This window comes from Oryctolagus cuniculus, chromosome 1, assembly GCF_964237555.1.
Source record: "Oryctolagus cuniculus chromosome 1, mOryCun1.1, whole genome shotgun sequence".
Taxonomy (NCBI): Eukaryota; Metazoa; Chordata; class Mammalia; order Lagomorpha; family Leporidae; genus Oryctolagus; species Oryctolagus cuniculus.
In genome coordinates, this window is record NC_091432.1 from 14663392 (window position 1) to 14732841 (window position 69450).

The 69450-nt window shown below is 53.0% G+C and overlaps 2 protein-coding genes and 1 long non-coding RNA gene across 5 annotated transcripts in view; 1 reads left to right on the forward strand and 2 right to left on the reverse strand.

The window, feature by feature from the left end:
• RTN4RL2 (reticulon 4 receptor like 2) overlaps window positions 1-4322 on the reverse strand; it is a 13624-nt gene extending 9302 nt beyond the window's left edge. Inside the window, exon 1 of the mRNA XM_008271357.4 lies at window positions 4158-4322. Coding sequence (XP_008269579.3) covers window positions 4158-4188 — 31 coding nt within the window. The 5' untranslated portion in view covers window positions 4189-4322. The remainder of the gene's footprint in view (window positions 1-4157) is intronic.
• A 25812-nt stretch (window positions 4323-30134) lies between these two features.
• Window positions 30135-30594, reverse strand: LOC108177752 (uncharacterized). The gene is made up of 2 exons (XR_001794575.3): window positions 30454-30594; window positions 30135-30363 (listed from the first exon to the last, which is right to left on the reverse strand). It is a non-coding gene; the product is annotated as an uncharacterized lncRNA (long non-coding RNA).
• Window positions 30566-55186, forward strand: SLC43A3 (solute carrier family 43 member 3). 3 transcript variants are annotated; one of them, XM_008271349.4, is made up of 13 exons: window positions 30609-30776; window positions 31434-31765; window positions 32018-32147; window positions 33504-33550; window positions 36987-37063; window positions 37297-37389; window positions 42343-42482; window positions 44466-44593; window positions 45885-46058; window positions 46268-46387; window positions 51548-51734; window positions 52352-52475; window positions 54255-55186. In XM_008271349.4, exons 2-13 carry the CDS (start codon window positions 31591-31593, stop codon window positions 54357-54359), a joined length of 1500 nt encoding a protein of 499 aa, XP_008269571.1. In that variant the 5' UTR covers window positions 30609-30776; window positions 31434-31590; the 3' UTR covers window positions 54360-55186. The 3 variants fall into 3 exon arrangements, with proteins under 3 accessions (XP_017202100.1, XP_008269571.1, XP_069926375.1); XM_070070274.1 differs by having other exon boundaries at window positions 30675-30776; window positions 31399-31765; XM_017346611.3 differs by lacking the exon at window positions 45885-46058 and having other exon boundaries at window positions 30566-30776.
• The last annotated feature ends 14264 nt before the right edge of the window (window positions 55187-69450 follow it).

The window sequence follows — 69450 nt, forward strand, 5'->3', positions numbered from 1 at the left end:
CCCCAGCACCTGGCATCTGGGGGCTCCCAGTGGTTCAGAGAGCCCGGGAGAGACCGCAGGGTGGGTGAGATCTCCGAGACTGTGACTCGCCCACGCCAAGGCGGCGTGTGTGTGTGTGTGTGTGTGTCACACTCCTGAGGTTGCTGCGTGCACATGAGCGCGCGTATGTGGGTGTGATTTTGGGTGAACGGTGTGAGCCAGGTGCTCACTACAGTGAAGTATGGCCGAGCCAGGTGTGCACGCCTGGCACCAATGGCTCTGCGTGTGGCGTTGAGTATACAGATGCTGTGGTGTGCCTCAGTCCCCGGGGCGGGGGAGCACGCAGGCACCAGTGGGGGAGTCTCTTGCCTGCGCGTGCGTGCCTGTGTGTGTCTCTATTCTTTGCTTTTGGGCACCAGGTCCCCAGTGCCAGCCGGGCCCCACCGTGAGTGTCCCCAGCCCCTCCCGGCTGTGCAGTGTGTGCCGGCCGTCCTCCGCGTGTGTGTGGATACCGGGCCCCGTGCGTGTGTAGGCTGGGTGTGATGTAATACTCAGTGACACAGCGGCGGCTGTTCCATTCGCTCACACCACCTCCGCCTTTCTCGGCCCTTCTCACCCCTCCTCCGTGTGGCGTTTCACGATTACTGTCTCCGCCCGAGCTTTTCAGAGCCACGTGGGGTGGAAGCGCACGTCTCTCACCCCTCATCTGAACCAGGCAGGGGTGGGGTGTGGGAGCACAGGCAGGGCCCCTGGGTGGGTGTCCTGAGCGCTGAGGTTTGCTGCTTAGGACTGAAGATTTCACAGCTGGACAGGCCTCCCAGGTTCATGTGGGTCAGGCATCTATCTGCTCTACTGAGGGGACAACTGGGGCTCAGAGAAAGCAAGCAATTTGCCAAAGGTCACACAGCAATGTGGTGACAGGGCAAGGACCAGATGAGTCTCCCGATGCCCACGCAGGGCACAGCCCTTCCTATTAGTCACCCTGTGAGCTCTGCTTCCCCAAAGACTGACACCAAAGGAAGCCAAATCCTTCAGTGATTCCCCTTAATCCCACCCCTTATCCACCAGCTCACCAAAGAGTGAGCCCTGATGGCCGCCAGCCCCCAGAGGATTACCGAGGTCTCCCTCCAGCCTCCAGGACCAACTGCCGCCCCAGGAGAGACAGAGGGGAGCACACGTGTGCTGCCAGAGGCAGTGGCTGCTCTCCTGGTACCAGGCTCCCTTCCAGCCTCGAGGTCCAGCTGGGCAGGGGCTGGCAAGGGCCCACTCCTGGCTCCCCACTGGCCCTATGGGACACTGCCCTGCTGTGTCCCCATACCCTCTCCCGCCATGGTATTCCCTGCAGGAGAGGGCTGAGGGCTCTCGGAGGAGGGACCCTGAGCTGGGGGACCCTCATGACAGCTGCTACGTAACAGTGACAATGTTGCCATTTCTGGCCCTCACTGCTGCCGTGCAAGGCAGCTGTAACCCAAGGAGCCTCATCCATAATTCAGGCTGCGGCTCTCATGGAGGCGAGGAGGAGGAGGAGGAGGAGGGGAAGGGGGGTTGGCTCTGGGTTTCTGGGGGCCCCTAGGCTGGGCAAAGGCCCCCAGGGGGCAGAAGCAGTGGGGCTGGGGAGAGGCCCCCTCCATCCCACCCTCCCTCCCTGCCCAGTGTGTGCCCTCTTCCTCCTGCCACAGGGTCTCTCCCCACCCCTGCTTCTCATGCCGCCTGGTCACCACCACTCCTTTCCACCAGGCCATGCCTCCTCTCTCCCCAGTGACCATAGCTCCACTTCCGGCCCCCACTTGGAGCCTTCCCGGCTGGTGTGCAGGGCTGGGGAGAGGAGGCCGGGGTTCTGAGCCACGTCCATCTCCAGTGTCTCTCTCCACTGCCTTCCAGGCACAGGAAGCCCTTCAAAGCCTGCCCACCCTCTGCTCCTTCCACCTCAGGTCAGCAGGTCCAGGCTAGAGGTGCAGGGGAGTGTGGTGCAGGGGAGGCAGGAAGCCATCTGCCATGAAGCACCTACTGTGCGCCAGACCTGTGCTGCACACATTACCCACTCCATCTACAGAACACACAACCCTGCTGTGAGATCAGTCTAGAGACCCACCTCGCCAATGAAGGGAGGCTCAAAACGGGCACTTAGCTGTGCAGCGAGTGGCAACCTGGATTGAAGGGAAAGGTGTCAAGCTTCCGTCACAAGGGACTCTGGCCTTTCTTTGGGAGCCCTTCACATCATCCCCAGAAGCCAGCCCTAATATACAAGGTATAGGGAAGACAGAAGCTGCACCTAGGGCAGCCACAACGCTGGGTCGGCTGGGCTGTGCAGGATCAGGAGAGAGAGGGACCCAGGTGTGCTCTGCAACTTTCCTCTTGGGCTCTAAGTTGTGGTTGCTCTAGGGTGATGGCACATTTGAGAGTCCAGAAGAGATGGCCAGTGTCCAGAAGAGATGTCCAGAACTGACCAAGGGGAGGGAACAGAGAGAGGCCAGAACACAGTATCGATCCCGGAAGGCTGAGGTGTCCAGAGTCAAAAGTATTCATTCACCAAGGGACCATGGTCAAGGACTCTGGGCCGTCAAAGCTTGCAGTACCAAGCCTCCTAAAAAGAGTTCTCACCTCGGGCCACCCTTTAGGCCAGAGGCCCCTGCAGCAGAGGAGGCACAGAGGCCAGGGTGCTGATGCACCTGCACGAGGTCCCAGGAAAGCCTGCTGCCCGGCAGGAGAGCTGAGGGCCCTAGCTGTGGATGGAGGGGCACTGTCCCAGAGGAGAAGCTGCACACCCAACAGGCTGCTTCAGGGAAGGTCTGGGGCCTGGGGGGAGGAGGGGGCGGGGGCAGATGCTGAGGGCGAAAGGGCTGAGGAGGTGGGCGCCCGCAATGCCGGTGCCGCAGGGGCCTGGGAGGCACCCACGCCGTGGGTAAGGGAGGTTTAGAGCTGCTGCAAACAGCTTCTCACTCCGCCAGAATGTAACACCCCAAAATAAGCAGCCGCTGTGGCGGTGGCAGCGGCGGCATCCGACGGCGGCGGCCCCGAGATATAAATGGCAGCTCGCCCCACTGGAGGTCCTCGCCCAGTCTCCTCCACAGCCACACGCCAAGGCCCTGAGCCGACCCACCAGCACCAGCCATCCGGCAGACAAGGGATGTGACAGGCAGGCGCTTTGGGAATGGAGGGCTTCCCACGTGGAAGTGGGGACCAGAGGCCTCTTTGTTTCATCCCAGCAGCCCCCATCCCCGCCCTGTGCCTCGCTCCCATGCCTTTATCTCCCTCTTCCCCAGCCCCTCTCCCGGAGAGCCTCCGGTCTGCAGCCCTGGCTCATCCCGCAGACCCTCCCGCTCTGTTCTGACAGGGGTCTCCGGCCATCACCCCATCCTCTTCCTCGGGTTCTGACCACGCTTCTCATTCTCATTCTCTTTCCATCTCCCCACCCACCGGCTGTGGCCCCCCGGCCTGTCCCATCCCTCCCCTCATCTGTTCTTCCCTCTCCTCCCCCCCCTTCCTTGTTCTACATTAGGGTCCCACTTCCCTGTGGGCTTTTCCCATCCAACCTCTCCCCTCCTCCTCCTCTTCTTCCTCGGTCCCCTCCTCCCCACCCCACTTTTTCCATCCGCGACCTCCCCTTTCGATCTACCTCCCCCGGGTCCCTCTCCTACCCCATCCCCAATCTCTGGCCCGCACCGCACCCTCGCCTGTCACTCAGTCCGTGGCACCACCATCCTCTTTGTAGCGCCCTCCGTCTGCCCTGCCAGGGAAGGGTACTACATTTTCCTCTGTGCCCCCCGGCCAGCCCCCCACCCACATCGCTTGTCCTCCCAGGTGACCGGAAAGTGCTGAGGCGCCGGGCAGGAGGAGTTGCTGAGTCGGCGCTTCCCCAGCCGGCCCGAGTCCTCAGCGTCCCCCGGAGCAGGTGGAGCCGGGACAGCGGAACCTGAGCCTCCCTCCCCCCTCCAGGCCTGGTCCGCCTGCCCCTAGCGTCGCTCCGCGGTCACGAGCTCCCCACACACGCCCGCAGGCTCCCAGCCGGGTGCCCTCCTCCAACGGGCAGCTCTGGAGGCGGGGGCGCGGCCGGGGCGCGAAGCTTTGCCCCTTCCCTGGCTTCCCCACCCCCTCGCAACTGCCCCGCCCTTGCGCCTCAGAAGAGGGGGCGCCCTGCTCCCCTCCCCAAGATGCGCCTCACCGGCCGGGGTCCCTACCTTGCAGCAGGCGCCCGAGCCCGGGCAGCATCTTGTCTCGACGCTCGGGGAGGGGCGGCGTGGGGAGGGCGCTCCCACTCGCTCCCTGATCCCGCCGGACGGCGGGGACTCCGCGGGGCTCCGGCAGGGCCTGGGAGTCCCCGGGCTGCGTGGCCCGGCCACGGGGCTCTACCCTGCGCCCCCCGGGCTGCGGGCCTCGGGAGGAGCCATGGGCCCCGACGGGACGGGGCGGGGCGCGACGGGATGCGAAGGGCTGGGGCTGGCTGGCGACGCTCAGTGCCTGCGCCCCCGGAGCCGCGCGGTCTGCAGGAGCGGGTCGGTCAGTCGGCCCGTGCGCCCCGGCTGTTCGCCGAGGGAGAGGGAGAGTGGGACGGCGAGGAAGCGCTTCCCAGCCACCCCCCTCCTCCCCGCACTCGCTGGCTCCGCCTTCGCTTCCTGGCTTTCCGACTTAACCCTTTGCTGGCCACTAGGAGGCGGGAGCGGCCCTCCAGCCCCCTCCAGCCTGGCTCCCCCTCCTCGCGGGCAGGGGACAAAGCGGGTTCTGTGCTGGATCCCACGGCAGCGCCTCACTTCTAGAGAAATCCCTTCTGGAAGGAGGCGTGGTAGTGTCAGGGGACTCCGTGGGCTTGTCCGGGTCCCGCCTCCCAACTTGCCTGGAAGAGATGGGCTTCTGGGTCATCCCCCGCCTCCGCCCGCCGTTTCGCCCCTCATCGCCCCTACCGCGCGTCCCTCGCGCTGTGCCCGCCCGCCGGAGAGCTCCGAGATCCCACGTTCCCTTCCATTCCCAGACCCTAATTCCAGAGTGTGCGACTGTAAGAATAGTACATGCAGGAGTTTGTGTGTGCGAGCCGGAGCCGCGTGTGGGCGTGCACGCGCGCACAAGGGTGCTGGTGCAGGTGCGGCCGTGAGCGCTGGCCGCGAGCGCTGGCTGGCAACCTTTGATTCGGGTCCAGGGAAGCGGGGTGCGCGGGAGCGTGCGCCCCGGCGGGCCGCCGAGTGTCCGCCAGCGTGAGTGCCTGCGCTGGTGCGAGCTTTTGCGCGCCCGAGCTTGGGGTTGGGCGGCGAGGGTATACTTGGCGTGTGCCGAGGGGTGTGCGTATGGTCTTTGATGCATTTACGAGCCGGCGCCAAGTCGTGGGTGCGGATGCCCATGTGTGTGGCATAGGTGATGTGTCCTCTTAGAGAGGACGCGAGAGGGAGAGGACCCTCACATGCGGAAGACACTGGCGGCTTTGTCCGAACCCCCTTTTAAATAAAGGGGAGCTGGGATCTCCCTGGGACCCCTCGAACCCCGCTTGGACTCCTTCCGGGGGGGTCTCGGCTCACCCGTGCCCTTAGTGCCGCCATACAGAGGCCGCGACGCCATTGAGTGCGCTCTGGACAGTGACGGGGGTGTCCGGCATCCGTCCTTCGGGAAGGGGCCAGCCCGGCCCGGGAGAAGCGCGTGCTCTCGGGGGGTGGGGCTGAGGGTGGGGAGCCGCTGTGCCGACAGTGGCCCAGCGGCGTCGGGCGTCGGGGACTGCCGGTGGCGAGGCTATCTGCGTGCAGCCGGCCCGGCCGGCGGGAGTGCCCAGCCCCGGGAGTCTCTTGGTCCACGCGCGGCCGTGTCGCTCTCCTATCCGTGCCGCGGTCCAGCGCAGCGCCTGGCATACAGTCGGTGCTTCATAAATGCCGGTCTCTTCCTCACATTCATTCTCGGCTCCTTGCATCATCTCCCATTCGTCTCTCTATCTCATTCGCTATCTCTCATTTTCTCCCCCCACCGTTACTCATATTTTATGGTCTCTGCTCCAACGCCCTCCCCTACCCTATCCTTTTCTCTCCGGGTCCTTCTGCCCCTCTATGCACCTGTCCTTTTCTGCCTCTGAGGTCCGTTTTTCTGTCTCTCCATCTCTTCCCTCCTCTTCCCGCGCCTCCCTGCCCTCTGTCTCTCCGTCCCGGTGTGTTCGGGATCTCTGTTCCCTTGTCTGCACCTCCCTTTCTCCTTCGCGCCCTATTTCATTCACAGGCTTCGATCCCCTTGCACCTCGCCGCTCGGGCGCCCCCTGCCGGTGCCATCTTCTGCCCTCCCCGGGCTCCCAGCCTTTCAGCCCCTAATAAATGTCCCCTCCCGCCCATCCAGAGTAGAAACACAAAGAGGCGTGTCTGGGGCTCCCGCTCCCCTCCCATATCCAAAACGCAAGAAGAGGCTCGTGCGCTCCCCGCTCCGTACTCCCCTCACCAGGGACCGACGTACCCCGCGAGGGCCCGCTCCTGGGGGGAGGGCCTGGAGGGGGCGGCGGGGAGGGAGTGTTGGGGGTAGCAGGGTGGGATTTGGCTTCTTTCCCCGGAATGAGCCGCGGCACAATCTGTCGCTGGGTTTGTTTGCCGAGCTGCCTCCGGAGCGCAGTGGGGCTGGCTCCCGGGGAGCGAAATATCACAAGATGCGGGAGACAGACGCTGAGGGGCGGGTGGGCGGCCGGGCTGACTCAGGTGTGCCGTCATCGGCTCCCCGGGCCCGCGTTCTTCTGACAGGGGTGGGAGGGGACCCCGGGCCCCCAACACAGGCGGGAGGGGATCCCCCATCCGGGGATGAGCTGCGGGGAAGGGGGTGCCCCTTCCAGTAAGTTTTTGGCTCCAGGCCTGTCATTCAGCTCATCCAAAGTGTTTCCCCAGACAACCACAAGCCCACCAAGCCTATCCTCCTATACAGGTGTGGCCACGGTTTCCTGCGGTACTCTGCTGACTCGCCACTCCCCCCACCCTTACAAGACTGCCGACTCTTTGAGGGCAAGGCTACAGCGCCACACGTTTGCATTCTGGGGTGCATGACTGGTCTCAGGTTGCAGGAAATGCCACAGTGCCCTTGATCTCCCCTGCAGAGTACTCCCAGCCCTTGTTCCTCCTCCAAGCACATCTACAGCCCCCACCCCTCTCACCTCCAGTCAGGTAGGGAATTGGACACGCCTCTCCCTTGGCTCTGAATACCAGGGTGTTCTCAGATGACCCTAAGCAACTGATGCCCCCTGCCTCGTGCCTCAGTTTCCTCATTTGCACAGTGAGAATTTGCCATGCCATTCGCTCTGAAGGCTGCATTAAATCTCCGGCCACCCGAGGGGAAGTGAAGGACCCCTGTTGTCCTTATTTTGGGTGGGGGTTGGTTGGGTGGTAGTGGCTATCCCAGTAGAAGTAGACACCACGTCTGAACACTAGGCTTCCGCAGTTAAATGCTGGTAGGCAGCGCGCTGAGTGGAATCCAGGGCTGTGCCCTACAGCTTGCAGGGCCATCTCTAACAGGGGCTTGGCCGGGCTTTGGGGTGCTGGATCCTCGGGCCTAGGCGGCAGAGCTGGCCCTCCCTCTGGTGGCTGTAGGTGGATCTGCAGCCTCACAGAAAGTCAAAGATCTTTGGACAGTGAAAGATGGATGGGTGGATTTTCCCCTGGCAAGGGGGATCCATTGTCTGGCAAATAGTGTGCTTTGCAAAGGAGGCTTTGTAGAAGAGGCAGGACATGGTAGTGGCCTGAACCAGATGGATCTCAACGTCTTGTGTGAGCTTCCAGTTATTAACAGTACTGCTACTCTCCGTGTGCCCCCAAGGCCCCCTTTCCCTCTTGGGGGCCCCATCTAGTGAGCGCACAGAACCTCCTGGCTTGTTCCTCCATCTATTTGGCGCCTGCCCCGTGTAGCGCACTTGGCAGTTAGCATGTAAGGCAGGATGGCTCAGTGGTCGGAAGCACAGACTCTGCCCCGCAGCTCACATGCTGGGTAGATGGGTGACCTTCATTTTCCTGAGCTCTTCTTTTTCTGGTCCAGAATACAGGAGGGAAGCCGCAGTAGTTCCGAGATCACGCATTGTTTGAGGATTAAGCGAAGTAAAGCATGAAAGGACCTAACAGAGCTCCTGCCCTGTGCCTGATAAATACTAATCATAGTATTGCTTTTGCTTTTAGCCTAAAAACAAGCTGGAGAAATAGACGTTGCAGTCTAAACTCCACAGCACCCTACTCTGGGCTCCTCAGCCCTCCCGTGGGCCACCAGGCCTGTCCCTGATGCCTGTCGCTCAGAATCCTTCCCATGGTGAGCCCCATGCCCTGTTCTGCCCAGACTGAGGGAGCACCAGGCTCCTCTCCAGGTCCTTGTGAAAATAAAATGCTTGAGTCAGTTTGGTTTAAGGAGCAAGGCTATTGGAATGTGTTTTCCCTCACTGGTTCCTAGGGCCTCTGCCCAATTATTTTATTTTATTTATTTATTTTATTTTATTTTTTGACAGGCAGAGTGGACAGTGAGAGAGAGAGACAGAGAGAAAGGTCTTCCTTTGCCGTTGGTTCACCCTCCAATGGCCGCCGCGGCCGGCGTGCTGTGGCCGGCGCACCGCGCTGATCCGATGGCAGGAGCCAGGAGCTAGGTGCTTTTCCTGGTCTCCCATGGGGTGCTGGGCCCAAGCACTTGAGCCATCCTCCACTGCACTTCTGGCCACAGCAGAGAGCTGGCCTGGAAGAGGGGCAACCGGGACAGAATCTGGCGCCCCGACCGGGACTAGAACCCGGTGTGCCGGCGCCGCTAGGCGGAGGATTAGCCTAGTGAGCCGCGGCGCTGGCCTATTTTATTTTATTTATTTGAAAGTCAGAGTTACAGAGAGAGGAAGAGACAGAGAGAGGGAGATCTCCCATCTGCTGGTTCACTCCCCAAATGGTTGCAACGGCCAGGGCTGGGCCAGGCAGAAGCCAGGAATTTCTTTTGGGTCTCCCATGTGGGTGTAGGGGCCCAAACACCTGGACCATCTTCCACTGCTTTCCCAGGCACATTAGCAGGGAGCTGGATCAGAAGTGGAGCAGCCAGGACTTGAACAATCTGTGGCTTTACCTGCTGTTCCACAATGCCAGATCCTCTGTCCATTTATAGTACTTCTAATAAGTGACATTTGTGAAGTATTTCTTTCAAGCTATGGAATCATACCCATTGGGTTGATTCAGAGTAACTCAATGTTCTCTGAATATCCTCTTTTTTGCCAATAGGGAAACAAGTTCAGAGAGGTAGTAGTGCTCTTAGACTGGGCACGAGGGGTCTTGCCCTGAGCACCAATGCTTTTGCAGACTTCACTCACCCTTCTCCAACCAATGTCCCTTCATGGAGTGGGAAGCCCGAGGGTTTGTGCCCTCCTAGAGGCTGCATCTGCCTTTTAGACCACACTTTGGGTGTTGGGCACCCTGGTCTCTCCTGCTTAAATAGCACCAGTCTACATCCAAGGCCCTTGGGGCCTTTTCTCCTCCTCCTCCTCCTCCTCCTCCTCCTCCTCCTCCTCCTCCTCCTCCTCCTTCTTCTTCTTCTTTTCTTTTTTTGACAGGCAGAGTGGACAGTGAGAGAGAGAGACAGAGAGAAAGGTCTTCCTTTGCCGTTGGTTCACCCTCCAATGGCCACTGCGGCCAGCGCGCTGTGGCCGGCGCACCACGCTGATCCGATGGCAGGAGCCAGGTGCTTCTCCTGGTCTCCCATGGGCTGCAGGGCCCAAGCACTTGGGCCATCCTCCACTGCACTCCCGGGCCACAGCAGAGAGCTGGCCTGGAAGAGGGGCAACCGGGACAGAATCCAGCGCCCCGGCCAGTACTAGAACCCGGTGTGCCGGCGCCGCAAGGGGGAGGATTAGCCTAGTGAGGCCGGCCGGGGCCTCTTCTATAACAGTGTAGGTGCTCCCAGGCAGAGGGCGGCCAGGACAAGCTGCTTGGAGACGGTGTCCTTGTAGGTCTGTGGCTGGGACAGTCACATGCATACACAGGCAGATCTCTTGTTCTTTGAGGGAGAGCTTTGACTGGGAAGAGAAGGAAATGTTTACTTTTGTGTAGAATTCCAAGGAGCAAGAACGTTTTGCTTTCAACCTAGCTTGCTTGCTTTCTTTCTTTCTTTCTTTCTTTCTTTCTTTTTTAAGATTTATTTTATTTATTTGAAAGACAGAGAGAGGTAGAGACAGAGAGAGGTCTTCCATCTGCTAGTTCACTCCCCAGATGGCTGCAATGGCCGGAGCTGCACTGATCCGAAGCCAGGAGCCAGGAGCTTCTTCTGGGTCTCCCACGTGAGTGCAGGGGCCCAAGGCCTTGGGCCATCTTCTACTGCTTTCCCAGGTCATAGCAGAGAGCTGGATTGGAAGAGGAGCAGCTGGGACTTGAACCTACCTCATGGGATGCCAGCACTTCAGGCCAGGGCATTAACCTGCTATGCCACAGCACTGGCCTCAACCTAGCTTTTCAATGTCAGTTTCCTTTGAAGAAGGCAAGAGCAACTGGAAGCCAGGAGCACCTTGTGGGCAGGACTTGCCCAGCGTGCACTGGAGGTGTGAGAAGAAAGCTGCCAGCTGATGGTACCAGTGCCTCTACGTGCACTTCAGCCCCGGCTTAGCAAGTGTTAGGGGCAGCTGTGCTGAGAGGTCACGTCGCTCCATCAGAGAGTGACATGGCTAAGAAGCTGCAGAGCCAGGCTCTGAATCCAAGTCTACGTGAATCGTTCCTTCTGTCATGGAGCTACTGGACCACAAGTCAGGATTTGGGCTCCCTGGAGGTCAAGTGGTCAGAAATCGGGGGCCCATTGTATCTGCTTGGAGCTCCCTTCCTGGGTGCCGAGCGCCTTCCTTTCTCACTGACTGTGACTGTGCTGAGTGCAGAGTCCATGTTTTCTTTGACTTTGTTTCATGCCTCTGGCACAGCCCTGGCTCAGAGTGGGCACTCAGCAAATGTTGCCAGCCTATCAACCACACGGTTTCCTGGAGGAGATACTAACCAAATAATCATGGACCATGTTGATGTTTGTGAGAGAGGGTGAGGAAGAGGCGGGGAAGCACTGGGAAGCCTTGGCTGGGGTGGCTGTTGGATGAGTTGCCTTAGACTCTTTTGATCTGGAAACCTGTGGCATGAGGCGCAAGATGGGCAGATCCCCCTTCCTGGTTGCACCAACTCCCCACCCCTCCCCACCCACTGGAAGACCCCAGATGAGGATGAGCGCCTGTGGCGTCCTCTCACTATGCGTCCTTTTTTGGGCCACACTTTTCTCATTTATGTTCTGCAGGTTGAAGCCACTAGATTTGCGAGGAAAAGTGAGTGTGGTAAAGGAGGAACAGTATAGGAGGAGAGCAAATGCAAGAGCCACAGGCCCCAGCAGGGCAGCCACAGAGCTGCTGGTACAAGGCCTGGAGCCACAGCCCAGCCAGGCCCTGCTACAGGCTTCATTCAGCACAGTAGTCCAATGACAGATGTCTCTGCCTCTCAGCCCATTTTCCTCAATGAATCTCAAAATTAATCTTCCCAGGGTGCAGCCTTGGTTCTGCATCGCACTGCTCCAAGGTCTCCAGGGCCAAATCTGGCTGGCAAACGGCTCGTTTCTGTGGACTCCGGAGTGTTCATTCAAGTGGATGACGTGTCCAGGACTTCCACAGATGAGCAGGGGAAGGACCGGGGCCACGACCTCACCTGAGAGGCTAAGCACTCGGGAAATTGTTCAGTCTGTTCTTGATCAGGGAGCTGGGACGCAGGCAGTATCAGGACAGAATTTCGTACTGATTCCATTAGCAGGATTTTACCAACACCATCCCCAGCACTGGCTGGGGTTGAATGAAGTCTGTGCTCCCGTATCCTGGAGGCAGCTTGCAAAATTCTGGAAACCAATCTTGTAAAATGTCATAGAAGTCTTGAAAATACTAGTACCTTTTGACTACTGATCTCATTTCTGAGAACTGATCTTAAGAACATAGCTCAGTAGATGGAAAAAGCTCCGGGCATACCACTGTTCCTGTTCCCTCCCATTTCTGTAGAGGCTGAGGTGGTTAAGGGAGCCATGGTTAATCTATTCAGTGCAATACCATGCAGGCACAAACATGATCATTAGAAAGAGTATGCAGCAACATGGAAACCATTTATAACCTCTTGCTTAATGAGAAAAGGCAGGATACAAAATTTGCGTGAACACTGATTGTGACCATGCAAAGTAAGTGTTCATGTTAACAAAGTCGGGCGGAGAATATGCCAGAAATGAAAATCATTAGAAACTGGGTTGAAATTAGAATGATGGATGGGTTTTCTTTTTGTTTAAGAACATCCTTTGTTAAGGTTGTTGAAGTGTTATTTTCACAACACAGGGATTTCTATAAAAATAAAAGCTCTCCACTCATTCCAGGATAAAGTCAAATCTCTTTAGCTTATGCATACTATAATAATTACAACAATCACAGTTATTGGATGTTCGCTCCGTCCCAGGCAGTGAAGTGGGTAGGTCGTGCCTGTGACTTCGTTGAATCTTCATAAGCATTCTGTGAGATTAAAAAACTATCAGTATCCTCATTTTACAGATTAGGATCTGAAGTTGGTACGGTTAGTTCACCTGTTGGACCTTACAGAGTAATTGACAGAGCTGGGTTTGTTGTTGGACAGACCTGGTGTTGAATTCCAGGATGGACTTCTTTGTGCCAGTGTGTAAGAAACTTCAGTCATTAATGTATTACCATCATGGTTTGGGGGATAACTGGCTCACACATCTTGTACTATGGTGTACTTAATTTTTAAATTTCAATCAACTGACTTTTAAAACATTTAAATGCCTGCTTTCACATTATCTTAAGCAAGCATATCCTTGGAATCATCTGTTAAATATGTCAATTATATTTTGTAACACACAACAAATTAAAACATTAATAGTATTCAAAATTGCACAAATGCAAGATCGTCTTGGGGAAAATTGAACTATCTTGTGTCATGGTCTGCCCAACCTTTCCTCCCAGTGTCACTTCTCCCATCCTCCCTGCCCTCTAAGCTACAGCCATTACCCCTGCCTGGACCCTCTCCCGGGCCTTCCCAGGCCCTCCCAGGTGGGAGCCTTTCAACCCATGCTATTCTCTGCCCTCAGGCTCGGCACTTTCGGCACTTTCCCGGCTCTTGCCTGAACCAAATCCAGATCAAAACCATTAATGGGCAAAGAGGACACTCAGATTCACAAGCCTGCTTGCTACGATAACTAATTCCTATTTATTAAGCTCCTACCATGTGCCGTGGTGTTGGCCTGGGAGCTTTATATCCAATATCTTTATTTATTTGAAAGAATTACACACAGAGAGAAGGAGAGAGAGAGAGAGAGAGAGAGAGAGACAGAGAGAGGTCTTCCATCTGCTAGTTCACTCCCCAGATGGCTGCAATGGCCGGAGCTGCACTGATCCGAAGCCAGGAGCCAGGAGCTTCCTCCAGGTCTCCCACGTGAGTGCAGGGACCCAAGGAGTTGGGCCATCCTCTACCGCTCTCCCAGGCCACAGCAGAGAGCTGGATCGGAAGAGGAGCAGCCAGGACTCAAACCGGCACTCACAAGGGATGCCAGCGCCACAGGCTGTGGCTTTAACCCGCTGCGCCACAGCACCAGCCCGGTCTTCTGGCTCTTTATAATGACCCTTGAAGAGGATGTGACTTTTTATTTCTATTCTGTATTTTAGGGAACCGAGGCTTACAGTGGATGAAGGGGTGGAGGCGTTTGCTTAAGTCACATAGTGAGTAAATAACATACAGGATCCAAGTCTGGGACCTTTGGACCTCCAAACCCTTGACTTTGTCACTCTGCTCCTGAGAGTTATATGACAAGCCAACAGCTCCCACCCCAGAACTCTCCAAAGTGGGCCTATGAATTTCTTGCCTCTCCAGAGTATGGGGGGAGAAAAGGGACTCTCCTTTATTATGGCTGGGGAGTATCAATTGGAATGACCACTTTGGAAGATTATTTGACAAATAGCTGTTAACTTTTAAATGCACATACTCTTTGACCCAGAAATTTACTTTTTTAAAATTTATTTATTAGACAGGTAGGGTTATAGACAGTGAGAGAGAGACAGAGAGAAAGGTCTCCCTTCTGTTGGTTCGGCCGTCACAGCCGGCGCTGCGCTGATCCGAAGCCAGGAGCCAGGTGCTTCCTCCCGGTCTCCCATGCGGGTGCAGAGTCCCAAGTACTTGGGCCATCCTCCGCTGCCCTCCTGGGCCACAGCAGAGAGCTGGACTGGAAGAGGAGCAACCAGGACTAGAACCGGCGCCCATATGGGATGCCGGTGCTGCAGGTGGAGGACTAATCAAGTGAGCCACGGCGCTGACCCCCAGAAATTTACTTTTTAGAAAATTACCCTGTACTTACTCTTTTTATTTTTTATTTTTTAATTTTTTTTGACAGGCAGAGTGGACAGTGAGAGAGAGAGAGACAGAGAGAAAGGTCTTCCTTTGCCGTTGGTTCACCCTCCAATGGCCGCCGCGGCCGGCGCGCTGCGGCCGGCGCACCGCGCTGATCCGATGGCAGGAGCCAGGAGCCAGGTGCTTTTCCTGGTCTCCCATGGGGTGCAGGGCCCAAGCACCTGGGCCATCCTCCACTGCACTCCCTGGGCCACAGCAGAGAGCTGGCCTGGAAGAGGGGCAACCGGGACAGAATCCGGCGCCCCGACCGGGACCAGAACCCAGTGTGCTGGCGCCGCTAGGCGGAGGATTAGCCTAGTGAGCCGCGGCGCCGGCCCACCCTGTACTTACTCTTGAACTGTGCACAAAGGTTTCTCTAGGTGGATAGACAGGCAGCCTTGTGTGTAGAGTATGTGATGCAGTAGACCCAACCTAAAGATCATCAGGAGGGGGTTGGTGACATCAGTTTTCATACAGACATTTACAGTCACCAAGAAGAATGACGAAGGTCTGTATGTTCTCACCTGGCACAGCGTCAAAGACAGCAAGTTAACAAGGCGTAGAACAGTGCGGTAGAGTGCTACCTTTTGTGTCCGAAGCCTGTAGGATAAAGTGTGGAGACGATCGTTACACAGGCAGATCCTGAAGCGCAGTTAGGCTGTCCCTGTGAGGGCATAATGGGAATAGGTGGCAGCAGGTGCCAAGAATTTTGTGTCAGGAAAGCTCTAGTTGAGGGAGGGAGGAATGGGGACCAGTTTTGCAGTGGGGTTTGCTCAGCCAGCAACTTGTACTTGAGCCTCAGGCTAATTTGAAAGGTTAGGGAACATGAAAAGCAGAGATGGTACAGAATCTACCCCTCCCTCCCCCCAGTATTCCCACCCACCCTCATGCCCACACCAACCTCCCTAGGCACTGCCCCTGATGGATGGGGACTTATTTTTTTCACTGTGTAACCTTTTGTACTGTTTTAAAAACTAGGTGCATGTATTACCTCTTTAATAATTTAAAATTTAAAATTAAAAACAGAGTAATTTCTTGCCTGGGGCAGGGCCCACCTAGGAAATGGGGACTGTCCAGGCTGCAGGAGTAGCATCAGTGAACCGGGTGAGAGGAGCTGGGGTGTCAAGGCCTAAACCCCTCTTCCACTCATACTCTGGACTCAGCGACCCTCTTGCTTTATCTGTTTTCAGCAGAAGATTTTATCCTTTCCTTTCTCAGAGTAGTAGTTGGAGATGGCTTCAGAGGTAGCTTTAGGCCAAGATGTACTTGAGTAGCTTTACTGCCCTCTCCAGGAACGAATGAACGAACGAACGAACGAACGAACTTCTTAACTAACTAACTTCCCTCCTTCCTTCCTTCCTTCCAAGATTTATTTATTTATTTGAAAGGCAGAGTTACAAAGTGTGGCGGGGAGAGAGGTCTTCCATCTGCTGGTTCACTCCCCAAATGGCCTCAATGGCCAAAGCTGGGCCTATCTGAAACCAGGAGCCAGGAGCTTCTTCTGGGTCTCCTACGTGGTTGCAGGGGCCCAAGGACTTGGGTCATCTTCTGCTGCTTTCCCAGATGCAATAGCAGGGAGGTGGATCGGAAGTGGAGCAGCCAGGACTTGAACTGGTGCCCATCTGGGATGCTGGCATCGCAGGTGGCAGCTTTACCTGTTATGCCACAATGCCGGCCCCTGCTTTCTTATTTCTTTCTTTTTTTAAAAAAAATTTTTTTTGACAGGCAGAGTGGACAGTGAGAGAGAGACAGAGAGAAAGGTCTTCCTTTTTCCATTGGTTCACCCCCCAATGGCCGCTGCGGCTGGCGCACTGCGGCCAGCATACCACGCTGATCCAAAGCCAGGAGCCAGGTGCCTCTCCTGGTCTCCCATGGGGGTGCAGGGCCCAAGGACTTGGGCCATCCTCCACTGCACTCCCTGGCCACAGCAGAGAGCTGGACAGGAAGAGGAGCGACCGGGACAAAATCTGGCTCCCCGACCAGGACTAGAACCCGGTGTGCCGGCGCCGCAGGAGGAGGATTAGCCTAGTGAGCCGTGGTGCTGGCCTTTATTTCTAAGGTGATGTTAATGCATAATTTATGCCATGATTGTGCGAATCAGGGAGCTGCTACTGGGTGACACATGGGGATAAGACAGAGCAAGAGGGACACCCCTATATGACCTTGGCACAACAGCTGACTTGTAAAGATTAAGCCTATCTGATCTGCTTGTGGAAGGAGTAGCCATGTCCCCCCTCAGTCAGAAGATTTTGGGGTGCAAGTTACAGAAAATCCAATCCTAACTGGCTTCAGTAATAAGAAGTTATGGTCCTGTCTCATGCAGCCCAAGTCCAGAGGTAGAGGACGCCTGTGTTGGTTCATTCTCTGACTTGGTGATGTCCTCAAGGAGCCAGGTTCTTTCTGTGTCTGCTCCTTTGTCCACAGTGTCACCTTCCACTTAAGCCAGGTCATTCCTGTTGTGATTGGAGGTCAGCTCCAGGGACAGCCCAGGCTACACGCCTCCTTGTTCATGGCGGGAGGAGAATGCAGCCTTCCCTAGTCATGGACTAAAAGACTGTCCCAAATGTCTGGGACTTCTTAGGCCAAAACCCGCTTAAGACCAATAGTTGTCACCAGGAAGGTAATAGCCCCTGACTGACCTATGTCATCGTTCCTGAGCCAGGCCCTGGCAAAAGGTGTGATACCACCATGGTTGTCGTGGACACATCAGGCAGCCCTGCAGATGAGATCAAACCCTAAGCCACATCTTTGCCCAACTGTGGTCAGTGAGAGACGGCTGGGGCTCTGGACACAGTGTTGACCACGGCCTCCAAGGTCCAAGTAACAGCATCTTGGCTGGACACTAAACAGAGAAACAAAGACCATTCCTCCATTCATTCATCCACTCATTCATTTGTTTAACAATTTATGAAATGACTGCTGGGGGCCAAGCCCAGGGCCAGGGCTGGAGTTTTAGTAGAGGCCAGACAGATCTCCTTACCATCTTCAAGGGGTTGGTCTTACTTTCCCTTTCGGTGAGGGACCCCTACCTCTCTACTTGCTCAGCAACCCACACCCCAACCTGGCACTCTATCTTCCCACATCCTGCTCAGCTCTTTTTTTTTTCCCCAGAGCACTTATAACCTTTTAACATAGGATGTAACTTATTTGGTTTATTGTTTATTGTGTGTCTTCGCCCACTAGAATGTAAGTCCCATCAGAACAGAACCCTGTGTCACTCTATTCACTGTTGTGTCTGCAGCCCCTGGAGCAGTCCCTGGCACTCAGAGTCACAGAAGAGGCAATTGTTGAATAAATGACTGGAGATCCCTTCTCCTCTCTCTCTCTCTCTCTCTCTGTATGTGTGTGTGTGTGTGTGTGTGTGACAGAGGGAAAATTCAGAAATTAAGTAATCACAAAGACAAATATGTAATTAGAAATAGGGATAAATCCAAAAGGATGAAGTTCATTGTTGAAAATGATGAAAGAGCATGGGCCATGGACCTCATCTGTCCTGGGACTGAGGGACAAGGTCTTTCAGGAAGTGGCCTTGGAGCCTCGCTCTGGGGGATGAGTGAGCATTGGCTAGGGCTGAGGCCGTGCAGCACACGGCAGGGGCTTCCTGCAAGAGCTGGAAGTGGAGTCTCCCACAGAACAGCCAGGAGCAGAAAGACCTGGGAGAGCACTGGAAGCTGCCCTAAGTTCTAGATCACTTAAATAAAAAGGGGGACAAAGTTCCAGCCAGGGTTCCAGCCTGACCTGGAGCCTCCCCAGCTCTCAGGAATCCCAGAGAATGGCAGGTGCACACGCAGATGAGGTGCGCTACCCTGGACATATCCGGAATCCTCTGTCGGCCCTGCCCATTGGTGTGACCGTGCACAGATGCAGCCAGATGCAGAGTAAGGGGCCACATTGTTCCCGTTACCTTTTCTGGATCAACCTGCCAGCCCGGCTCCTGGGGGCGGCATTTGTCAGTGTTCCTCCCATCCCACCATTTGGCTTATACCTCTTTGTTGGGTGGCCTTTGCAGCTTAATACAGTTTAAAGCCTGTCTCTGTTAGAGGTGAAGGAAACTCTATTGAGACCTACTTTGCAGTATACAAGTTGGAGGCAGATCTGGCTACAACTCCCCCCACCAAACCTCCATGTACGGGGGTCTGCCCCTCCTACTCCAGCTGGAGGGAGCCTAGAAATCGAGGGGCAGCTGTGGGGCGCCGTCCTTCCTCTCCCAGTCCAGGTGCTGGGGCTGTCCTGGCTGCCTGATTTTGGTAGAAGGAAGGGAGGTTCTGTTGCTAACTTAGCACCTGATGGCACAGTGAGATAGTACAGAAAGCACACGTATCCTGTGGCTGCTCTTCCAGGAGCCTTGGTCTCTATCTGCAATATGGAGTCTGGGCACCACTCCCCTCCCCTGCCCTGTCACCTGCTCCCGGGCTGGGCCAGAGCCTAATCACTTAATTTGTCCATGGTGTCACTTCCCAGATACTTATCAGGTTGATAAGCAGCTGATAGTGTTCCTCATGTTACTCCTGGGAGGTATCTGGTTCACTCCGGGGACTCCAAAACCAAACCCGAAGGAAAGACAGACGCTGCCTGCTTTCCTTCAGGCTGGGAGAGAAGGTGTCCACGGAAGGCACGTGGAAGAGCTTTGCGTTGCAGATTGCAGAGAATGGTGCAAATATGAGTGATTATCCTGTCTCTCCTTCCCTCCCGATACAAAGCAGCATCTCACATCCCATGCTCAGCCAGGAAGGATGAGAAAGAACAGAGGCTGGGGAAGGGTGTAGGGAGGAAGCAGCAGGGTCTTGAGCTCACCCTGGGGCCATCTCCTGCACGGGTTCCTCTGCTGTAAATAGGAGGCAAGGGAATGAGGCCTGGATTGTGGAAACTCGGCCGTTCGTGTCCAATCCCCATGAGATTCTGCCTCTCCAAGATGGAGGCAGAAGTTCTGGGCCTCGGCCGAGTTCTGTTCCCAGTAGGAGAGGGCGGGTGAGTGGTGTTTGGGATATGGAGAAAGTGTTATGAAAACAGAGAAGCTCTCATTCCTGGCAGTTCCCAAAGGAATGGCCCGTGAACGTGGGAAACCATTAAGCGACTTGGCATTGAGAAACCCGGAGCAGTGCAGCTGCAGACTGTAAAGGCATGGATTACGCTCTCCTGGGGCAGGAGCTTTGTCTGATTGAATCCCCTGTTGTGGGTGCTGCTGTTTTGAATAGGAATTTGCCATTTCAGATCCCAGAAAGGTGGGATTGAAGCTGGTCATTCTCCATCTTGAAAAAGTTGGGTTTGTTTTGGGGCAGAGGGTGGCTGCATTCAACGATGACTGAGTATCTAGAATGGGAACAAACTCTGGAAGAAATGAGGCACAGGGTGGAGCCCTCTCGAGAGTGATCTTTGTACTGCATCCAAATCATCAAATGTGCTGTGAAGTAGAGCCTGGAAATCTGCAGTTCATTTCAAAGTGAGCTTGTGGCAGGGCAGGCACTGGTGCAGCTGCCGAGGCACCACTTGGGATGCCTGCATCTCTTAGTTCAGTCTTGGCTCCACTCTCAGTTCCAACTTCCTGCTGATGCACACCCTGGGCTGCAGCAGGTAAGGGCTCAAGTACTTGGGTCCCTGCCACCCACATGGGAGATCCCTGATTGAGTTCCAGCCTCCTGTCATTGGCCTGGCCTAGTCTCTACTATTGTGGGCATTTGCAGGGTAAACCAACAGATAGAAGACCTCTCACTGTCTGTCTTTCTGCTTTTCAAATACATAAGTAAAATTAAAAGAATTAAAGTCAAGGTGTAATGTACTTACAGTTAAGGTCACTCACCTTAAACATATAACCCGATGAGGTTTTACACGTATAGAGCTATCTAACTTCCACCTGGTATCAGAAATAGAACTTTGCGAGGTATCTAAGAACTCCGTCGTAGCCATTTCCACCTAAAGTAACTAACCTCCCTCCCTCCCACCAAGTGTCTCCACTATTCTTTCACCGGTATCCATTAGTCTGGCCAATCTTGAGCCTCACACAAATAGAATTTCACATTGTATACTCGGTGTGGGTCTCTGGCTTTTTTGTTCAACATCATCATGCCTGTGAAATTAATCTGTGTTGTGTGTTCCAAGGGCTTGTTCTCTTTATTATGGGTCCATAGTCCATTGTCTAAATATAGGATAATTTGCTTAGCCAAGTTCCCATTGGTGGACATTTCAGTTCTTTCCAGTTTGGGGACTGTTATGAGTAAAGCTATTATGTATATTTGTGTACACATCTCTTGGGTAGTTAGCTTGGGTAAAATTGCCTGTTCATCGGGCTACTGTGGTGGCTTTGTCATGTACTGCCTTGCCTAGGTTGAATTTTCTTGTGTGTTTCTGGTCAGGGTAGATCACAAGGGTTTTTTTTTTTAAAGATTTTATTTATTTGAGAGGTAGAGTTACAGACAACGAGAGGGAGAGACAGAGAGAAAGGTATTTCGTCCGTTGGTTCACTCCCCAAATGGCCGCAACAGCCGGAGCTGCGCCAAACCGAAGCCAGGAGCCAGGTGCTTCTTCTCGGTCTCCCATGTGGGTGCAGGGGCCCAAGCACTTGGGCTATCTTCCACTGCTTTCCCAGGCTACAGCAGAGAGTTGGATTGCAAGAGTAGCAGCCGGAACTAGAACCGGCGCTCATATGGGATGCTGGCCCTGCAGTTGGAGGATTAATCTGCACCACGGCGCTGGCCTGGGAGTTTTTTTTTTTTTAATTAATTGATTTTATTTAATTGAAAGAGAGAAAGAGGGAGAGCAGCCTTCCACCTATTGGTTCACACCCCCCCCCCCAAATGCCTACAACAACTGGGGCTAGGCCAGGCTGAAGCTGGGAATCCGAAACTCAGTCCAGGTCTCTGACATGAGTAGCAGGATCCCCAGTACCTGAGCCATCACCTCCTGCCTTCCAGGGTGTGCATCAGCTGGAAGCTGGAATCAGGAGCAGGGCTGGGACTCGAACTTGTGCACTCTGGTATGGGACATCCCAAGCAGGGATTTGACTGGAAGGCCAAGCCCTGCTCCAACAAGGGGGATTCCTGAGGGAATGTGGAGGGTGGAGGGGAGGTCAGTTTGTATCTCAGATCTGACACTGACACCGCTGTGCCACACAGCACCAGCTGGCTCTTCCTGTGGCCTCTCTGATTCTTGAGCCAAGCATGAATGTGCTTAGCTCCATGGAGAAGGGTTCTGGCTTCTGCAACAGAAATCAGCATGGGTTCAAAGGCTTGAGTCCATCTTCTTGGGGTTCCAGTTGAGCTTATGGGGTCCATCCTGCCCTTGGTGTCCCCCATTTTATAGCTGTTGGTGACTGTTTGACCTGTATAATTAAAGCTTTTTTTTTTTTTTAAGATTTATTTATTTGCGAGGCAGAGTTACAGAGAGAGGGAGAAACAGAGACAGATGTTTTCCATCCATTGGTTCACTCCCCAAATGGCCACAACAGCCAGAGCTGGGCCCATCCAAAGCTAGGAGCCAGGAGCTTCTTCCAGGTCTCCCACGTGGGTGCAGGAGTCCAAGCATTTGGGCCATCTTCCACTGCTTTCTCACGCCATTAGCAGGGAGTTGGATTGGAAGTGGAGCAGCTGGGACATGAACCGGTGCCCACATACAATGCTGGCACTGTAGGTGGAGGCTTAACCTACAACACCACAGCGCCGGCCCCTAGGATTCAAGCTTTAAAATGATATGCCAAGATAGTTGCTTTGCAAAACTGCTCAACTGGTTTCCACAATGGAGGAAGGCCAAATCTCAGTGGCAAACCCATATGCACAGTGGTCCTGCTTCCCTGGTGGAACCTGGCTGGTTTGGTAGGTGTTTGTTTAACTTTTCCAAAGCACCTGTTCCTGCTCACTCCCTCCAATTGGTCCACATCCTTGTCCTCCCTTGATATTTTCATTCTTTTTAATTCTACCCACTGGGGTCGGTGGGAATCTGTATTTTCCAGTGAGCTCTCCTTTGGCCTTGTATGACAGCTAAGGGGCAGGACACTGGTTGAGGAAAGACGTTGGCACCTGAAGGAAGCCAGTTTGAGTGGTGTCGTTACCACTCGCTGGCTGTAGGATCTTCGTTGACTTTTTATCTCTGCAGGCTTCAGTTTTTTCATCTATGAGATGAATTATTAATCATTGCTAACAAGTATCGATCGCTTCCCAGATGGCAGACACCGTTCTGAACACTTTCCATGCAGCCACTCATTGAATTCTCTCGCCGAATGTCGGGATGGGTGCCATTATTATCCCCAATTTAGAGGAGGGGGAACTGGCTTGGATCATTTGTCCAAGGTTTCAGGGCTTGCAAATAACAGAGGCGGGGTAGAAACCCAGGCAGCGTGGCTTCTGAGTCCATGTTTCTCCCCACGTCTGTCCCTCCACAGGGAGGAAACATAAGGATAAAATGGAACATGGAACGGAGGGCTTGCAAAGGGCGGGCCAGCTGGTCGTATTGATTACGCTTCTTTGGTGGGTCTCAATGGGAAATTGCCTTTCAGTTCTACTCAATATGCAGAGACTCACTCGTCCAGGCGAGCGTGCAAACAAGCAGCCAGCCTCTGTCATAACAAGTGCAGCCAGGAAGATACGATGTCTGAGGATCCAGACGCGTCCAGCTGTGTCCCACGGAGAAGACACCCTGGTGGCTTCCCTCCATTGATATTCTGGTCCTTGGCAGGCATGAGGCTGGAGGTGGGGATATCAGGCTTTGCCCCCGTGTCAATCCATCAACTCCCTTCGCCCTGACTTTGTACTGAACAAAGAACCTTCTGGTATTGATTTCCTTTCCCAAAAGTCTACCCTTCCTGAAAGAGATTGTGCTGACCAGTCAACCCCAGGATTCCTGTCTGCTGGGTGGTTTCATTTCTCAGTGTAAATTAATAAATTGCCTTTCTGGTTCATGAATCAGTCTCTCATGAGTTTGTTTAGTGTGCATCATTTCCCTAATAGGTAATCACAACAATCAAGCTTGTAGAGAGAGCCGGGGAGGAAAGATTATCACAAGAGAAATGGAGAGTGGAATGAAAAGGGTGTTGTGACAAAGGGGACAGAGAGAGGATTTCTGTTTGGGGTGCTGAGGGAAGGCTCCTGGAGGAGGATGACCTTGGCCTTGGAAGAGAGGCATTTCAGCATGGTGGCTAAGACAGGAGAGATGCCCTGGGTTGGAAGTCTTCTGCTTCCCTTTAGTGACTGAGTGATTGACCAAGTTTATTCATCCTCTAGGCTCTTATCTTTTTTAGAAAAAGCTTTATTTATTTGGAAGGCAGAGTGACAGAGAGAGAAGGAGAAACACATGAAGAAATCTTCCATCCACTAGTTCATTCTTCCAACGGCTGTAACCTCCAGGTATGGGCCATGCGAAATCCAAGAGCCAGGAGCTCCATTCTGGTCTCCCACATGAGTGGCAGGGCCTGGAAGCTGGACAGGAAGCTGAGGAGCCAGGACTCACACCAGCGCTCTGATACAGGTTGCCAGCATTGTCAGCACCTGCTTAGCACCCTGTGCTACGAAGCCGGCCTCAGGCCTCGCATCTATAAGGTGGGTGCACTGATAGTTCCTACCGTATGCGGTGGCTGTGAGCCCTGAGCAATTCCAGTCATCCCTCAGTGTCTGCAAGGGGATTAGTTCTAGGACGCCCCATGGACACCAAGCTCTGCACATCGCCAAGTCTCATATAAAACGGAGTAGTATTTACATAGAACCTATGCATATCCTCCCGTATACTTTAAATCGTCTCCTAGGGTACTCACAATCCCGAACATGATGCACGTGCCTTATAAAAGGCTGTTATACCATATTGGGTAAGAAATAAGGATAAGGAAAAAATTTCTACATGCTCAGTAGAGTTGCAATTTTTTTCCTTAATATTTTTGATCAGAGATTGGTTGAGACCTGCAGATATAAAGGACCAACTGTGTATGAATATACATACATATACATATATGTCTCAAAAATTTTTTCACTAAAAAATACTACTATTTAATTATATTTATCACGAGCCTTTTTTTTAAAAAAAAGATTTATTTATTTATTTGAAAGGCAAAGTTACAGAGAGAGAGACAGAGAGAGCGAGGAAGATCTTCTATCTGCTGGTTCATCCCCCAGATGGCCTCAATGGCCAGAGTTGGGCCAAACTGAAGCCAGGAGCTTCATCTGGGTCTCCTGTGTGGGAGCAGGGGCCCAAGCACTTGGGCCATTTTCTGCTGCTTTCCCAGGTACATTAGTAGGGAGCTGAATCAGAAGTGGAACAGCTGGGACTAGAACCAGCACCTGTATGGGATGCCGGCACTGCAGGTGATGGCTTTACCTGCTACACCATAGCACTGGCCCCCATGAGCTTTTTGAAATTCGCCTCTATATATTATCTATAAAATTATTATATGATTATAGCTCTTAGCACATGCCTGGCTCACAAGCAGCATTCAGTAAATGGTTGCCATTTAATACGCCCAAGTGGCATTTTCATTGAGGAGCATTCTAGAAGGGAACACATTTGAGGTTGGACGCATCCCTGATGGCCAGAGGCGATTCTGTTTCAAGAGGATGGGTGTTCAATCTGTTTAAGACTTGGAGGGCGGAACAAGCACTCGGCAGGCAGCACAGGGCTCTTTCCTTGAGAGTGATCCCTGCCCATCCTGTGGTTTTGCAGCCCGCGAGGAGAGCTGCACGTACAATCTATACGAACCCATCAGCCTTGGAACTTCTGTGGTTTCTGAGTCATTGTCAGGCCACTTCAGTCTCCAAGCAGAAGCTCCCAGGGCAGACTCACCCTTGTGGGGGAGGGGGGACAGCTTCCTGCTCAGCTGCCGCCTTTGCAGGGGGAGGGGATGTGTTGGCGGGGGGGGGGGGGGGGGGGACACGGTCCCAGCGTTGCCTTTGCCACACGCAGACATGGAGAGCTGAGAGATGGTCAGCACTTGGTCTACAGATGAAGGAACTGAGGTCCCTGTGGGGACGATGCTGGAGCCACCCAGCCAGGGTGGCGCCCAACATCCAGGACTGGACCCCTCTCTCCTGCGTCCTTGTCCAGATCCTGATGGGGACTCCCCTAATCTCACTTCAAACTTGCTTCTGGTGTGATGCGCAGGGAGGATGGGTACGGAGGGGCTGGGCAGGCTCCCCTGGAGGATTGCTCGGGGTTTCCACCCGCCACGTGCTCTCCTGGTAGTGGAGGTGCCCCCTTCACCCCAGGCCCTCTTCCTCCTCCAATATAATCCACAGCCCCCACCCCAACCCCCTTCACTTCCAGTCTTTTCTTAGGCCCCTTTGCCTTCCTAGTAGCAAAAGTGGGGGGGGGGGTTCAGCTGGCCCCAGCTACTTCCTGCTCTTTTTTCTTGGGGAGCTGAGCTTGTGCAAAGTCCTGTGCCTCCTGGTGGATCCACTTCCTCTCTTCAAGAGACTGTGTGTGGGCGGGTGTGGCTGGCTGCATGAGTGAGCTGAGTGAGCGGGGCTGGGAGACCTAGACTCATAACTGAAAGGGCCGGCCTCCGCTGCCCCTCCCAGGCCATTAGCAAGGAGCTGGATCAGAAGCAGAGCAACCAGGCCATGAACCAGCGCCCAGATGGGATGCCGGTGTCACAGGTGGCAGCTTGACCTATTTTGCCACAATGCCCTCCTGGGATCTGGATTCTTATTTTAGCCCTGCCATTTTCTACTCATGTGATCCTGGGGGCGTTGAAGAACTCCTTAGGGCCTTGCCTGGCTCTGATACTGGGTGAGAAAAACAACAGTTATCAACAATCCAGGGAGAGAATAAGCACAAAGCACTTTAAAAAAAGATTTATTTACTTGAAAGTCAGAGTTACACTGAGAGAGAAGAAGAGGCAGAGGCAGAGAGAGAGAGGTCTTCCATCCACTGGCTCCATCCCAATTGGCCACAATGGCCGGAGCTGCACCAATCTGAAGCCAGGAGCCAGGAGCCTCCTCTGGGTCTCCCACGTGGGTGCAGGGGCCCAAGGACTTGGGCCATCCTCTGCTGCTTTCCCAGGCCATAGCAGAGAGCTGGATCGGAAATGGAGCAGCCAGGACTTGAACCGGTGCCCATATGGGATGCCAGCACTGCAGGCGGCGGCTTTACCCACTACGCCACAGCGCCAGCCCCAGCACAAAGCACTTTGAACAGTGCCTGAAACAGGATTGTGTTGGATAAAGAATCGCATCAGTGACACTTGCTATTATGCTTTTCAGTGTTGACAACGTCCCCAGCTGGACTCTGAGAGTTGCAGGTGCACCCTGGGTGTTGTGTCCTGGTCTATCAGGAAGTCATACACGGTTGCTTGATGAGCAGGGAAGAAGAGCTAGGGGCAGGGAGGGTGTGCAACAGACTCATACGGCCAGGTGTGGCGGCGGGCCTGGCCAGGGGTCCTGTTGTCTGCACATGGAAGAGAGGCTGACATTGGTGTAACACCTGCTAAGTCCGACTGAACTGGCTGATTTCATTGTACAGAGTGCTCCTCGCCCTGCGGCGCCTCTGTGGGCTTCATTAATTTCAGATTCTCCCTTGGTCCCAAAGAAAGGTCTTCCCAGAGCAAGGGCCCCACCCTTGTCAGAGCTGCTTTGAACACCCTGGGGGACACCCCGAGGAGTCCAGCTCCAAGGCTTCCTCCCCTTCCTGGCCCCTCCAGTTCCTGAGCAGACTTCCTTCCCAAAGCTCAGGCAAGCCAAGAAGACCACATGGAAGGCGCCAATTGGATGCACATTTAGGGCTCACTAGAGACTGGTTCTCTGGGGAACTGAACCCAGCCATTACACATTGACTTCTTGCCTCATTGATTTCTTTTTTAGGTGAGGAGCACTTTGCAATCCTTCTCAAATATGACTTAATTTCTTCTTTTTGATTCGACTTTATCTTGATTTTCCAGTAATTAAATAATTCTTGCTAACAACAATAGCTGCTATTTATTAATCAGCTAATGGACTAATTGGGCAAATTTCATGCATTATCTTTAATCCTTGTAGTAACTCAATTTCAATTTCTTTTTTAGATAAGGAGATGAAAGCTCAGAGAATTCAGTAATTGGCCCAGTATCAATGTGCTTTTTCTTTCTTTCCTTCTTGGTTTTTTTTTTTTTTTTTTTTTTTTTTTTTTTTTTGGCATTGCCTCAAGATGATTGAAATTTTTCTCCCCAGTTGAAATAAAAGAGAAAATGTTTGCATTTACCTTTGCCTTGATTTCTAAAGTGGGCTCTTGAAATCCTTTCAAGACTATAGGTGGGAAAAACCAAACATTTTGACTGGCAGGAGCCCAGATTTTGAAAAGAAAGTATCTGTTTGTGTGCTTGGCATGGCAGCAAAGTCCTCTCTGTGAATGGCTCAGAGTGGATGCACACAGACAAACGTGGGAAGGATGGCGAGTAGCAGAGAGTACGCAAACCCCACCCAGAGAGTGGCGCTGGGGATGGGAGGGGCAGGGTCCTGTGAGAGCTCAGCAGGGAGGCAGGGGCTGCCTTGGTGGGGGGGGCACTGCTGAGGCCTCACCCTGTTTGGAAAATTCTCCCCTGACTTAAATAAATGCACCCACTCCCCACCCCTCCCACTACAGCCTCCGTAAGGTTGAGCCTGGCCATTCAGATACAGTGGGGTGGGGGAGAAAAGCCCCCAGCATCAGCACCTGCAAGACAAGAGACCCAGCTCTGTGCTTCCCTTTCCCTCAGTGCAGTACCCTCTGGCTGGTATCCCCAGCCCGGTTGACTGGACTCTGGCCCCGGGCAGTGGGCGGGGGAGGGTTTGAGCTGTTCGGTAGTGTCATGCCATGGGAACCTTGGAAATCAACTCTTGCAGCAGAAAGGCTATGGCAGGGATGCGGGTAACGCCTGCCCGAGAGGGGATGTGTGTGGGCAGTGGCCAAGGCTGGAGAGAAGAGACACTAAGGGATAGGCATGATTGATGGATGTGGGCTGAGATCCCAATGCCTTTGGCAGGTGACCGCTCCGCCCTCACACCTCGCTGGGTGGCAGCCCAGTGCCTGTGCAGGTGCTGGGAAGAGCGTTCCTTCACCCGGGATGCAGGAGGCTTCTGCACCTGTCTGCCCCCTGCAAGAGAATGAGCTCCTTGAGGGCAAGTGCCGAGTCCCTGAGTCTCAGCAGCTGGCACACAGCCCGGGGCTCTGATGGAACAAAGACAAGCCTCAGTCACTTTAGGTTTCTTGTTACCCCTACCTTCTTTCAAGAGATCAGTTCCAGCTCCCACCCTGTAGTGCCCCCTGCCCCGCATTCTTCTCCAGGTTTGGAAGCCAGTGGGTCAAACCTGAAGGACTAGTATGGAGAAGGCCACCTCTGCCTACTGTCACCCACCCCTAGCCCCCCTAAGATATAAAAGGGCCCGGGGAACGGTGCTGTAGCACAGTGGGTTAAAGCCCCAGCCTGCAGCTGGGGGTGCCGGTTGGAGTCCCGGCTGCTCCACTTCTGATCCAGATCTCTGCTATGGCCTGGAAAAGCAGTAGAAGATGGCCCAAGTCCTAGGGTCCCTGTACCTGTGTGGGAGACCTAGAGGAAGTTCCTGGCTCCTAGCTTCGGATCAGAGCATCTCCAGCCATTTGGGGAGTGAACCAGTGGATGGAAGACCTCTCTCTCTCTCTGCCTCTCCTCTCTCTGTATAACTCTGACTTTCAAATAAATAAATACATCTTAAAAAAAAAAAGAATAACACTTGCCTCTGCTGTCTATGGGATCTGATCCCAAGAACATGGACTGGTTCAGAGACTATTCTATTCTCTCTCCATCATTTCAGTATGATTGTTGTGTCCCCAGAGCTGGTGCCTTCCGTGGGCTTCAATGGCAAGTGTGGTTTTGGGGTGCCGAGAGAGAGAGGATATGGAAGACCTCCTGAGTCCCATGCTCCAGTCCTGGATGCAGGCAGAGCCTGTGCGCTGGGCCTCTCGGACTGCCCCTGCCAATTTACATTCTACGATCTCTCTTTGCTTTGAGTTTTTCTGTTCTTCCCCTGCTTCTTCCACACTCACTGATCCTGCGGGTCCCCAGGAGAGCAGCATGCACTCCAGAGCAGGAGCCAGGGCTTGCATTAATTTCAGTGTCTTTGTATCTTGCAGTAAAATAGAAAAGCCTGCATCTGAAGTCCTGTGCATCCTAAGCTACAGCAGATAGATTTCCCCACCCCTCCCCCATCAGCTAATTTTTTAAGAAGACCCGCCACCCCCCGTGCTCAAGTGTCTGTGGTTAAGCCTGGGAATGTTGAGGGCGCAGGTTTGGGAATTGGATAGACACTGCCACCTGGTAGAGTGACCCTGGGCCAGTTCCTTTGAGATCCCCTCCCAAAGCTACTTCTCTAACTTGATTTGCATAACGACAAGCTGCAAACCTTCAGCACCTGCCTGCTGCAACCGCTCCTAGCAGGGACCTCGTAAACCTATCACGTTTCTGTAGTGGCAATTCCTGTTCCTAAGACACTCCTGCCCTCATTTGGCAGGTGGAACAGCCAGGAGCCTGCCTCAGGCTGTGTAATTTGCAAGTCTCTGGGGGTGCAGGGCCACAGCTGCCCTTTGCAGTCCAGTCTCTGTTGTGGCCTTGGACTTTCTTTATCTTGGTGTTTTCACAGTGATCTGGAAACATTTCCTGGTTCTGGCCTCCCACAGTCCTGACCTTCATCTCTTCCTTAAAATGGGTGGTGGTGGTGGTGGTGGTGGTGGTGGTGGGGAGATGGGCTTGGAATAGCTTGAGTTCCTGGACCTCATCTAACAGGCTCAAATCGCCCCCCCCCCCCGGGAGTTTTTGATAAGGAAATGGCCATACAGGCTAAGGAAGACCCCGGCTCACTTGCTGTGGGCTCCGGTACCAGCCAGGCAGCTGCTTAGGCCAGCTATCTCACGCTGATCACAAGCTCGGATGGGCAATTATATATGTCTTTGATTAATAAAAAATGGGGCCATGAATGAATAGTTAATCAATGCAGTCTGGCAGGAAGGCTCTTGCAGAATCTGGGCTGGGGGTGAGGCAGAGTCATCAAAGGGGGCCTTGGGGGTGAGAAGGCAAGGCCCCCTGCAGGGAATGGTTTCCAAAAAGCCTTTCGGTTCTGGGTTCTTGGTTCCTCCGCGGGATTTTCCGGCGGCTCTGGGAGAGACAGAGAGAGGGTTGAGTAGGTGGGCAACATGGGGAGATCCATGTTCAGGTAAAGCTCGCAGAACGCGGTGTGTGCCTTACCTCTGCGGGGCCGGCGCACCTGTGTCTGGAACAAGCCTTAAACTAACTCGGCTCAGGGCGGGAGCGGCCGGGGAGCCGGGAAGCAGAGACACTGCAGGGACGGAAGAGGGTTGCAGAGGGAGAAGAATACGTCCAAAAGGGCTAGTGAGAGCGCGGGCGAAGGGGAAGGAAGTGGTGGAGAACCAGAGGCCTGTCCCAGCCCCTTCCGGGCAGGCGGGCGCGGGCGGAGGCGAGCAGGGCACCGGGCGGGGCGGTGAGAAGCGCGAATCTGAACTACGACGCGCGCGGGAAGAGCGCGGAGAGCTGCGGCGTGGAGCGGGCTGGTAGGAGCGCGGCAGGGCCGGTCGGCGGGCAGCGGCGCCCTGCGAGGAGTGGGCGTGGGGGCGCTGAGACTGGGCAGACCCGGGCCCGGAGGGCAGGCAGCGCGCGGCGGGGGGCGGCCGCGGGTAGCGGAGCGCTGCGCGGGGCGGGAATGGCCTTGGGCACTTTCTTGGGGGGGGGGGGGGAGTTGGTGGATGGAGTCCTAGGCCCGGGTCCTTGGGTGCTGGGCTGTTTCTGGCGCTAGCACAGCCTGCGTGGTGGTGAGTAACTAGCGTGTGACCTTGGACAAGTTTCCTGATATTCCCTGGAACTTTGGTCTCATTGTCAACCAACTGCAGATAAGGAAACTCCAATTTTGCCCGGCTGTTATGAGAATTTGGGTGGGCGCAGACACAGCCCCCTAGTCCCCTGGCCTCACTCAGAGGGGCCGATGGTATTTCAGTGGACAGAGCTCAGAATCGGAGCTCAGCGCCGGGCCTGCTCCCTCACCTGTTGCTGGCAGAACTCTGCATAAGTCATTAAGGTCATCTTTGTCCTGAGGGTGCTGCCCTCCTAACACGGGTGGGCATCTTGCTCCTTCCTGCCACAGAGAACAGTTTTCCACCTGAACTTTCCCTCCGGCAGCCTCCTGTTTCAGGCAGCCTCTGTTTATTTCACAGGCTCTGTTTTGTGCCCAAGCCGCAGACAGAACCAGAGAACTCCAGGAAAGGAAAGGCTCGCCAAAGGAATTTTCCAAGGGCTCAGACGCCAGGACTTGAAGCTGCTGTGGTCAGCCAGGGAGGACAACGTGGGCTTTGAGGCTCAGTGCCTGGGGCCATGGTGGGCCAGGCCCTGCCCCTTCACGTGGCCACCCTGCTGACAGGGCTACTGGAGTGCCTGGGCTTTGCCGGCGTGCTCTTCGGCTGGACTTCCCTGGTGTTCGTCTTCAAAACAGAGCACTACTTTGAGGAGCTGTGTGAGCCGCCGTCTGGAACACTGGGCAACACCACTGGTAAGGAGGGTGATGCCTTCTCCCCGGAAGCTGAGTTCTGGCTCCACCCCTGTGCCTCCTGCCACCCCTTCCTGCACCCTGGTCTAGGGGGGTGCCCGGGAGAGGATTTAGGGACAGTCACATCTCCAGGCAAGCTGTCCAAGTCGGATGGAGGGGATCCTAGGGCAGGTGTCACCGGGCTGGAGGGCTGGGAGGATGGGGCAGTGTGGCCAGTCTGCCCTGGGCTTCTGAGCCTCCCCTTCCCCCTTCTAGATTGCAAAGCCCAGGATGAGAGGTTCTCGCTCATCTTCACCCTGGCGTCGTTCATGAACAACTTCATGACGTTCCCCACCGGCTACATCTTTGACCGATTCAAGACCACTGTGGCCCGCCTCCTAGCCATGTGAGTCCCCCCGGGGCCCCGCGCGTCTAGTGGTGTGGGCAAGAGGCATTGGTCAGGCTGGGAGGGAGACCAAGGTTAGGCAGCTGGGCAGCCCTGCTTGGCCCCGAGCCAGCAGCTGGCAGACACAGCTGTGAGGAGCAGAGCTGGCAGGGCGTGGGGCCGCCCCGTTCCCACAGCCCTGCTTCCCTCTCCTCGCCTCCTTCCCCTACTCCACAGCACTGCAGCTGTCTTCTGTATCTAATTGCACAGGAGCCCGGGCTGACTTTCCATGAGGGCTGCCCAAAGGCCTGAGTTGCGAAATTAGCAACTGCTCTCTGCCTTCTCCCTGGATCCTTTCCTCATCTCCCTATGAAGCCTCACACCCGAGGCTTCTCCTCCTCCTAGTCACCCTCATCACTCAGTCATCACAGAATGTTGTGGGTACCTCCAGTGGTGGAGTTTCAGGCCCCCCTTGTGCTACAGGGGGTGAGAATAGGGCTTCCCATGCAAAGGAGTGGGGGAGGCCAAGAACTCGTGTGCTCCTGCATCCTGGTCTCTGTGGTGGGGTTTGGTGATAAGCAGTGGCCTGCTGGGGGCTGATAGATCCCAGGGAGGCGGGTGTGAGATCAACTGGCAGAGGGAAGCTGGGGGCGGGGCGGGGGGGCGCAGCTGGACCTGGACCAGGAAATAGCTGGGGAGTAGAGCAAGTCCCTTTAGGTGCAAACTGACTGACTGTCTCGGTCCTTCTGGTCTTTGGCTCCCTGGATGCTCTTCTTCCTGCCTTTCTCCAGCAGGGTTCTCAGGGTCCTGCCTCTCTTACCCTCTGCCTTAGAAGATCCTCCTACTCCCCCGTCAGCTGCCAAGGGATTCCTGTAACCTCGGGATGGTGGTCTTGAAACTGTAGCGCTCTAGAACTTTAAGCTTGGAGTCTAGATCAGTCCAGCCATTCCCTCCCTCCCTCCCTCCATCCCTCCCTCCCTCCCTCCCTTCCTTTTCTTTCTCTTAGATTTCTTTTATTTTATTTGAAAGGCAGAATTACAGAGGCAGATAGAGAAACAGAGAGAGAGAGCTTCCATCTGCTGGTTCACTCTCCAAATGGCCTCAATGGGTAGGGATGGGCCAGACCAATGCCAGGAGCTTCTCTCCTGGGTCTCCCCTGTGAGTGCAGGGGCCCAAGCACTTGAGCCGTCCTCTGCTGCTTTCCCAGGTGCATGAACACCCAGGTGCATTAACAGGGAGCTGGATTGGAAGTGGAGCCCCAGTGCCCATATGGGGATGCTAGCACTGCAGGTGGCGGCTTTACCTGTTACATCACAACACCAGCCCCAGGTTTCTCTTTTCTTGACAATATTCTCCATGCCCTATTCTGTATTTCAGATTTTTCTACACAAGTGCCACCCTCACCATAGCCTTCACCTCTACAGGTGAGTGTTGCCAAGTGTGTGAGAGGGACATGGTTCTAGAGATGTCTAGTGAAGCAGGTGCAGGAGGTAGCAGGCAGGACATATGGACCTCATGGTTACTCTGAGGTCCACAGCTTAAAGAATCTTGAAGGGATATTGAGTTGTTGCTGGTCTAGGAAAACAGCTTAGTTATGGAGAAAATGTGAAAAGGAAAGACAGTGGAGAGAGGCTGCTTCGAGAGGAGAATTCATTCAAAGTACTACGTCCTTCTTGTGTGTCCCAGTGTTCTCTATCCTTTTAATGAAATGATCATATTAATGATGGTTTTGGAAAACACACAACCTGACTTAGTGGGGGAAAAAGTCAACAGCCTTGTTGAACTCAAAAAGCTTGCTTTTCAGATTTTACTGGCCCACAAAAGTCTGGAAATTCTCATCTGTTTTGTCCTGCTCTCCCATTAAGCAGAGGAGAAAACTGAGGCTGGAGAGGAGCCCCTTGCCCAAGGCCACAGAGAAAGTTACTGACCCTGGCTATGCTGGTGCCTTGGTTATGGGGCCACAAGATGCCTCCCAATGTGGCTCTCCAGTGTCCGTTCTCTCTCTCTCTCTCTCTCTCTCTTTCTTTCTTTCTTTCTTTTTCTCTTTTCTTTTCCTTTCTCTTTCTCTTTCTTTCTTTCTTTCTTTCTTTCTTTCTTTCTTTCTTTCTTTCTTTCTTTCTTTCTTTCTTTCTGACAGGCAGAGTGGACAGTGAGAGAGAGAGAAAGAGGGAAAGGTCTTCCTTTTGCCATTGGTTCACCCTCCAATGGCCACCGCGGCTGGTGCACCGCGCTGATCCGAAGCCAGGAGCCAGGTGCTTCTCCTGGTTTCCCATGCGGGTGCAGGGCCCAAGCACTTGGGCCATCCTCCACTGCCTTCCTGGGCTATAGCAGAGAGCTGGCCTGGAAGAGGGGCAACCGGGACAGAATCCGGCGCCCCGACCGGGACTAGAACCCGGTGTGCCGGCGCTGCAGGTGGAGGATTAGCCTAGTGAGCCGTGGTGCTGGCCTCCAGTGCCATTTCGCATGGCTCTGCATTTGGGTTAGGAAGTGAAGATCTGGTATATAACTCAGGTGTGTGTAGTGTCTGTGTGGAAGCCAGATGGTGGCATGAGGTCAACTCTACTCGTGCTCGGCCAACACGGAGGGTAAGGGTGTTAGGCCAAATAGAGATAACGTGGCACCTGCAGCCAATTACTCTCTGCCCAGCAAACAGGCTTCCTGTAATCTAGCCTGTGAATAATTTCCAAGACTGAATGTGGAGCTGGAAGCTGGGTAATGTTTGACTCATTTATGAATCGTTTAGGCAGAAATCCCCCCCGCTTCCTCCATAAAATAGGGCTTTTTGATTAGGAAGAGGCTGGGAGCCCACAATGACTCCACTGTGAAAAGAATCGCCATGAGCCCTTAGTTCTTTAGAAAAGATGTGCATAAAGTGTGTAAAGGCAGACGCTGAATGGTAAATAGTGTGAAAACTCTAAAATTAGTTCTTCACAGGGCCTCTGAAGGTGTAACACAATAATTACCTAAGAGGATATCAGGGACATACACCTACAACATTAATAATCATTAAACCGCCGAGGGAAAGGTTATTGCTTTTCTATTATTCTTTCTGTCGTCTGATTTCATGAAATAAAGTCTTGATGTGAGGCTAACATGACTTCAGTGCCAAAGGCAACTGTATCCAGCTACAACGTTTTTAAGATGAATTAATTTGAAAGGTAGCACACCCTGGGGGAGGAGAGATCTTCATTCACTGGTTCAGTTCCCACATGAGGACAACAGCCAGGTCTGGGCAAGATCAAAACCAGGAGCCAGGAACTCCATCCAGGTCTTCCTTGTGGGTGGCGAGGGCCCAGGCAATTGGGCCATCTTCTGCTGCTTTCCCAGGTGCATTAGCAGGGAGCTGGATCAGAAACAGAGGCAGGACTTGATCCTAGGCACGCTGATGTGAGATGTGCTGTGCCATAATGCCCACTCCCACCTCCAGTCCGCTCCTCCACTTCTGATCTCACTTCCTGCTAATGTACCTGCAGGGCAGCAGCTGATGGCTCAGGTACTTGAGTCCCTGCCATGCACGTGGGAGACCCAGATTAAGTTATGGGCTCCTAGCCTTGTCCTGGCCCAGTGGGCATTGGGGAGTGAGTGAATGAGCAGATGAAAGATTTCTCTCTGCCCGTCTCTGCCTTTGAAGTAAAATAAAAACAAATAAAAATAATTTTAAAGGTTTATTTTGGATAAAATGAGTCCCCTTAAACCCCATTTTAATGAATATCAGGACAGGCATGGGTTATGACCAACAGGATGGTGATAGAAATCTGTGGTTTGGGAACAACTCTTAATCAAGGCCTCTGGCACCCTATGAGCTTTTGGCCATCATCCACCACTTCCCAGACTTGTTGTAACAGTTGTTTGCATGTCAGTCTTTTCAAGGGCAAGAGGTGTGCTTTTCTCTTCCTGCATTTTCAGTGCCAAGCACAGCACCTTGCCTGAGGGAAGGATCCAAGTTTAATTAATAAAAGAATAGACCAGCCGGCGCCGCGGCTCACTAGGCTAATCCTCCGCCTAGCGGCGCCGGCACACCGGGTTCTAGTCCCGGTCGGGGCGCTGGATTCTGTCCCGGTTGCCCCTCTTCCAGGCCAGCCCTCTGCTGTGGCCAGGGAGTGCAGTGGAGGATGGCCCAGGTGCTTGGGCCCTGCACCCCATGGGAGACCAGGAAAAGCACCTGGCTCCTGGCTCCTGCCATCGGATCAGCGCGGTGCGCCGGCCGCAGCGCGCCGGCCGCGGCGGCCATTGGAGGGTGAACCAACGGCAAAGGAAGACCTTTCTCACCTGTCTCTCTCTCTCACTGTCCACTCTGCCTGTCAAAAAAAAAAAATAAATAAAATAATAAAAAAAATTAAAAAAAAAAAAAAAGAATAGACCATTGCCATTTTCTCACTCAGACCTCATAGCACTTCCAGGAGGCAGGGAGGGCAGGACCGTTGTTTCCATTTAACAGATGAAGTTGTTGAGGCACAGGTTCATTTAGAAACCAGTTCAAGGTTGGTCAGTGAGCTAGGGAGTGGGTTTAGGGGCTGAGGCTAGGACTCTCTTCCCCCACAGTGTTGAGTATGAATGGAAGGGGCTGCTTGTGGTCTGGTGAGGGAAGGAGGCAGTGACTTCACTTTGAGTGCTGTCACAGGGTAGGGACTGCTTTGATGGGGAAGACAGTGGCTCATGAGACCTCCACAGAGATATCTGGGGGAGCCTTGGCCAGTTAACCCAAGATCCTATAGGGATGCTGCCAGGGTTGGGGCCCTGACCCCAGTGCTGCTGGGAATTTGGAACGGGAGGGAGCTAGGGCTTCCCGGAGGACCGTCTGGGGCTCCATGTTTGCATTGCACTAAGTCACCACCCGCCCTCTGGCCTTGTTCATTCCAGATTCGGCTGTGCTACTCTTCCTGGCCATGCCCATGCTCACCGTTGGGGGAATCCTGTTTCTCATCACCAACCTGCAGGTGCGAGCCTGCCCTAAACCCAGTCATTTGGCCGCAGGTTGAGACAGAGGAGGGAGGAAGGGGTACCTTTCTACATTTGGCTGCCTGCAATAGGTTTGGCCCTAGCTGGGGTGGGAGCTCTTTGGGGAGAGGGTGAGTTTTGGGTATGATGAGCACCTGGCACAGGCGGGGTGCTCAGGAAATGTTTGTGTTGCGAATAATTAAGTGACTCAGGCTGGTCATGTCTTCCCCAGATCGGGAACCTATTTGGCAAACATCGTTCGACCATCATCACCCTCTACAATGGCGCATTTGACTCTTCCTCGGCAGTCTTCCTTATCATCAAGGTAAGGAGCAAGGGCCGAGGTTTACCGAGCACTTACATATGAGTGACACTTGTCCTGTGAACCATGAGTGGTTTCTCTCCATCCATCTGGAGGTGGGTGCTATTTTATCTCCATCTTATAGATGAAGCATTTGAGTCTCAAGGAGGTGAAGATGCCACATCCCATGTCAGAGTGCCTGGGTCCACTCCTGCCAGTGTAGACCCTGGGAGGCAGCAGGTGATGGCTCAAGTGATTGGGTTCCTGCCATCCATGTGGTGTAAGACCTGGATTGAGTTCCTGGCCTGTGGCTTTGACCCCTGCTGGGAGCCATTAATTTGGAGAATGAGTCAGCAGATGAGAGCTCTGTGTCTCTCAAATATTTTCTTTTCTCTTCTCTTCTCTTCTCTTCTCTTCTCTTCTCTTCTCTTCTCTTCTCTTCTTTTTCTTTTTCTTTTTCTTTTCTTTTCTTTTCTTTTCTTTTCTTTTCTTTTCTTCCTTCCTTCCTTCCTTCCTTCCTTCCTTCCTTCCTTCCTTCCTTCCTTCCTTCCTGTCTTTCTGTCTTTCTGTCTTTCTTTTTAGATGCTTGCTTAAGCTTCTGCAAGTGGTGACCATGGAACTGTTTGGTTCTAGACTCTGAGTGTGTGATCACCAAGAGCCTCTTCTTCTTACTTCACTTAGCGTGTTGGGCAGAGGCCAAGAGAAGGCACGGTCACAGTGCTTGGGCCAGTGTTGGGCACCCTTTGCAATGGGTGGCTGGGGGTTGGAGGCCCGGCAGCACACATGGAGTCTTGTCCAGCATCTCCTAAAGCTGCTGTTGAGCGACAGGGTGATGAACTGTTGCCAGTGGTTTTGGGGTCCACCAACAACCGTTCTGCCTTGTTCATTGTTGACAGTTTTATCTGGGCAGTGATCTGCCAGGACAGGGGATGAAGCCTGATCCATATCAGCCAACCATGACGCTTCCTTCCTCTATTGTCAGTGATGGCTAGAGGTGGGCCAGTGGTCTAGTCCTTGTCCATGAGATAAAGGGGGTGTAAGAGGAGGATGTTAGGGAACATCTCCTTGCTAATGGAAGATGAGAGCCAACTAAAAAGAAAATCTGCCTCCTTGGCTTTCCTTCTTTTATAAAAAAAGTTTATTTATGGGGCTGGCATTGTGCAATAGCAGGTTAAACCACTGCCTGTGATGCTGGCATCCCATATGGGTGCCGGTTTGAGTCTTGGCTGCTTCACTTCCAATCCAGCTCCCTGCTAATGCACCTGGGAAAGCAACAGAAGATGGTCCAAGTGCATCCACATGAGAGACTCGGATGAAGTTCCAGGCTCCTGACTTCGGCCTGGCCCAGCTCTGACCATTGCAGCGATTTGGAGAGTGAACCAGCGGATGGAAGATCTCTCTCTGTCTCTCTCTCTCTTTGTAACTTTGCCTTTCAAATAAGTAAATTTTTTTAAAAAGATTTATTTATTTATTTGAAAGTCAGACTTACACAGAGAGAGAAGGAGAGGCAGAGAGAGAGAGGTCTTCCATCTGCTGGTTCACTCCCCAGTTAGCTGCAACAGCCGGTACTGTGCCGATCCGAAGCCAGGAGCCAGGATTTTTCTTCCAGGTCTCCCACGCTGGTGCAGAGGCCCAGAGATTTGGGCCATCTTTTACTGCTTTCCCAGGCCATAGCGGAGAGCTGGATCGGAAGTGGAGCAGCCGGATCTCGAACCTGCGCCCATATGGGGTGCAGGCACTGCTTTACCTGCTATGCCACAGCGCTGGCCCCAAATAAGTAAATCTTTAAAAAAAAAAAAAAGAGAGAGATCTTGGCTGTCGCCGTGGCTCATTTGGCTAATCCTCCGCCTGCGGCGCCAGCACCCCAGGTTCTTGTCCCGGTTGGGGCGCCGGATTCTGTCCCGGTTGCCCCTCTTCCAGGCCAGCTGTCTGCTATGGCCAGGGAGTGCAGTGGAGGATGGCCCAGGTGCTTGGGCCCTGCACCTGCATGGGAGACCAGGAGGAAGCACCTGGCTCCTGGCTTTGGATCAGCGCAGCGCACCGGCCGTAGTGGCCATTTGGGGGGGGGGTGAACCAAGGGAAGGAAGACCTTTCTCTCTGTCTCTCTCTCTGTCTAACTCTGCCTGTCCAAAAAAAAAAAAAAAAAAAGAAAAAAAAAAAAGAAAAAAAAAACCTTAACCTTATCTTTAAAAAGTTTTACAATTTGTTATTTATTTGAAAGGCAGAATGAGAGAGAGAGAAAGCCATCTGCTTGTCTACTCCCCAGTTGCCTGTAACAGCCAGAGCTGGACCAGGTCAAAGCTAGAAGAAGCTGGGAACCAGGAACCCCATCTGGGTTTCCCACATCGATGGCAGGGATGCAAGTACTGGAGCCACCACCTCCTGCCTCTCAGGGTGTGCATTAACAGGAAGCTGGATTGGAAGTGGAGGTGGGACTGGATCCCGTGCACTCCAGTCTGGGGTGCAGGTGTCCCAAGTGGCGACTCCACATGCTGCACCACAGTGCCCGCCCCTTGGTCTCTCATTACCTTCTTCTAAGGTTGCAGTGAGAGGATGTGATACCTGGAGTTATGGCAGCCGTGCTTTGACAAAGAGGCAACAAGCTAGAGGGCATAAGGCAGGTGCTAACAATGGCTGAATGAAAGGAAGAAGGGGATGCGGGTCTCAGGCTGTGGGCCTGGGCCTTCCCTCTGGGCTTTGTGTTAGGTCAGAGGCACGTGGCACTGCCCATGGGCCATGGCCACAGAGAAAAGCACCCCTGGCAGTCACTTCTCAAACATGGCCTTGGCCTGCAGGGCCATCCAGAGGCTGAGCCCTTGGGCACGTGAGCCTCTACTCCTGGCATAGGAGCCGCTCTCTGGGTTCTTTCTCCTCCTGGGTGTGCCTCCCTTTCTTCTCTCGGGAGCTGGCATTCTGGGGTTAATCTGACCTTGCTGCTGCTTGCTCTGACCTTGAGCACTCCCTTGCACCCCTGTGAACCTCAGTGCTGTCCTCTGTCGTGCTGGGAGGTTGGGCTCCATCAGTGGTTCTCAAGCTGGGAGTTGAGGAACTTTGATGTTTGTCGCATCAAGGAGAATGAAAGGGAGGATGACTGGGCAGCTTTGTGAGCCGCGTTTGGGTGTCAAATTTTGTGAGCACGCAAGGGCCTTATTGCATTCGGAGTCGGGGTGGGGAAGCACTGGCCCAGAGCTCTGAGGAGGCCTCTGGGCTGTGGGGATGGATGGCAGGGTGACTCCTGGATGCAGGCTGGGCCCTGGGGAGGGGTGTGTGTCCCAGTGTCCTCCGTCAGCTTCTAGGGTGCTCCCCAGGAGCCTTGCTAAGGTTCCTTCTTGGAAGCTGGGGTTTCAGCCCTTGCCTCTTGGGCTGGTTGTGTGTGTGTGATCATATGCACGCAATGCACACTTCACCATGGTAACCATTTGTAAGCATGTAGTTCAGTGGCGTTCAGCGCTTTCCTGCTGTTCTGCACCCAGCATCTCTCATGCCGTAAAACCCAGCTCTACACTGCCACCAGCTCCCTGTCCTGCTCCCCAGCTTCCCTTCCACTCTGCAGCTCTGTGAATCGGACTGCTGCAGGTGTCTCATGTAAGTGGAGGTGGACAGAATGTATCCTTTTCTGATTAGAGTCTTTCACTTAGCACCATGTTCTCTCATGGTTCATCCATGTTGTATGATGTGTCAGAAATGCCTTCTTTTGTTTCTTAAAACATGATATTGACCTTCTCAAAAATCGTATGTATTCAAGAGGCAGAAACACACACACACACACACACGCACGCAGAAAGAGAGAGAGAGAGAGAGCACTCCTACTCTCTGGTTTTCTCCCCAAATACCTACAACAGCCAAAGCTAGGCCTGTTCTGAAACCGGAAGCCAAAAACTTAATCCACATGAGTGGCAGGAACCTAAGTAATTGAGTCATCCCTGCTGCCTTCCAGGGTCTGTATTAGAAGGAAGCTGGAATGAGAAGCTGGAGCCCGGTATGAACCTAGGCACTGTGATGTGGGACATTGTATCTTCTTTTTTTTTTTTAAAGATTTATTTATTTATTTATTTATTTGGAAGTCAGGGTTACACAGAGAGAGGAGAGGCAGAGAGAGAGGTCTTCCATCCCTGATTCACTCCCCAATTGGCCGCGATGGCTGGAGCTGTGCCAATCTGAAGCCAGGAGCCAGGAGCTTCTTCCAGGTCTCCCACATGGGTGCAGGGGCCCAAGGACTTGGGCCATCCTCTGCTGCTTTCCCAGGCCTTAGCAGAGAGCTGGATTGGAAATGGAGCAGCCAGGACTCGAACCAGTACCCAAATGGGATGCCAGCACTGCAGGAGGCAACTTTACCTGCTATGCTGCAGCGCTGGCCCCAGACATTGTATCTTAACTGGTGTCTTAACTGTTAAGCCAAAACTCCTCCCATTTCTTTCCTATTTTTTTAAAAGATTTATTTATTTATTTGAAAGGCACAATGAGAAGAGAGAGAGAGAGAGAGGTTTTTTTTTTTTTTAAAAAAAGATTTATTTTATTTGAAAGGAGGAATTACAGAGAGAAGAAGGGAGAGAGAAAGATAGAGAGAATCTTTCATCTACTGATTCACTCCCCAAGTGACTGCAATGGCCGGGGCTGGGTCAGGCGGAAGCCAGGAGCCAGGAGTTCTTCCAGGTCTCCCATATGGGTGCAGGGGTCCAAACACTTGGGCCATCCTCTGCTGCTTTCCCAGGCAGGGAGCTGGATCCAAAGTGAAGCAACCAGGTCTCGAACTGGTGCTCACATGGGATACCGGTGTTGCAGGCAGTGGCTTAACCTGCTGCACCACAGTGCTGGCCCCTCTTTGCTATTTTAGAATTGAATAATATTCCGCTGTATGTACATACCACATCTTGTTTATCCATTCATCCGTTGACAGATGTGAGTTTTGGCTGTTGTGAATAATGCTGCTGTTTTGGACACAGATGTTACATCAACTTTTCCTTCCTTCTCCCGTAGCTTCTTCATGAACAGGGCATCAGCCTCAGGGCCTCCTTCATCTTCCTCTCTGTCTGCAGCATCTGGCATGTGGGACGCACTTTTCTCCTGATGCCCTGGGGGCACATCCCCTACCCTCTGCCACCCAACTACAGCTATGGGTAAGGACTGCGATCTGGTGACTGTGGGCCACAACCTCATCATCCCGGGGTAGGAGCAGGGGGTGGGCAGATGGGAGAGGGGGACTGGAACCAGGGGCGTATCACTTAGCTAATTTTAAAAAAGATTTATTTATTTAAAGTCAGAGTTACAGAGAGAGAGAGGGAGAGAGAGAGACAGAGAGAGGGAGAGAGAGAGAGAGAGAGATCAATCTTCCATCTGCTGGTCACTCCCCAGATGGCTGCAACAGCTGGGGCCCTGGGGCTGGGACAGGCTGAAGTCAAGAGCCAGGAGCAGCCGGCGCCAAGGCTCAGTAGGCTAATCCTCCGCCTTGCGGCGCCGGCACACCAGGTTCTAGTCTTGGACGGGGCACTGGGTTCTGTCCCGGTTGCCCCGCTTCCAGGCCAGCTCTCTGGGATGGCCCAAGTAGTTGGGCCCTGCACCCCATGGGAGACCAGGATAAGCACCTGGCTCCTGCCTTCGGATTGGCGCAATGCACCGGCCTCGGTGGCCATTGGAGGGTGAACCAACGGCAAAGGAAGACCTTTCTCTCTGTCTCTCTCTCTCACTGTCCACTCTGCCTGTCAAAAAAAAAAAAAAAAAAAAAGAGCCAGGAGCTTCCTCTGGGTCTCTCACATGGGTGACAGGGATCCAAGTACTCGGGCTACTTTCTGCAGGCCACTAGCAGGGAGTTGGATCAGAAGTGGAGCAGCCAGGACTTGAATCGGTGCCCATACGGAATGCTGGTATAATGAGACAATGGCTTAATCCACTGCACCACAGTGGATGCTGCACCGGTCCCAGCATTTATTGTTTTTTTTGCAAGTCTGTGGGGAGCTGGCTAGTTCCACTGGCTAGTCCCCCGATCATCTGGTGGATTAGCAGGTCTAGGACGGCCTCATACACATGGGGTTTGGAGTGACCTGGCTGTGTCCGCCGCATGGCTGCCCTCCTCCCGTGGCTGGCTTGCACTTGTTCACATTGTGGTTTTAGGTTTCCGAGAGAAAGAAAGTGGAAAGTGCACAGGGTTTCTTGAGGTTTAGGCTTGGCAGTGGCACATCACGTCTGCTGCATTCTCTTGGCTACAGCAGGGCACAAGGCCAGCTCAGAGTTAGGGGATGGGGAGAAAGAATCAGAGGTGCAGAAGCCCGTTTTGATAGGTGAAGTGAGGTAACTGTGCTCGCAGCCAGTTACAGGGGACTGGAGAGCATTCACTGGCCGCTCGCCGACTACGTACCAGGCCCATGGTGCTCTGATTGCATCCTCACAGTGGTCCTGTGCTTCCCAAACAGGGAGAGTGAGGCTCAGGAGTTTCCATCTCGGCAGTGTTTCTGCAACTAGGAAGAGGCAGAGCTGGGATCTGAGCTCAGACCTGCCCACCTCTGCCCTGCTTCCAGTGGTCCCCAAATTTTACTGCGTATAACTGTAACTTAACAGCCTTTTTAATTTTTCCTTTTTTAAAAAGATTTTTTTATTTGTAAGGCAGAGTTACAGAAAGAAAAGGAGAGAGAGAGAGAGAGAGAGAAGAGAGAGAGAGAGAGAGAGAGAGAGAGAGAGAGAGAGAGAGAGAGATTTTCTATCCACTGGTTCACTCCCAAATAACTGCAACAGCCAGGGCTGGGCCAGGAGGAAGCTAGGAGCCAGGAGCTTCATCCAGATCTCCCACATGGCTGCAGGGGCCCAAGCACGTGGACTCTGCAGCTTTCCCTGGTGCATTAACAGGGAGCTAGATTGGAAGTGGAGCAGCCAGGACTCGAACCAGTACCTGTAAGGGATGTTGGCATTGCAGGTGGCAGCTTTACCCACCATGCCACAGTGCTGGCTCTAGACATGATGATGATGATGATGATGATTTTCTAAAATGGGAGCCTGACTTTCAGCCTTAGACATTCTGATTTGCCTGCTCTGTCTGTGACCTGAGCAGGGTTGTGAGAGTGTGGTTCCACTATGCAGTGAAATAGGGATCCCCACCCTGTTCCCTCCAGTCTGCACCCTGGGTTCAGCTCACAGTCCCTGGCCTGTGTGCTGGGAATGGCACCGCAGCAACGGAAAAGAAGAACTGAGCAAGAGAACAAGGAGCTGCAGTCAAAGGAGTTCCTTTCCTCCAAGGACGGTGAGCCCTGCGGGTGGCCTGGCCCTGCCTTGTGACTGCACCTGCTCCTCACCGAGAGAACCGTGCAGGCACTCGGGATCGGCAGAAGTCAGGCAGAGAATGGACCTCCGGCATCTTTCACTATCTACAGGGCGCAGGAAGGGCAGGACTTCTGTCTCTTTTCCGTCTGTCTTTCCCACCTCCTGAAGTCTGTCTTCCATTGTTTGCTTTCTCTTCCCCCACCCCAGGGTCCTACCCTTTCCTGTGATGGTGATGCACGAAGTCTGTTTTTTTGTCCCCATTTCTGCAGTCCTCTGGGTCTGCTCTATCTCACTGCCCCATCTCCAGCACTGCCTCCTTCCTCTCCTCTCTGTCTCTGTTGTGGGTCTTTGGTTGTGAACATCACAAACCACTGCTGGCTACAGTAGGAGTAAGAAGAGAGGGTGGAGACAGGGGAGAAATGGGGAGACGCAGGACAAAGGATGCACATGGCAGGTGTGTGGGATGAATGCGTCTGGCTGTCTTATGTCCGACGTGGCGCCTGCCGTTGATGGAATTACACTGTATTTGGGATTTTTGCTAAATGAGTGGATTTTAGCTAATGTTGCCAGAAGAAAATGGGTAGCTATGTGAGATGATAGATATGTTAATTTGCTTCACTATAGTAACCACTTTACTATCTATATGCATCCCATGACATCATGTTGTATACCTTAAATATACACAATCAAGTGTATTTTAAAAAATGAAAGTCGAATAGGATTCTGAGAAACTCACAAAGCCAAGAGGAAAACTGAATTTGCTGGGCAAGTCGAACCAGGGAGTGCTCTGGGCTGCCCAATCTACCGTTCAGGCCGGTCCCTTTCTTCAGGGGGAATGAGTGAACTGGTCAACGGGACGCTGAATTCACAGTCCCGTGTGGTCATGAAGAATAGGGCAGGGGAAGGCCTCTCAAGGAAATGCAGGATTCAGGCCCCAAAAGGGAGAGAAGGGATTTGGAACCCGGTGGAACCGTTGCTGTCCTTGGCTTGTCTTTCCTTTCACCCTTGGGGCTGAGAAGGATCAGGAAAGTGGCTGTTAGAGGCAGATCCGATTTCAATAGGCCAGGAGCATGGGTCACTCAAGGTGGTAGGGCTGGGATGACAAAGCAGGAGCAGGGGATGGATGAGCTGCAGGCAGCTCCAGGAGCCTGCAGGATGAGCTGGGACAAGGGTGGAAGGTGGGCTCTGACCCTGTAAGTGCCCTACACTCTGGCTCTTCCTAACCCTCCTCTCTTCTTATAATCCATGCTTGGATCCTCCGTCCCCAACAGAGACCTCAGGACCGGGGCAGCAGCAGGGACCTGGCTCCTTCTGGAGCTACGCTCTCTCTTGGCGCTTCGCCTGGCATCTGGTGTGGCTGTCTGTGATACAGCTCTGGCATTACCTCTTCATTGGCACTCTCAACTCCCTGCTGACCAACCTGGCCCAGGGCAACATGGTGCTCAGTACGTGGCGGGGCTGGGAGGCAACAGTTCATCTGCACGTCCCAGGGACATGGGGGATGCATACGAAGCTCTGTAGGGCTGTGTGGTGCAGAGCAAGGTCAGAGGGTCTGGGGAGGAGAGCCAGGCTGGGCACGGGAAGGTGGGAGAGTCTTCCCTTGCAAGGCAGGCCTGGATGTGTTCGTCACCCAACCCCTCTCTTACCTCTGCAGTCAGCACCTACACAAATGCCTTCGCCATCACTCAGTTCTTCGGAGTGCTGTGTGCCCCCTGGAATGGCCTGCTCATGGACCGGCTGAAACAGAAGTACCAGAGGGACATGAGAAAGACAGGTGAGACCTGGGGGGAGGGAGTTAAGGGACCAGGAGGGGAGAGATCTGTGCTCATCTCCATGCCCACCTTCTCTTCTGTTCAGCCCATTGTACTTGCACTCACTCATTCAGACATTAGTCACTGAGTGACAGTTGTGTGTCAGCTGTGGTGCCAGACATCAGGGATTCATCAATGGACAAGACAGATATTACCTTAGGGAGCAGAGAAAGGAGGCAATCCTGCAGTTAGAATCCGATTTATGATAGTTTGACTTCACAACTTTTTTTTTTTTTTTTTTTTAAGAGTTTGGGTTTTTTTTTTTTTTTTTTTTTTGACAGGCAGAGTGGACAGTGAGAGAGAGAGACAGAGAGAGAAAGGTCTTCCTTTGCCGTTGGTTCACCCTCCAATGGCCGCCGCTGCAGCCGGCGCACCGCGCTGATCCGATGGCAGGAGCCAGGAGCCAGGTGCTTTTCCTGGTCTCCCATGGGGTGCAGGGCCCAAGCACCTGGGCCATCCTCCACTGCACTCCCTGGCCATAGCAGAGAGCTGGCCTGGAAGAGGGGCAACCGGGACAGAATCCGGTGCCCCGACCGGGACTAGAACCCGGTGTGCCGGCGCCGCAAGGTGGAGGATTAGCCTATTGAGCCACGGCGCCGGCCCTTCACAACTTTTCAACTTTATGCTGGTTTGGAAGTGTACTCATGCAATTGTTTTGTTGTGCGTTTTCAGTACAGCATTCAATAAATAACATGAGATATACAATTCTTTCATAATTGGGTAGGCTTTGTGTGCGATGCTTTTGCTCGACTTGTAGGCTAAGTGTTCTGAGCATGCTGAAGGTAGCCTGGGCTAAGTTAGGAGGCAGTTGGTCAGGTGGGTTAAATGCATTTTTGGCTTGGGATGCTTTCAAGTTGCACCAAGTTGATTGGGATGTAACCCCATTGTAAGTCGGGAAGAGTCTCGACACCTACACAAAGACGGACCCAATAGCTGTTCTGGGAGAGGATGGCGGGGCTGTCAGTGATGGCTTCCTGGAGGAAGTGGTGTCTAAGCTAAGACCTGAAGGGTGAGTAGCAGGTGAGGAGATGGGGCCGGCACCGTGGCTCACTTGGTTAATCCTCTGCCTGCGGCACCAGCATCCCATATGGGCGCCAGGTTCTAGTCCTGGTTGCTCCTCTTCCAGTCCGGCTCTCTGCTGTGGCCTGGGAAGGCAGTGGAGGATGGCCCAGGTGTTTGGGCCCTGCACCCGCATGGGAGACCAGGAGGAAGCACCTGGCTCCTGGCTTCGGATTGGTGCAGCGCTGGCCATAGCGGCCATTTGGGGAGTGAACCAATGGAAGGAAGACATTTCTCTCTGTCTCTCTCTCTCTCACTGTCTAACTCTGTCTGTCAAAAAAAAAAAAAAAAAAAAAAAAAAAAAGAGGTGAGGAGATGGAGGGGTGGGTGCAGGAGAGAGGCTAAGGAGCATCGTGGGATCCAGGTGGTCAGGGAGGGAGGGACACTGAGGCATCTGAGGAATCCTAACCAGTGACTCAGGCAGGCCCCGGGCATACAGCATGTGGGGCAGTTGTAGGGCAGATGCTGGGGAGAGAGGGAAGCAGGGGTCAGCTGCTCACTCTGCCAAAGCTTCTAGACCTGATCCTTGGACAGGACTGGAAGAACAGGGCTGCCGAGTGCCCTGACTGTGCAGTTGGCGGCAGGGAAGGGGAGTCAAGCAGCATTTAAATACTAGATAGGAACAGCAAGACACAACGTCAGATGCACGTTAACAAGTAGTAACATTTCCCCTGGCTGGTTCCACCCCTATGCTCCCTGGCTGCCCGGCTTCTCTGACACCTGCTGGAGTATTTCAAGGCAAATCTTAGACGTCCTGTCCTGTCACCTGTGTCTCTTCGGCCTGTCCATCACCGTAACACCATGATCACACTTAAAAAAATTATTTTCTTGCCTAATATACAACCTCTGTTCAAATTTCCCTGTCATCTCCAGCATATCTTTCCACAGTTGGTTTGATATTTGGATCATGTGCCTCTTGTATCTGTTAAGATGTATAATGGTGTGCTGTTCCCCCCACTCCCCACTTTGAATTTCCCAGTTTGCATTTGGCATCCTCTTGGTGTCACTTAGAAGTGTCCCTTAGATTAGGAATTTCCTGTAAACAGGCAGATTCGAGGCTTGGAGAAGCCTCGGTTTAATTCTTTTTGGCAAAGATAATTCAGAGATGGAGCCTTGGGCTTCCTCTGGCCTCCCATCAGCTAGCCCCTGATATCTGTTGTCTCTGTTGTGATGATGTTAAGATTGATCACCTGGTTCAGACATTGTCAGTTGGATCCATCTGTTACAAAATTTCCCATCAACCGTGGGCCTAATGATTTTAGCAGTCATTGGTGATCAATGCCTAGACTCATTATTTTATTAAGGTTGTGAAAGGATGAGTTTCTATTTCTGTCTTTCCTTCTGCTTTTAATAGCCTGACTTCCTCCAGAGAGAACATTACCTTACTGTTTTGTTATTCTGGAATCAATGCTTGATTCCCCTCTCTGTTCACCAGTGTCAGAGTTAGTGCCTGGAGACCTCCAGAGATGGCTATCATGAAAGAAGGAGAGGCAGAGAGAGAGAGAGAGAGAGAGAGAGAGAGAGAGAGAGAGAGATCTTCCATCCGCTGGTTCACTCCCCAGATGGCCACAATGGCTGGAGCTGCGCCAATCTGAAGCCAGGAGCCAGGAGCCTCCTCCGGGTCTGCCATGTGGGTGCAGGGGCCCAAGGACTTAGAGAATTTTCTACTGCTTTCCCAGGCCATGGCAGAGAGCTGGATTGGAAGTGAAACAGCTGGGACTTGAACCGGCGCCCATATGGGATGCTGGCACTGCAGGCGGCGGCTTTACCCTCTACACCACAGTGCTGGCCCCAATGGTTTCTTTTTTAAATCTCGTTTTAAATATACCTGACAGGTTTTAATCCATTATGTTATGCTTCTTCTTCCGCTTTTTTTTTTTTAATATTTGTTTGTTTTATTTGAAAGGCAGAGTTACAGAGAGAGAGAGAGAGAGAGAGAGAGAGAGATCTTCCTTCTGCTGGTTCACTCCCCAAATGGCTGCAATGGCCAGGGCTGTGCCAGGAGCTTCATCTGGCTCTCCCATGTGGGTGCAGGGGCCCAAGCACTTGAGCCATCTTACACTGCTTTCCCAGGCCATTGGCAGGGAGCCGGATTGGAAGTGGAGCAGCCAAGGCACAAACCAGCCCCAACATGGGATGCTGGCACCACAGATGGCAGCTTTACCTGCTACTCCACAATGCTGGCCCCTGCCCCAGCTTTTTTTTTTTTTTTGACAGGCAGAGTGGACAGTGAGAGAGAGAGACAGAGAGAAAGGTCTTCCTTTGCCGTTGGTTCACCCTCCAATGGCCGCCGCGGCCAGCGCGCTGCGGCCAGTGCACCGCGCTGATCCGATGGCAGGAGCCAGGAGCCAGGTACTTTTCCTGGTCTCCCATGGGGTGCAGGGCCCAAGCACCTGGGCCATCCTCCACTGCACTCCCTGGCCACAGCAGAGAGCTGGCCTGGAAGAGGGGCAACCGGGACAGAATCCGGCGCCCCAACCGGGACTAGAACCCGGTGTGCCGGCGCCGCAAGGCGGAGGATTAGCCTAGTGAGCCGCGGCGCCGGCCCCCAGCATTTTTTTTTAAATACAAACATTATATACAAGTTCAGGTGGTGGTTCAAATAGTTGGATTCCTGCCATTGATGAAGACTTGAATTGAGTTCCTGGCTCCTGGCTTCAGTCCCCACATCCTGGCCATTGTGGGTATCTGTGCAGTGAACCAGTGGATGGGAACAGACTCTCTCTCCATTTCTCAAATAAATAAATAATGAAGTTTTAAAAACTCTCACATATGTCAAGTAAATAAGCATTTTTTAAAAAATTAAACATTAAAAAAATGCTTATTTTGGTGCAAAAAAATTTTGAAATCCGTGCATAGTTTCTTCTGTAATATGCCTTTTTGGGAACCTTGAAGATCTTTTGCATGCATGGATTTCAATTTTTTTTTGCACCGAAATTAAACTTACCTTTTAATTCCACTTTCGGTGAACTTTTTGAAGTGTACTCATATATATTTATTCCCTCCCACTTCTTTTTTTAAAGATTAGTTTATTTATTTGAGGGGCAGAGTTACAGAGAGAGGGTGAGATGCTGAGTGTGATCTTCCATCCTCTGGTTCACTCCCCAAATGGCCACAATGGCTGGAGCTGGGCCTATCAGGAGCCAAGAGCTTCTTCCAAGTCTCACACGCAGGTGCAGGGGCCCAAGCACTTAGGCCATCTTCTACTGCCTTCCCAGGCCATAGCAGAGAGCTGGATCAATAGGGAAGCAGCCGGGACACAAATTGGCACCCTTATGACGCAGGTGGAGGCTTAACCTACTATGCTACAGCACTGGCCCTGTATTTCCCTCTTTCTTAGATAAAAAGCAGCATACTGTACACACTGATGTGTGTGGCTGTATCCTGAGCCTGCTCCCTCGTGGGGACCAGTCCTGGTTCTTTTTTAAGATTTATTTAAAAGGCAGAGAGACAGAAAGAGAGCACTTCCATCCGCTGGTTCATTCCCCAGATAGCTACAAAGGCCAGAGCTGGGCTGGGCTGGGCCAGCGCAAAACCTGGAGACTGGGACTCTATTCTGGCCTCCCACATGGGTGGCAGTGGCCCATGTACATGGGCCATCCTCCGCTGCTTTCCCAGGAAGCTGGATCAGAAGCAGCGTAGCCAGGACTCAAAGCAGCATCCCTGTTGCAGGCGGAAGCTTAATGCACCGCAATGCTGGGCTCTCTTCCTTCCTTTTAACTGCTCCCTGGCTCTCTACTGCATGGCTGCAGTGCAGCTCACGCCGCATTCCCTGCTGCTGGCTGTTGGGATTATTTCCAGGCATTGTAATCATCTGAGTGTGTTAAGGGCATAAAACCAGGAAGAGTCGGTGAGGAAGAGAGAAATGGTCCCATCTGAATGGTGTTCAGGAGGTGAATTATAGACATGATTGATGGGCTGGCGTGGGGACACCTGGGAGAAAGAGGATCCCAGGAGGGTGGGGTGGCTCCTCCCTTCCCCTCCTCCCCCGGTTTTTCTCGATGCTTCGTTGCCGTCTGCTGGGTTCTCCCACAGGCAGCCTCTCTTGCTCCCTTTCGGACCAGGTTTCTCTGACGCATCGGTGGCCCTCTTCTCGGCCGTGCCCTCGCTGGCGCTGACGTCCCTGCTGTGCCTGGGCTTTGCCCTCTGCGCCTCGGTCCCCTTCCTCCCCCTTCAATACGTCACCTTCGTCCTGCAAGTGATCAGTCGCTCCTTCCTGTACGGGGGCAATGCAGCCTTCCTCACCATTGCGTAAGTGGGCTGCAGGTGGGGTGTGCCCCTCGGGGAAGGGGTGGGGCACACGGGGCTCTGGGAAGCAATGCAGAGGTAAAGAAGTGGTGAGGGGAGGGTGGGCCAGGAGGTGGTCAGGTGAGGATGACCGGGTTTGGGCGCAGGTGTGGAGGGCGCAATGGATGGACAGGGGCAGCCTGATGGAAAGGTTGAAACACTCATGTTCTTGAGCCATTGCTTCAACTGTGCCCTGTGTCTCTGTTACCTGCCTGGTGAACTTCTATTCACCCCACAATGCCCACTTCTGCTCCAATCATCCACGGAGGAGTCGGCAAGAAAACATCCTCCCTTTGTGGTGCTCCCGGCACTCTCTTCTTGCTACCTTTGATCAGGCATGCATCTGGCATGTAATGGGCTGCTTCTGTGTCTGTCCTGTCACTGACTCCTCCCCTGGCACAGCCTGCATCTGGGGCCCTGCTGTTTTCCCAGGGCCCACCACAGTCCCTTCTCTGAATTCTGTGGTTTGATGCCTGAGCACAGGTGTGGGGGGCAGGGCAGTGCAGGTGTGGATGGGTGAAGGGTGGTCTTGGAGCAAGAGTCCCCAAAGCTCGCTGGAACCCAGTTTCTCTCTCTTCCAGTTTCCCTTCGGAGCACTTTGGGAAGCTGTTTGGGCTGGTGATGGCCTTGTCGGCCGTTGTGTCCCTGCTGCAGTTCCCCCTCTTCACCCTCATCAAAGGCCCCCTCCAGAATGACCCGTTCTACGTGAGTACTGTGGGGAGGGAGAGGATAGGTCCTGGCCTGCCTGTCCCCAGCAGGGGATGCTGGCTTTGGACCAGCAAGGACACCAGGCTGGGTAACACAGCAATGCCCCAGCAGGGGGCACCCCAAAGCCAGCTCAGGAGGCCTGGGTGTGGTGCCTGCAGCAAGAGCTGCACAAGGCACACCCCTGATCTTGCCTCTCAAACTGGGGTCAGTGGGAGCACCCCGGCTTGTGTGCTGGGGATACTCGAAGTCACTGGGTTCACATGGTGCAGCCTGCACTGTTCAGAAATCTGGGGGGAACATAGCTCTGTGTGTGTGTGTGTGTGTGTGTGTGTGAACAGATGTGTCCTGGAGTAAGATGCATGATACCAGCAACATTGCAAGCGAAAACTCAAGACTGCAAAGTCCTGCCTGCCGGAACACAAGCCAAGCCTGGGCTTTCTCCTCGGGCTGCAGCAGGTGCTGGTGTCCACCGCTGCCCAGGTGGCAGGTGCTCTTTGCTGTTGCCTCCAGGTCCCTACACCTGAAGGGATGCTGACGTGGCACCAGCAGGTGCACACCACTCTCCAGCGGCTCCAAGAGGTTGTATGACTTAGGGATTCAGATACACACAGCTGTGAGCAGAAGTCTGTCAAGTCTGACTGCAGCGTTCTGCTACTGCCCAGCTCTCTTGGCCGCATTTGAAACCTATCACTAAGGGACTAGTGTTGTGGCGCAGTGGGTTAAGCCGCTGGTTGGCCTGCCCAATTCCCCTATCAGAGCAGCAGTTCTAGTCCCAGCCATTCCACTTCTGACTCAGCTTCCTGCTAATGCATTCGTGGGAGGCAGCAGATGATGACCTCAGTGCTTGGACCCCTGCCACCCATGTGGGAGGCCCAGATGGAATTCCTGACTCCTGGCTTTAGTCTGACCTAGCTCTGGGTCATGGGCATTTAGGAAGTGAACTGATGGATAAAAGATTTCTCTGTCTCTGTGGCTTTCAAGTAGATGAAAAAAAAAAAAAGTAGGGGCCAACCCATTGGCCCAGTGGTTTAAGCCGCTGCCTGGGAGTTCAGCATCCCATATGAGTGCCCATTCAGGTACTGGTCGCTCCACTTCTGATCCAGCTCCCTGCTAATGTACCTGGAAAAGCAGCAGAAGATGGCTCAAGTGTTTGGGCCCCTGCACCCAATGTGGGAGACCCAGATGAAATACCAGGCTCTTGGCTTTGGACTGACCTAGCTCCAGCCCTAGCTGTTGTTCCCATTTGGGAAATGAACCAGTTGGTGGAAGAGCTTTCCCTCTCTCTGTCTCTGTAACTCTGCAAATAAATCTTTAAAAAAAAGGAGAAATAAATAAATAAACATCTTTAAAAAACCCATCATCAAAGTCTAAAAGAGGAATTCAAACCTGACATAGGGAGAATAAGGAGGAATAAATTTAAAAACTGGGGGAAAATTAGTTCTATCAGTGACCGAACCTAATATTCAGATGTGCATTCCAGCCAGTGCCTCCGCTGGCTTCCCATGTGACCTTGAACAGGCCACTGAATGTTCTCTGGGGGCCTCTGTTTCTTCATCTGTAAAATGGTCATACTATTCCTCCTCCAACTGACTCCACAGGGCAGTATGAAAATGACCCAAAGTCCTTCCTCCAGGGGACCGTAGCGCCTGGTGGCGGTGCTGGTGGTGGTGGAGGGGGGAGATAGACTATTCTGGGGTAGGGCTCAGGTCTCTTCACAGGTGGTGGGTGTCACTCAGCATTCCTGGACCTGGCCTCACGCCCTCCTCTCTCCCGCAGGTGAACATGGCGCTGCTGCTGGTCACTCTCCTGACGTTCGTCCACCCCTTCCTGGTGTACCGGGAGTGCCGTGCTCGGAGAGAAGCCCCTTGTGCCACCGCGTAGTTCCAAGCCCTCCCTCATCAGCCCCAAGGATGCTGTTACCAGTCTTTCCCCCACCTCGGAGGATCCCCGGTGCAAAGACTGCACCTGCCCAAACTGCTATTAAGCCGCTGTTGTTTTTTTCTTAAAAAATCCAAACATATCTAACCACCGCCAGGACTTCTGATTGCAAGGACAGAATCTTGGTCGCCAAGTGGGTCGATGCAGTACAGACCCAAAGCGAAAGCACGGGGAAGTTCCCCTTTGCTTCCAACAGGAGGTTTTCTCCCCGGCCGTGGCCTTGGTGACCCTTGGCCCCTGCGAGGAGATCTGCAGAAGGAGGTGTGCCACCTGCTTCTTTAGGCTGCAGGTGCTGGAACCTCTGCTGCCAGGTGGCCTCCAGGGGCAGCCCGAGGTTGTCACAGCCCAGCGGCCCCAGCTTGTCCGCCATGGCACAGCCTTGGTTACAGAACTCACAGTGAGCGTCCAGGGGAAAGACCAGCGAATGGGAAGCCCTGGGAAGAGTTCTTGCTCGGCCACTGGTGCTGGGGGGCCTTGGGCTGACCCTGAGCATGATATTTTCCATCTGTAGAATGAGAGGAGGTCTGGAGTTGGAGGTTCTTTCTGGAGCTATGAAGGACAGGACAGAGTCAGGCCACCCCGAGGGACTTGGGGACCAGCTGGCCCGCTGGGTGGGAGGATTTCTGATCAACTCCCTTGGGGATATTTTTCTTTTCAAGGTGGCTGATGGTTATTTACTTTGAGCATTGTATAGAGTTTTTCTAGGGGATAATTTTTCTAGAAAAATAAAGCCTCTGTGAGTAAGGCAGCTACCGTTCCTGCTCCGTTAAGCAGCTGGGCTCTGTGTGTTTTGTGAGTGTGTGAACACATGTATGAGCATGTTGTGAGACTGTGTGTGAGCATGAGTGTATGCTTGAACATACGTGTGAGGAGTATGTGTGAGTGTATGGGCATGCGTGGCTGAGAATGAGCATGTGTGTGACTGTGGGCATTGTGAAAGCATGGATGTGAGCATGTAAGCTCATGTGTGTGTCAGCATACATGTGTATGTGTGTGAACATACGTGTGAGCATTTGTGAGTGTGTGCATCTGTGTCCCTGGGGGAGTGAGTGCAGGAGTGGGGTGGAGGACTCTGGCGAGGGTGGCCGCTGGACCCAAAGGGCAGGAGCTCTCAGACTAGGCTCCACCTTCCTGGCCCTGCTCCTGGGATGTGAACTCAGAGCCCCCCCGCTTCCTCCCCACATGCTTAAGCCTCAACAGGGTCCCCCACGCCCACTGCACAGCCCTAGCTAGAAGCACAAAAGGAAGCAGAAGGTCCCAGTCTGAGTCAAGTCTCAGTTCTGCCCCCTCGGCAGCTGGGCGAGTCCTGTAACCACTGAGTCACAATCGCCTCACCTGCAAAGTGCAGTTAATCATCGCTCTCCCTGAGGGTGACTGTGAGAAGGTGACATGTGCTCAGCACGTGGTGGGAGCACGTGAGTGCTTGCTCCTTCACTTACTCACGCCCGGCGGGGAGAAGGGTGGCAGGGAGGGAGAAGGTGAGGGATCAGCGGGCGAGGTGGCAGGTGGGCGAGATGGGGGAATCTGGAACGCACCAGCTGTCTTATTCTGCTTAGCCAGGAGAGGGCCTGGGAAAGGAGAAGGGAGGTGGGGGAGTAGCGAGGGGGCTGGCAGGCAGAATCATCCATGCATCCGTCCAGTCATCCTATGCATGTTTATTGAGCACCCACAAAACCTCAGGCACTGTACTGGGTGCTGGGGACATGGAGAAGCCCAGGGTCCGAAACTCAGCTCTCCCTTCTTCCCATGGGATGCTGAGGGTGGCATTTGTGGGGCCAGGGAAACTGAAGAGGGACACCAGAGTTCTCACAGATGTTTATGATCTTCTTGCTCAAAAACTTTTTGATGGCTCCCCCATTGCAACCCAGACTCCAGCCTGCCATTCAAGGCTCTCAGCAGGGGGAGCCCAAGCTACCCTTGATGTTCTTGATCTCTGGGTCTGTGTGTACACCGATCCCTCTGCAGGGGCAGCTGGCCCTATCTCTGCGCAGGAGATCCGCCCCACCTGCTGGAATCACGCTCAGAAGGCGGTCTCTTCCCGGAATCCTTCCCTGGGCCCTCCAGCGGCTCCAAGTCCCTGGCACTGGGTCACATCCTTCCTGAGAACTGGCACCTGCCTCCCTCGCCTGGGCAGCAAACTCCAGGAGGTGGGGTCTGAGTCTCGCCTGGCTCAGTGACTAAGGAGTGCCTGCCATCTGCTTGGTGCCAGTTAAGGCTTGTGGAACTCAGGAGCATTGCAGGAGGAGTTTCTTTCTTGTTCTGGCCTCAGACTCAACTGGAAAGAGTTAGGCACATCGGAAGGGGTTGTGGCAGGAAGAACCATTTTTAATCTCATCTCTGTCATTTACTACTATGACTTGGATGAGCCATCTCCCCACAACATCTCAGTTTCTCTGACTGTACAATGGGAGAAACAGACTCCCACTGTGGGATGTTTTTTAAGGACTAGAAATGAGTCAGTTGCCTGGTGTGTGGTAGGGAATGAAAGTACCACAGCTGGAATGACAGATCAGATAGTGAAGTGAGAAAGCAGTCTTGGGTCCAGCAACTAGTGAAGGGATAACTAGCGTATCCATGCCATGGAATAGATACTATTTATCAACAGAAAGAAATGAAGTCGGACACCTGCCATGACATGGGTGAACTTGAGAATAGATAGTGAATAGTGAAAAGAGGCCAGTCAGGAGCTCACATATGAACGATCTTCAAAACTTCATGAAAAAAACTATGCACAGGTCCAAAACTTGTTTTTGCACCAAAATAAACATGTCTTTTAATGCTATTTTATCAAGAATTTTTCAAAGTGCTCTCCTATGGAGGCCAACATTGTGGCACAGCAGGTTAAGCCATGGCTTGTGCAGCTGGTATCTCATGTGGGAGCTCTGGTTTGCGTCTCAGCTGCTCCGCTTCTGATCCAGATCCCTACTACTGCACCTGGGAAGACAACAGAGGATGGCCCAAGTCCCTCGGTCCCCACCACCCCTGTGGGGGGCCTCAGTGGAGTTCCTAGTTCTTGGCTTCTCTCTGACCCAGCCCTGGCTGTTGCAAGCATTTGGAGAGTGAACCAGCAGCTGGAAGATCTCTCTCTCTCTCTCTCCCCATCTTTCCCTCTCTCTCTGTTGCTCTGCCTTTCAAACAAATAACATTTTTTTTGACAGGTAGAGTTAGACAGTAGAGAGAGAGAGACAGAGAGAAAGGTCTTCCTTCCATTGGTTCACCCCCCAGATGGTCATTACGGCTGGCACGCTGTGCCGATCTGAAGCCAGGAGCCAGGTGCTTCCTCCTGGTCTCCCATGCGGGTGCAGGGCCCAAGCACTTGGGCCATCCTCCACTGCACTCCCGGGCCACAGCAGAGAGCTGGCCTGGAAGAGGAGCAACTGGACAGAATCTGGTGCCCCGACCGGACCTAGAACCCGGGGTGCTGGCACCGCAGGCCGAGGATTAGCCAAGTGAGGCACTGTGCCAGCCCAAACAAATAACATTTTTAAAAAGTGCCCTCATAGTATTTGATTTCATTTATGAAGTATCCAGAATGGCTGCATTTTGACAGAGACAGACAGGTGACTGGTGGTGCCTGGGCGAGGAGGGAATGGGCAGTGACTGCTGATGTGTAAGGGGTTTCTTTGGGGAAGGGGTGACAGCTTTCTAAAATGTATAGTGGTGATGGTCACAGAGGTCTGAATACACTAAAAGACCACTAAAGTTTATGCTTTAAATGCATGAACTGTATGGTATGCATATCATATCTCAAGCTTTTTTCCTTTTTTAAAAAATTATTTTATTTATTTTGAAAGACAGAGTTACAAAGAGAGGTAGAGCCAGAGAGAGAGAGGTCTTCATTCTGCTGGTTCATTCCCCAAATGACCCAAATGGCCAGAGCTGAGCTGATCTGAAGCCAGGGGCCAGGAGATTCTTCCAGGTCTCCCACATGGGAGCAGGGGCCCAAGGACTTGGGCCATCTTCCACTGCTTTCCCAGGCTATAGTAGAGAGCTGGATCGGAAGAGGAGCAGCTGAGACTCGAACCGGCACCCATATGGGATGCCAGTGCTTCAGATTGGGGCTTTAACCCACTGCGCCACAGTGCCAGCCCCTCAAGCTTCTCTTTAAAAAAGATTCATTTGTTTATTTGAAGTTATAGTGATGGGGGGGATGCAGAGAAAGAGAGAGAGAGAGAGAGAATCTTCCATCTGCTGGTTCACTCCTCAAATGTCTGAAACAGCTAGGCTGGAACCAGGCTGGAGCCAGGGACTCCATGTGGCTCTCCCAGGTGGATGCAGGGGCCGAAGCACTTGGGCCATCTTCCAGTGCCATCGCAGACACATTAGCAGGGTAACTGGATCAGAAGTAAAGCAGACAGGATTCAACCTGACCCTCTGATATGGGATGCTGGCTTTGCAAGTGGTGGCTTAACCTTCTGTGCTGCAATGCCAACTCCTCAAGCTGTTATTAAAAAAATTTTTTTTAATTAAGAAATAAACTGCCTAAGTTTCCCAAGCAGTGCAGAGAATACCTATCTCCTGAGTCAGAGCAAGAGGAGAGGCAGTCAGAAAAGCAGTCCATGAGCACAGCCTTGCGGTTCTGCCTGAGAGCCCCTCCCCCAACGCCTCCCACAGGTACAACCAGATCCTTCAGATGAGGAAGCCGGCCAGCCAGGGGTTTGCACAAGTTGTGATTTCACTCAGCGACAGGTTTCTGCGTAACCCTTGTCTCCTGCCACCAGGCTCAGCAGGGAGGGACTGCAAGTGGCTGTGCCTCCAGTGTCCCAGGGTGCCCAGCTGGGCCTTCTCGAAGACAATGGCACCTTGCACAGAAAAAGAGCAGCCCGTGGAATGACGTGGGTCCTTGGGTGACGACTTCTTGTAAACCTGAAACCCAGGGACGCATGCATGAGCAGCCCCACGTTACAGATGAGGAAAGTTAGGTTCACCAACTGGTGCCCCATGGAGCTGGTACTTTCTCACTTTTTAAAACTTATTCGATTTATTTATGTGTGTGTGAGAGAGATCTCCAGGCTTCTGGTTCATTCCTCAAATGCTTGTAAACGCCAGATTTGGGCCAGGCCAAAGCCAAGAACTGGGTGCTCAATTCAGATCTCCCACATGAGTGGCAGGGACCAAATACTTGAGCCACCTTGGCAGCCTCCCAAAGCCCACATGGGCAGGAGTCTGGAATCCGGAGCAGATCCAGGACTAAAGAACCCGGGCACTCAGTTATGGGTTTCGGTCACTTAAAGCTCTATCTTAACCATTACACCAAACACCTGCCCATAGGATTACTTAACACAGAGCTGTCTGACTTCCAAGGTCACGTTTATTTTAGTCATTACCTTGATGCTTTTCTTCACGTAAAAAAATGTAAGGTTGTAGCAAAGACCAGAAAATAAAGAGCTGCCTGAAGCAACACTGCTGCTGTCACACTACTCAGAGATAATCTTGAGTGACAGGTTGGTGTGCGCGACATTTAAAACAACCCATAAGCTTTCCTGTACATCGTCTAGTGGTCATTAACCCATGATTTTAAGCATCTGCTTACAAACTCCATGATGGCCATGACGTGTCTTATTCACCCCCAGCCACCCTACTGCGGGACCTCCCCTACACTCACACACTTCCTGGATGATGTCCCCCTTGTTTTCTGTTTCCCGTAGCGGCCGGCACAGAGATTCCAGATGACAGTGAACCATGGGGCAGCCTGGAGCAGCAGACCGGACAGTATGAGTGACAGTGAAACTCAGAGGCATGAGCAAGGTGCTGTCATGGGGGCTTATCCAAGAAGAACCACTCTGGGGGTTCCCAGAGTCACCTCTGAGTCACCGTCCATCCTGTGGTGTCACCGTTCTTTGGCTGAAGGTGCTGCCTGCCAACTGCCCAGGTGCTGCTGATCTCCTAAACTCACAGCTTGGATCGAGGACCCCAAGTGGTCATGTCCTGCCACTTGCAGAGGGTTGATGACTCCTGACTGTACCCAGCGTGACTCTGGACACAGCAGGGAGTCCTTCCACTAACATGCTTGGGGAAGGACATGTCCTACCCATGCTTTAAAGCACAGGGTCTCTGGTCCTTTGCTGGCGATGAAAGGTTCACACAATGAATATATCTGATGGCTTCTAGGGTAATTCAGTCCACACCACTGCCCCTGGTGGGCAGGGCAATTAAGTCAGCCCCTGCTCCAGGAATGTTGACTTTTTATTTTCTACACTCAAAACTTCCAGTCAGAGGCCATGTGGTATTTTGTTTCCTGGGCCAGGGTTACCTTACAGCCTGAAGTTAGTCTGGTGTGTAGGGAAGTCTCTGGGCCCTGCAGGTGCTGGCCAGCAGTGTGAGCCCACAGCAACCTGCAGCCACATGGAGTCTCAGCTTCCCCACCTGTCATGGAGATAGGAAGCACCACAGAGGTTTGCTGCAAGGAGCAGGAGGAAACCTTGGAAACAAAGAGAAGTGGCCCAGGCTCTGGAGTTGGTCTTCCAGCCCTTCCCACGCAAGCCCTGGCACCTACATTCACGGTGCCTCCATTTCTACATCTGTAAAATGGTGTAATGATAAGCACGCGTTACACAGCTGTAAGGAGTAAGTGACTCAGTGAACATCAGGCACTTCAAAGAGAAGCTGGCACATAGGCAGTGCATGTTCAGAATAAACCGCCCGGAGGGATATTATTCGCAATACGTGTGGTGTCCCAGGAGGAAGGTGGAGTGAGGCATGTCCATATTTTACGCCTGGTGGTGTCTGGAATGCCATCACCTCGGTTCAGGTCAGAAAGCCACCCTGTAAACATTTGCCCACACTGCCTTGTACCTAACGAAGTGTCCCAAGGCGTTCTTTACTATTGGAATGGGAAAACTTCAAAGGCAGGAAAAAAAAAAGACTTCCTAATTACCCCAAATCTTAAGCTGAAGGCAATGAAAATACCAATCTTCATATTCAATTTTTGCACTACTTTTGTTTCACCAGCAGTCAATGCAGAAAATCTAAGTGCACACAAATGTCAAATAGCAGGGGGCCAGGGCTATTTCTTCTGGAGCCCCAAGCTTGGGCCCAGAGGGACTCAGGGGACAAGTGTGATCAGACAGCTCTGGTCTCACTCGCTGGTCTCGGGCGTCCTTGAGCAAGCCACATGACTCCCACCCCCCCCTGTCTTTCTCTCCTCCCCTGAGGATGGGGGCTAGAGGGCCTCCCTCAGAGAGGAGTGGAGACCCTTGGGTCTGGGTATTAACAGGGCTCAGCTCAGGAATCCGGTAGGCCCTTCATTTGTGGCAGCGGCACTCATTCTATGTGCAAAATCACGTTGCGAGGCCAGTAAAACAGTTCTGATGACTGTGCTTGGGCTGCATCCCACCCGACCCCTAGTCAGCTCCTACAGCGCAGTCTGCTCAGGTCAGATAGATGTGCCTTCTGTCCCAGCCTGCTACCCAGCACAGGTTTTCACGGCCGCAGGCACCCCTCCAGCGCAGGCCTCATCACCGCTGCAGTCTAATGTGTGGTCATACGTTGAAAAAACCCGACTGTGGGTCTTCCTTTAGGCTGGGAACTCCACGCAGGCAGTAACCGGGTCTTTCATTGGCCATCTGTGTCCTTGGTGCTTGGGGGGGGGGGCAGGAGAGAGAGAGAGAGAGAGAGAGAGAGAGAGAGAATTCCAGATGCTCTTCAATGGAGAGCACTGTGGCTTGTCCTGTGTAGGGATGAGCTCATATGTAGAAAAAGCTCAGAAAAATCTCTTCTTGTGGATGGTGGATGATTTAGTGTTCTTGTCCAGGCCGCACCGTTTGCTAGCGTGTGGCATTGGTCCATCACTTAAGTTTTCTGGGGTGGGGAGAATATTCAGGGCAGATTATTTGATGAAGACCTGCCATGTTCCGGGCCCTTAGGAGATCATTGCACTCTGACCTCACTGCTTATCCTGAAGTTCCAGAGGTGGTTCAGCTCACAAGCCAAGAGCCGGGAATAGAGATAGAATGTTTTCCAACCCTTGGACTGCATTCTTCACGCTTCCCATATCACCACCTTCCTCCTGTAACTTACAGACTGCTGTGATACCCCTTATATTGGAGAAGGAGCATGCTATTCGCCACCATGAAAGGTAACAGTGGGAGGTCTCCATCCAATCCTGGATCTAATGCTTACCTGACAAATAGCTTAACCATTCCAAGCCTCAATCTTTTTGTAGCTAATTTGGAGATGACAATGATTCTTAGCGTTGTTTAGATGATTAAATGATAATGAGCACTTAAAATGCTTAGCACATAGAAAGTAATTGCTAAGTAGTGGTTGTGTAGTTGTTACCATTTTTAAAATTCCTACCTAAGATCTCACTGCAAGGGGCATTGCCCAGTTCAATTCATGTGGAACTTGGACAAGAGGTGCTTTTCATCATTTATTCACTTAACTCAGCAAGTACGAACTGAGCCTCTATCACGTTTCCAGAGATACATAGGTGAATCAAGCAAGGCTCAGGCCCTACCGGGCAAACAGCATGAGAAGAGGTGCGATGATGTTGGACAGGCTCTGGGGTAGAGAAGAGCCAGTTAATCTCCACTCTCTGGAAGTCAAGGCAGCCTTCATAGAAGAGGTGGTCCTTGGCCAAGACCCAGATAAAGAGAAGGGATAAGCACAGTGGTTAGTGAGGAAAGATCATTCTGGACAAATAGAGTAGCAGGTGCAAAAATATGGAGGCCTGATGCGATCAGGGCATGTTAGGGGAATGGCAGAGTTCAGTGTGATGGGAGCAGTCAGTGTGTGCGTATTCAGTGTTTGAGGAGTTAAAGTTGTAAAGCCATGGCTCTCAGTTGGGTGTGATTTTCCACCTAAGAAGTTACATGGGATTGTCTGGAGACATTTTGATTGCCACAACCAGGGGCAGAAGGTAACATTAGCAGGGACAGAGACAGATTTTAAACTTCTTATTTATTTATTTATTTATTTTTATTTTTTGACAGGCAGAGTGGACAGTGAGAGAGAGAGACAGAGAGAAAGGTCTTCCTTTGCCGTTGGTTCACCCTCCAATGGCCGGCGCAGCTGGCACGCTGTGGCTGGCGCACCGCACTGATCCGATGGCAGGAGCCAGGTGCTTCTCCTGGTCTCCCATGGGCTGCAGGGCCCAAGCACTTGGGCCATCCTCCACTGCACTCCCTGGCCACAGCAAAGAGCTGGCCTGGAAGAGGGGCAACCGGGACAGAATCCGGCGCCCCAACCGGCACTAGAACCTGGTGTGCTGGCGCCGCAAGGCGGAGGATTAGCCTAGTGACCCGCGGCGCCGGCCCAGATTTTAAACTTCTAATGATGCACAGGACAGTACCCCTAACAAAGAAGTAACCAGTCCAAGTTGTCAGTAGTGCCAAGGGTAGGGTAAGTAGAGACAAGAACACACACAAACACACACACAGTATTTGCCCAGGAGCGAGAAAGACTAATTTAAAAAAATGTTTGTGTGATTAGCTCTGGGTTTTAGAAAGCTCATTTGGGCAGCGCATGGAGAATGCATTGGAGGTAGGGGAGGGTGGTAAGACTGGGGGCAGGAAAAGTAAGTTGGTAGTTGTCTAAGTCAAAGACAGTCAGCACTCAGCGAGGAGAGTGGCAGAGGGAGTGAGGGGGTGGGACGATAAGCTGGTAAAGAAAGAGCACAGTGATTTTTGGATGTGTAAGGGGTGGAGCAGGAGGGGGAAGGATGGTTCCAGGAGGTCTGGGTGGAAAGTGATGATTTCTTGCAAGAAAGTGGTCCCAAGAAGAGAAGGAGAAGTTTGATGTGGGGATGTGGGTGTGCACCTTGTGTTCAGTCTGAGTTGTATTGAATTCACAACACTCGTGGGATTCTAAAGTGAAGAAGCTTATTGGTTGACCACGCAGCTCAGGGGTAGATTTGGGGGTGACTAGCCTGTGGTCTGGTAGCTCGAGCTGTGAGAGTACCTGAAATGGCTCATGGAACATGTGTGTAGTTCAGAGTTCAAGAAGCCAGGTGAGCCCCCCGCCCATTTAACTTAAGCAAGAAGATGAGGAACCCATGAGCAGGAACTGGGAGTCAGTGGCTGCAAAGGCTGTTGCTGAATGAGACAGACGTTAAGAAGGAAGTGTGGAGGTATCACCTACAGCAGAGGGCACAAGGGCAGGAACTGCAGAGCGTCTGTTGGGTTTGGCAACTGGGTGGTCAGTGGTGATTTTGGCAACAGCAGTTTCAGTGTTGAGTGGGGAGAATAGGAACCGGATTTCTACGGGGTGAGGAGTAAGAAGGGGTGGAGGGAGAGGCCAGCTTGCTGGGAGGAGCTCAGCCTTGATGCAGAGAGGCCACTTTGTTCTTCCACTCAGCCTCCGGGAAACAGCAAATTGTCTATATCCTGGCTGACATTCCAGCAGTCCCAGGCCACAGTTTGGTCACTTGAAGTGCCTGCACTTGTGCACTGCCCACTCTGTCCCATCTGTCAGCCTCAGAGCTCAGTCAAAGAGCCTCTTCCAGGAAATCCTCTCTGCCCACCCTTGCCTTTTAGTGACTCCCACGACCCTGAAAGCTCCTGTCTTCTAGATGGTGTCAACTCTCCACTTCTAAGGATCTGCTCAATACAGTGACCTGTTTTACTGACAGATTCATTAAGTTTGTCTCATTCATCAGTTAAATTAAACCTCCCTGATATCAGAGATTACCCCTGGGTATTTTTTTGAATGAGCGAGTGGATGAATGATTCCGAGCACTGAGGCTGGCCCAGGATTGCCTCCCTGGTGAGAGAGGCTCAGAAAGTACCTGTAGAATCCCAACGAATACACTTAACTCTGAAACTCAGCTGGACTTTCTCCAGGGCGTAAAGTCAATCAGCTCAACTGAGCAGTTCATTCAACACATAATAGAAAAGCTCCTGCCATGGGCAGGGTTCTAGGCAGTGAAGGTCCCTGTTGTCGTAACATTCACTTCTTGCTGGGGGACACAGAAAACAAACAAGAAACCAAGAGATAAACACAACCATATCATTTTGGCCACTATTATGATGGAAATCAGTGGAATGATATGGAACAACGTGAACAGATAAGAGAGTGGGGAGGGTGGGCTTCCGTCAAAAGAGTTCCCAGAGGAGGCATCTCAGGGAGGTGACATTAATCTGAGACCTGACAGATGGGAAGAAGTCAATGTAAAGGCTTTAGCTTGGCCAGTGGAGCTGCAGGGATCACTCCTTCTGGTCAGGTTGCATCAGTAGGCAAGAACCCAACCCTGGAGAGCCTTGCAGGCACTGGCGATGAGTTTGGATTAATTGCTAGTGTATGGGAAGACTTTGAGGGTGAGCCTGGGGATAATAGGCTTTGAGATGTTACCAGACATGCTGGTGTGGGCCAGTGAGGAAGAAGTAGATGGACTGGGGCTGTGGGGAGGTGGGAGGTGGGGTGGGGTAGGGGCACTGCTGCAAAGACGGGTTCCTTCGAAGCTTGCTGAGTGTTCTCTGTCTCTGGGAGAGTAGAGGCCTGCAGGGGAGGGAAGTTAACCTGTAGCAGGGAGTGGGAAGAATGCTGACTTGGGAATCAGGATACCTAGGTCCACATCTGAGACACAGAGACCACCCTGGATCATCTCTAAGGACGCTTCCAGCTCCAGCTTGTCAGTCCTCTTGGCCTCTGTCAGTCACTGGGACGTGCAAATAGAGAAGTGTCAGAGGAGCTGTTGTCAAGGCTGATTTCACAGAGCAACGGTCAGGTCCCTATCTCCTGAGCTGCTCACCCTGGGATGGTGTTAGCCCTTTCACCACCTCTTATCTGCCCTGTGGGGATGTTGACCAAGCCTGGCTATCAGGCAGTTGATCAGCTCTGGAGATCAAGCCCCTGGAGCTTCTCTGAGGGCCAGAGGAATCCTCCTGAGCAGAACTGGAACTACCAGGGGCTTCTTGGCTTCCTGCAGCCTGAGGCGAGCAGTGCTGAGACCTTGAGCTGAACGGAGGCTCCGCTCTCTTCACCTTCCCTGCTGCGCTGTCCCCGGGCTCTTTGCCAGCCAGTCCTCAAGCCCACTCCTTTGGAATACTTCTCTGGACTGATCGCCCCACCAGCAGCACCAACCATGAGTTTACTCCTGGGAAGGAGATGGGTCTTGAGCACTGCAGGCGTCATCATTCCAGCTAACACATCACCACCCACATGGAGACTTCAAACAACATTCAGCCATCAACTCATAGCTCTATAAGAAGTGTGGGTACCCCAAGGCTGGGTTTTGTGCTCTGGGTCCCCCAAGGCCAAAATCAGGATGTTGGGTGGGCTGTGGGATCTCCTGGACCTCAGGGTCCTCCTCCAAGCTTGTGTGGTTTGGGTAGAATCGGTTCCTTGAGGTTGTCAGATTGAAGTCCTTGTTTCCTTGTTGGCTGTCAGAAGTGGGGAACATTCAGAACCTCGAGGCTGCCCCTCTTCCTTGCCACATGTCTCCTCCATTCTCAAAGCCAGCAACAAAGAATCTCCTTTGGGTTGATTTCTCCCCATGCCTGGAATCTCTGATCTCAGGAACTGTCCAGGTCCTTTCAAAGGGCTCATCTTGTTACCACTGATAGTCTTCATTCCTGACAAAGCCACCAGAATGAAATCAATCATATTCATAGCCCTAGGGATTGTACATTTTATGTGCTGCATGGCTGGAGATCTTGGAGGGCATCTTAGAATTCTATCACAAGAGTCAAACAGGACTCTGTTGGTGACAAAGGATGGCAGGGTCATTCCTGCCTTTTGGAGACAGTAAAGCCAGAGGATTTTTTTGTCTGTTTGTTTGTTTGTTTATTTGTTTTTGGCTTTTGGAAAGGTTATGAGGCTGGCGCTGCGGCTCAATATTTAATCCTCCCCCTGCAGCGCCGGCACACCAGGTTCTAGTCCCGGTCGGGGCGCCGGATTCTGTCCCAGTTGCCCCTCTTCCAGGCCAGCTCTCCGCTGTGGCCTGGGAATGTAGTGGAGGATGGCCCAAATCCTTGGGCCCTGCACCCTATGGGAGACCAGGAGAAGCACCTGGCTCCTGCCCTTGGATCAGCATGGTGTGCCGGCCACGGCGGCCATTGGAGGGTGAACCAACGGCAAAGGAAGACCTTCTCTCCGTCTCTCTCTCTCGCTGTCTACTCTGCCTGTCAAAAAAATAAAAAAAAATTTAAAAAAGAAAGGTTATGAAAGAATGGAAAGTTTTGACCCTCACCTAGAAGCATCACATCACACACAGTCTATGATTGCAAGGTTCATGTCTCCTTGAAGTCTGTTCGTGTTTCCAGATTGAGAAACCCTGGTGCAGGTTACGGGGAGGGATGCATGTGGAGATGAGGCCTGAATGGTATGAGTTGGGAGCCTGAGCTGCAGTGCTTCCTGCCTTCAAACTGCCACGAGTTGAGGGCTGTGCGTGTGAAGGACATAAAGCAGCCTCTGAGTATTGGCCATGATGCCCAGGTGATCTGTGCTCCGTGCCTGGGACACACGTGTGATACCAGTTGCACAGAAGAGTGCCAGTTCTGCCCTTTGACAGGCTGAAGCAGGGGCTAGATTGGGATAATGCCCAGGAAAGATGAAAGGCAGGGCTGATCTGTTAGTGTCCCCCACAGGAGCGCAGATACCGAGGTGAGTGACTGCTGGAGCATCTAAACTCTGCAGTAACTTTGGACTCCAAAAGGGGGCTTTGTGAGGCTCAGGATCGGGTGGTGTTGATGGAATCTTGGGGAAGGAGGCAAAGCTGAGGCTGAGGCTGAGATGGTGGGCCTCAGCCCCCTCTTGCCCAAAAGCATGAGACCCCAAAACCTCCAGCTCTTTGCTTCCTTTTAGAATCCAGGTCTTCTGCGCAAACTGCAGCTTGTGATGCAGGGACAGAATGTGCTGACCAGGCAAGTAGGCCCCTTGTGTGTGTAGGTGGACTTAAATGATATTATTGGGACCAGATGTAGACTTCAGTCTCTTGAGACTTTGATTAATGTGCATCAACCCCAGAGACTCTGATCACTTCTGGGCCTAATAATATGAGTCGCATTCATTTATTGAGCAGTAATTAAATGTCAGTTCCTGCGCTAAATGCTGCACATCAGCATCAGTCAGGGCTCTTTGTAGCAGGCAACAGAAACCCTCCTGGGTTGATCAGAGTAGAAAAATGAGTTTATTGAGAGGAAATGAGATAGCTCATAAAATTGCAGGAGGGACTACAGAACCAGACTCAAGATCAAAACCAGGCTGCAGAACAGATCCAGGGAGAACCACACTGCTTCTCTGAGATGCAGACCCTGTGGCTGGTACCCAGCATGTCACAGGGACAGCTTGGGCTCAGAATGCATCCTCTGGCACCATGGGCTTGGCAGCCACCAAAATGAAACTGTCCTGAGCATACTTCCACACCTTTTCTCATGCCATTCCTCCCATCTGAATGCCAGCTTCCTTCTCTTTTATTCCTCTCCTTTCCACTGAGACAGGAACCAGCTCCTTGTTTTCATAAAGCCTTTTATGCTGTCTTCTTCTTCTTCTTCTTTTTTTTTTTTTTTTTGACAGGCAGAGTGGACAGTGAGAGAGAGACAGAGAGAAAAGTCTTCCTTTTTGCCATTGGTTCACCCTCCAATGGCCACGGCGGCCAGCACGCTGCGGCCAGCGCATCGCGCTGATCCGAAGCCAGGAGCCAGGTGTTTCTCCTGGTCTCCCATGGGGTGCAGGGCCCAAGGGCCATCCTCCACTGCACTCCCGGGCCATAGCAGAGAGCTGGCCTGGAAGAGGGGCAACTGGGACAGAATCTGGTGCCCCGACCGGGACTAGAACCTGGTGTGCCGGCACTGCTAGGCGGATGATTAGCCTAGTGAGCCGCGGCGCCGGCCTGCTGTCTTCTACTATAGACAGTCTTCCTCCTCAATTAGTGGAGCGCATCCTAGTTTGAATTTTACCCCTTCTCTGGTTTTGCCTGGATCAGTCTCCTCTTAGCAAATGGAAGGCAAGGGCCCTGACTCCTTCTGTTTTGCCTCCATCTAGAAAGCACAGTGTCCTGAGACTCAGCAGGTACGTGGGAGGGGGAAGAGTTTTGTCCCAGAGAAAAACAGATTTGAATCTTTGGGGCTGGGCTGTGGCATAGAGGGTAAAGCCA

Coding starts and splice junctions, on each gene's coding strand:
- SLC43A3 (XM_008271349.4), top strand. CDS start 31,591: ATGGTGGGCCAGGCCCTGCCCCTTCACGTGGCCACCCTGCTGACAGGG. Junction 31,766..32,017: donor AACACTGGGCAACACCACTG/GTAAGGAGGGTG, acceptor TCCCCCTTCTAG/ATTGCAAAGCCCAGGATGAG. Junction 33,551..36,986: donor CATAGCCTTCACCTCTACAG/GTGAGTGTTGCC, acceptor TGTTCATTCCAG/ATTCGGCTGTGCTACTCTTC.